At 45.5% G+C, this 70,504-nt stretch overlaps 4 protein-coding genes across 6 annotated transcripts; 2 read left to right on the top strand and 2 right to left on the bottom strand.

Annotated features, from left to right (window-relative positions):
* Positions 1-5,684: 5,684 nt before the first annotated feature.
* Positions 5,685-8,210, bottom strand: LOC135262383 (POU domain, class 4, transcription factor 3-like). Its single transcript, XM_064349425.1, has 2 exons — positions 7,834-8,210; positions 5,685-7,480 (listed from the first exon to the last, which is right to left on the bottom strand). Exons 1-2 carry the CDS (start codon positions 7,951-7,953, stop codon positions 6,596-6,598), a joined length of 1,005 nt encoding a protein of 334 aa, XP_064205495.1. The 5' UTR covers positions 7,954-8,210; the 3' UTR covers positions 5,685-6,595.
* Positions 8,211-13,074: 4,864 nt separating this feature from the next.
* LOC135262735 (RNA-binding protein 27-like) lies at positions 13,075-31,263 on the bottom strand. Of its 3 annotated transcripts, none has more exons than XM_064349907.1 (18): positions 31,059-31,263; positions 30,130-30,248; positions 29,833-29,966; positions 28,969-29,048; positions 28,236-28,651; positions 27,551-27,829; positions 24,038-24,148; positions 21,601-21,742; positions 21,201-21,354; positions 20,283-20,492; positions 17,697-17,826; positions 17,482-17,552; positions 16,871-17,038; positions 15,925-16,029; positions 15,236-15,445; positions 15,064-15,138; positions 14,506-14,613; positions 13,075-14,075 (listed from the first exon to the last, which is right to left on the bottom strand). In XM_064349907.1, the coding sequence occupies exons 1-18, from the start codon at positions 31,115-31,117 to the stop codon at positions 13,965-13,967; spliced, it is 2,682 nt and encodes an 893-aa protein (XP_064205977.1). In that variant the 5' UTR covers positions 31,118-31,263; the 3' UTR covers positions 13,075-13,964. The 3 variants fall into 3 exon arrangements, with proteins under 3 accessions (XP_064205977.1, XP_064205978.1, XP_064205979.1); XM_064349908.1 differs by having other exon boundaries at positions 15,925-16,020; XM_064349909.1 differs by having other exon boundaries at positions 27,611-27,829.
* A 1,402-nt stretch (positions 31,264-32,665) lies between these two features.
* Positions 32,666-57,490, top strand: lars1b (leucyl-tRNA synthetase 1b). The gene is made up of 32 exons (XM_064349905.1): positions 32,666-32,825; positions 33,019-33,140; positions 33,519-33,606; positions 33,727-33,807; positions 33,903-34,046; positions 34,562-34,723; positions 35,861-35,973; positions 36,384-36,447; positions 37,064-37,131; positions 37,460-37,685; positions 38,277-38,364; positions 39,069-39,145; positions 39,395-39,448; positions 39,578-39,718; positions 40,483-40,560; positions 40,691-40,776; positions 40,905-40,970; positions 41,574-41,656; positions 42,581-42,719; positions 43,293-43,505; positions 43,901-43,958; positions 44,166-44,229; positions 44,470-44,653; positions 45,021-45,111; positions 45,368-45,508; positions 45,792-45,932; positions 48,087-48,197; positions 50,334-50,444; positions 52,539-52,643; positions 53,634-53,729; positions 54,541-54,673; positions 56,484-57,490. Exons 1-32 carry the CDS (start codon positions 32,820-32,822, stop codon positions 56,684-56,686), a joined length of 3,537 nt encoding a protein of 1,178 aa, XP_064205975.1. The 5' UTR covers positions 32,666-32,819; the 3' UTR covers positions 56,687-57,490.
* Positions 57,491-57,878: 388 nt separating this feature from the next.
* On the top strand, positions 57,879-61,749 carry plac8l1 (PLAC8 like 1). Its single transcript, XM_064349906.1, has 5 exons — positions 57,879-58,024; positions 58,775-58,821; positions 58,999-59,228; positions 60,075-60,211; positions 61,248-61,749. Exons 1-5 carry the CDS (start codon positions 58,022-58,024, stop codon positions 61,377-61,379), a joined length of 549 nt encoding a protein of 182 aa, XP_064205976.1. The 5' UTR covers positions 57,879-58,021; the 3' UTR covers positions 61,380-61,749.
* Positions 61,750-70,504: the final 8,755 nt, after the last annotated feature.

Raw genomic sequence — 70,504 nt, 5'->3', positions numbered from 1 at the left:
GACTTCCTAGTGGTCGGGCGCCATGTTAGGGAACATCTTCGCGGGTGACGGTTGAAAAGGTTTCCTGGGTGACGGTAATAGGAGGAGACTAATAAAATTCAGCGTGGGACCCAACCGACTCCATTTTGGTCATATTCTCCGTTTTTTGCTGCTGGCATTTTATGAATAATAGAGGGGGCGATGACTTGGTTCTGCTGTCTCCCCTCCCCCCTCACTGCCAAACCGCAAACCCCAACCACCCACCACCCCAGTTTTTACTTCCCAGAGCTAGAACACGCTTACTGCCCAGGAGGACGGAACGAGACAGTACACCGTCCGAAAGGCAATCTGCAGCAATTAAACTGCGCTCTCATTCCCATTCTGTCACGACCCGTTTCCGTCGCAGAAACTTCTCAAGCAAACTTTGCTTTCCCGGTACCTGCCTGAACGTCTCAGTTCACTTCAACAGTCTTTGAGCGAAATCCTTTAAAATATATCATGCTGTGTGAAAGTGGTTTTATTTTTATTTTATTTTAGTTTCTCACTTCACAGTATTGCTAATAAGTGAGATATGATCCAAATTTGCATGATCTTTCATTGTGTCATATACATTAAGTTTAATGCTGCGCATGTACTACCTTGGCCCTGAAAAGATATTGAGCACATGGGTGTATTTCAAACCGCTGCTTTATTTCTTTCTTTCTGTTTTAATATTTGTATACGTTTTTTCTTCTTCTTTTGTATTCAGTCTATGTGTAATATTAGCAAGATTGGCCGTTTGGGATAGAAACAGAGAGAAACTGGGATAGAAACTTTGTGCAACTTTCTGACTGATCTTTGAATATCGATTTCGGTTTATATAGATTTTCTGTGGGTGCCGGTCTGCCGGAGCCCCCGCTTTACCCAGTTGGTTATTTTATGTGTCAGCGCCAGGGATTTTCGTGGGAACAACCGGGCTGAAATTTCCTGAAGACTAGGGATGGGATCCTGTAAAGGGACGCCGCGTGGCACTTCCGTTTTAAAAATTTCATATTTTAACGGACGCGCTATGTGCAGTGAACACACATATTCTGAACTTCAGTGACAGTCTCCTTCACGGTGAATCAGTGTAAGGGAATTATGGACCCAGCGCAACGCCAACAAAGAAAGCAGGCCTAGCTGACCTTAAAGGAACGAGTCTCTTCTAATGGCGTGACTTTGAACGGCAAGGCAGTTAGGTCACCCCCTGTCAGTCAGGGTGTCTACCGGAGGAGGTGAGGGGGCTAACGCGGTCTGTTGCGCTTCGCCCGGATGTTGGTTTTGAAACCAGCTGCGGCAAAGCGCTGCGAATTTCGCCTGCCAGGATGGGGACGGAGAGGTGTCGCGTGATGAAAGAACTTCTGTGTCCACAAATCAGCCATCGCAGCATATCAGCGCTGTGTTTAATCATACCAAGCTGCTTTCTGAGGTTCTGTCAATCTCAAAGCCACATCTATTGTTTTGAATTAATAGCCTGAATAATGTCATTTCCTCCCCTCCTGCTGGGGGGAGTATATAGTACGTAGGTTGTTTGGTTGTATGCTTCTTTCATCTCACTGGAACAGGGGATGAGGGGGGAACGCGGAATATTAGAATAAAGAACTGAAAACCTGTACTCGGGAGTCCATTGGTCACCCACCTGTCACCCCGCATAAATGTGATTCCATGTGGCTGGGATTCGACTTTCTGTGTTCCCCCCACCCACTGTATGAATAAATAAATAAATAAATAAATAATCTATCAAAGGTTTTCTTTTTTGAAAAGGAGATCCAAGGAGATATCTGTATCCATTATTATCATTAATGAATTCATTCAATAATAATAATAATGAATGCGGAGAATTGCATCTCCTTTTCAAAAAATTAAAACCTTTGATCGACACAAACGTTGGCAAAGAACATGGGAGAAGTATTTATTAATTAATTAATTAATTTATTTATTTATTGCTTATTTCAGACTGATTCCATACCAATTTTTAAGACCCAGAGAATGCAGCTTGTGTGATTGTTACTAAATAAATACATACATTTAAATTCCCATTCAACGGCACAACTTTTTCGTAGTTTAAATCCACATAATCTATTTAGATACACTGACCAGGAAACGGATACCCCCCCCCCCCCCTTACCCGTACTTGCTTTCCCCGTGGAAGTCTGCATGTTAACCTAAACCAATTGTGTGCTCTTAATCACGCTTTAATCATATTTAACTTCAAAGGGAATTATTTATGGACAGTGCTCTTCCCTTTCAGCAAAACGATGCGCTCAACATGGTGATGCTCCTGTGAGAAAAAAAAAACCCAAAACATTTCATCTTGTGGGTGCATCTGAAGCTTCTGCAGGGGAGAGCATAGCACGAGGGCTTTTAATGTTTCTAATATATATTTTATGTTTTAATGTTGAATCACCGCGTGGTCAGCTTACATGTTGATTAATGGTCCATTTAAAAACTGAACAGACATAATTCTGAACGGGAATAGATGCATCTCTCTCTCTCTCTCTCTCTCTCTCTCTTCCCTTTTATTTTAAGAATAATTCCTTTTTAAAAAAAACATGCAATGAGTCTCATGAATAATGAACTCCGATTAAATCTTATCGCTTTCCACTCTTAACTCTGGGTTAAAAGTTTAATACAATATTCTTACTAGAGCTCTGGGGGAGGGGGCTAATGGCTTTGACGTCTTGTAAGCGTACATCAGTAATCGCTATAAATTTTTGATATGTTCAGGCGTCAAATGAGGAGCGTGGTTCGCGATAAGTAGCCTCCTAATGTAGTCTCCATTCTACCCAAATGCAGTTTTTGATATGGATATTTTGTGAATAAACAAAACGAATATCAATATCGCAATTAAATAATTGTTTAACAATCATTCAGGAGGTGCTCTTAGGAACCAAGCGAAGACAGTTATTTTGTTATTTCTGCACTATGACCTGTTATTAGGGGAGAGTCGCCATCAATATGACGCTTGATAAATTTAGGCTTAACACGGTCAATAATTCAATTGGCAATGCGGTTACTGTAGGCATTTCAGGTTCATGTGCATGTGCAATTCAGTCCTCAAACACGTCCGTTAGGAATGGAGCAATATGGTAACCTTTGCGGAAAGTATTTCCCAAAAAAAAATGTTTTTGGGCGAGTTAAGAACAAAAATGTTCCGGAAGTAATTTTCGGAGAAAATGTTTTATTTTCATCTGCAATAAATCAAGGCGTTCGTCATTTTAGGAAGTAATCTGCCTTTGGTTTTAATTAACCAACGTATGAAATCTTCAAAAAAAAAAAAAAAAAAAACCCATAAAGTCCACTTGTCTTAAAACATATAGGTTTATTTTAGTATGGTTTTTAATCTATTTTCAGAAATTCTCTCTTCAGTTTCTCCTTCAACTATAACCTAAATGCCCTAGTCATTAACTGAGCTACGTGAGACTTGATAAACGGAGTTAGCGATTCTGACGTTAAGGCAATAGATTATGCATTGCGTCAAGGCTGCCTAAAGTTGGCTGAAGTCCGTCAGCTCAGTTTCCGCTGTCCTTGTCCTTAAATGATCCATCAGCACGTCTCTCACGCGAAATTGAAAGCATTTCTAAACGGTAATCTCACCAGAAACGCTTTAAACTGTGGGTTTCAAAAAGCATAATAGTATTACACCAAGTTTATACAGTCTAATACAGTGCAAGCCCTCATAAATCATTTTTAAATATAACATTTACCTACTTTTCGTAATGATCACGGAAATCCAGCTAGTGAAATCAATTGGTATGCAGTAAAGCCTAAACACAAAATAAGATATATCTGTTTTAACCTCTTGGTACCGACTGCGTTTCAGTGGAACCTTATATGGGACTGTAGGCTATATGGCGTCAGAAAAGGATCACTCGAAAAGCTACCATTTTATGTGTTGACATTTCCGGCAATATTCGAAATACTGAATATTTTAAGAAGCAACTGGGAACTTTCATTGCTTAGGCTAGGTTTTTTTTTTTTTTTTTTTTTTTTTACATTTGGTTTTCAGTTAAGGTAGCCTACAATTTTATTTGTCTACCTATTGAGAGCCGTTCGGTTGTTAGATTCAACAGGTCAATGACTTAATTTAAAATCTTACAGAATGGATGTCTCAAGATTACACTATTTATATTTATCTATTTATCGAATTATGATAATTAAACTGTTAGAATACAAAGATTATTATCAATAGTCAAACTGGAAGTAAGACTGTAGGCTAGTCTACATTACGCAAGCACCTACGCATGAATCAGCATGATTTGAAATTTAGTTGTAACCTTTTATATTCGGGAAAAGTAAACGTAGGCTATCTCATATGTAAATGGATCATTACTGTTGTTAGTCAGTCAAAATGTTAAATTTAGCCTGATCAGTGACCTAGTTCTGTATAGGCTACCCATTAAAATATGCTACTCAGATAGTTCTGTTGTTATATTCAAATACATCAAAATCCAAACAAGGCCATCACACAAATTGACAGATAAACAAATAATTTATTTCTACGCGCACTGTTAATAGGCGGACAGAGTTGATACGGGTCTATTGGTCAACACATGCTATGGCGTGACGACGACGTTTAATTTCACTTTAACTGAACGTGGACAATTTGGAGCGTCTTCTTAAAAATGTGGTAAATAAGGCCTACAATTCATGCCTTATTAAACTGAATTATTAAAAATAATAATAATAAAATAATATAGCCTAACTAAAAAATAGGCATTGCGTGAAAAATATCCAGCACCAATGGCCTACTACAAATGTAGTATACCTATAGCAGACAATACCATATTGAAAATTTCACATAAAGGTTTACCTGCAGAAATTTTATAACGTCATAACTAAAAAGATATAGCCAACAGTCGAAATGCCACTGAGAATAATAGGCTATGTGACTTTGAAGCAGGGACAGCTGAAAAAAACCCTGCACAAATAATTGTTATATCTTAGCCTACCTGAAATTATAAAAGCCGCTGTCATCCCACGGGTCTTAAATGCACATTCGCGTCTGCGGTCTGAACGTCTCAGTGTCCCGTTTTATACCAATATAGCCTACGATTAATATTGCATCGCCATGATTTAATAATTTCAAACGGCACAATATCACGCAATTGCATTCACGAATTCATTATTCAAGGAGGGAATAGGAACTAGGTGCTGCTAATTAAATAGACTCTGGAACGAGCCCCGATCTTCAATTATTTCCGGTCAGATACGGTGCATAACGTATGATCCAGCCTGTCTTTAATTCTTCACTTTTACGCGATCAGATTTTTTTGAAACGGTTGGATAAGTAGCCTATGCAGGATTTTTTTTTACTGGCGTCATTAATTTTTTAATAGTAATAACGCTCGAAGCGCTCATAAATAATATACGCTTCGGTTTTCTGGGAAACACGCGGCATTACAATGATTTTGGTGCTTCTCTGTTGACTTCTGCATGACTTAGGTAGACATCGGCAACTTACGCCCATGTCGTTTTCATAACAAAGGCGAAAATCGAGCATAAATATCGTGTGAATGTTTATTTGCTTCTAATAAGTGGAAATGGGATGAATAACGAGCAATGCAGTAACACATGTTGACAATAATAATAATAATAATAATAATAATAAACAATTGTTGCTGTTAATAAAGACAAAAGAACTGATGACCTTTTTAAAAAAATATTAATTTATTAATTGAGGCTCAAATTCATACACTTGATCAAGCGAAATTGAAACGTGGAAATGGGAATTTTTATTTTTTCATTGTGCTTTCATAGTATTATCCAGTGTACATCAACGAAAACATAACACATAGGTGAAACTATGTGTGAACTAAGTGTTTAAAGTTTCGGTGTCGCTTGTTGAGTTTTCTATAATAGGCAACTCAGTCATACTGGTCGCATTATAGCTTAAAATCTATAAAATGCTTTACTGTTTACCAAAAGGCTTCACTCCATTCAGACGTGGGCAGCCAATAGTTTTTTCCCCTCTGTACTATAATCACGGTGTGAATCGTTTAATAATGTAGGCTACATGCCTTAGCCTTTTTCATCGAGTCGTAATCGTACAGTTGAAGTGACCTGTCCATGGTCCTGAATCAGAAATTCTTAATCAGATCCAGCCAGACCAGACATGCACTTAGACTCTAGAGACGCTCCGTGTACTCGATTCAGGACCAGCCTTTTTTTTTTCTTTCCGTGAACGATTCAGAAATTCATAAAAACGATTTCATCCGCCGTAGCACAGTGAACGGTATTGTATTAGTCAAATACATTTAAATGGACATTTATATAGTACGAAATATAAATATGATAATACAATACAGTATTTCAGTTCGGAGAAAATACAATCAAGAACATGGAGACAACAAACTTATTCAAAGTGACACGTGGTTTACCTTGCTTTACGATACATAGGCTATTACGATGAAGTTAAACAAGTACCTTTATGTGCTAAATGGTGGAAAAAGTGCTATAAGATAAGCAATTTTTAACAAAATCTCAATAAATAATCCATCCAAAGTGTACTGTACATTTCAAATCCTGTATAAAGAGACAAGACCTGTGTAAATCCCTGCTATATTATTGAAAATGTAAACAGATATTGTATAGGCTACTAGTGCACTGCTGAGTATTTCATCCGTTTTTGTTTCTGTCTTTGGTTACAAAACCAAACGCGAACCACGTTCTTTTTCAGATCCAGCTTCTCAGCGATGGCGGCGATTTTTTCCGAGGAAGGACGCGGCTGGATTGCAAAATACGCCTCCAAAGAGCGCTTTTCTGGCGCAGCGATTGAAGTACGTTTTCGCTTCCTTTCGTTGCCATTGAAAAAGTCCGGCTTGTTGTTTTTCTCTCGAAATTCCGCCTCGGCTTCTTCCAGCCAAGCTTGAAGGACGGGTTTGAGAGCAATCATGTTATTGTGCGACAGCGTAAGGGACTCGAACCTGCAGATGGTGCTCTGACTAAGCGAACCCACGCCGGGTATCTTCAGGTTGGCGAGAGCAGAGCCAACGTCTGCCTGCGTGACGCCAAGCTTGATTCGCCTTTGTTTAAACCGTTCGGCAAACGCTTCCAGCTCTCGTGGATCTGATTCTACGCTGTTGATGCAAGCCATCCCGTTGGGCGCGGACAGAGAGTGCGGATGACCCATGCTCACGGCTTGGTGAAGGTGACCCATGGTCTGAAGGTGATGCTGGTGGGTTTGAGTTGTCATCACGGGTGGATCCGGGGCTCCCATCCCGCTCACCGACAGACTTGAGGAGATGTGGTCCAGGAGATCTCCTTCCAAGCCTTGATGGAGGTGATGGGAGGTCAAAGTTGAAGGGTGAGATATGGGCACTGTGGAGGAGGTAGAGGTGCAGGGGACACTGCTCATGGTATGGTAGGTCACGTCGGGCTTAAAATGATGGCTCTTTCCGTGAGAGACAATGTCAACAGCCGCCAAAGCTTCAGCGCGGGCCAGCAGACTCTCATCAAAGCCTCCGAATATATTGCCCTGGAGCTGCAAGGAAGAACGCGCATGCTGGAGTCAGTGGGGAATTCTGTCAACTCAGGATTAAAAAACATTTTCGAGCACGGAGAGAAACCTCCTCGGAGTACAGGTCATAAAAATTAATACGAAAGCGCGAAGGCTTTGAGAGAGAGAGAGAGCGAGAGAGAGAGAGAGAGCGGACGAAGGGAGTGAGAGAGAGAGCTGACGAAGGGAGTAAGAGAGAGAACGGAGGGAGGGAGAACGGGAGAGAGAGAGATAGAGAGAGTAAGTGTGAACAAATGTTGCTCCATCGACGGCGCAAATCACACAAACCGATATTCTTCGCGAGCTCGCGCCACGATAAGCCTACTCCGGACGCATACCTGTGGGGCCGGCAGGCAGACTCTGCGCATCGCCTCCGAGCTGGAGTGCAGCCCCGGGTATTTATGCTCGTGTAGCGCGGGGTGCATGGGGAAATGCTGCTTGCTGTTCATGGTCATCATCTTGCTTGCGCGCACCGTGCAGGCAGGTAGCCCTGGGCATGGGGTTAGGTCTGCTCTCTGGCTCTGGCTGCGGTCAGTGTGAGCTATTTCCAAACGAGGCTCTCTGCATCTCTCCCCCACCTGCTACTTTTCTCATCTTACAAGCGGCGCGCGAGGAACTGGGTTGGCAGCAGTGCGCAAGCGTAATGCACGCAAGTAGCCAAGGAGAAGACACGGGATGACCCATTATAAACCCGCTTCGTTTCCAACATTTGTATAACAACATTTTAACCTGTATATCATGTAGTAGCCTACTGGTATTTCATATTATCATATGGCCAGGAAAGCTATACCGTGCGTAAACATCGTTGATGGACCCTTTTATTTTATTTTTATTTTTTTCTGCACATAATCCGTTAAAGTCTGGCATAGCCATTTGATCACTTCTGAACTTCCTGGGTCGACCATTCTATAGGTATAAGTAGCCTACCTGAAGCTATTACCACCCCTTCCAAAAAGCTGCCGATTCATTCCCTATAGACACATTTTAGAATTAGAAGAAATCGAATTAGAACATTTTTAAAAAATGTTACAGATACAGGGCAAATGGTTCCTGGTATTAGAAACAAAATGATTATATGGTTGAATTAACTGGATAAATGTGGAGCGCAGTGGAATCGTTGGATAATTAGGATATATTGAGCTGCGTGGCATATAGGTATCTGTTCACGCAATGAACAGTTTTCGTGTTTTGAGATCACGTATACAATTTTATACTGCTGACTTCTCTGTTGAAGACCTTGGGCTAACCCGGATATGCAACAGCGTACACTGTTCTAACGAACCAATCAGCACATTATTTACATATCTGAATAATCCATTTTTGATTATATATATATATATATATATATATATATATATATATATATATATATCTTTCGAATATTTTATGAATAATGAGTATATATATATATACTAATTATTCATAAAACATTCGAAGGAAATCGTGTATATTTTATGAAACCCAAATGTTTACATGACCATTACAAATAAATTGAAGGTATATTTAAGACAAGCTATTGCATAGAAGAACTTGATGAATATATGATTAACAGAAATACATTTAAAAATTCCGGCCTATTCATGCTGCTATTTAATGGCTGTTCAAAGTGCTACAATAAATGAAGGCAACTGTAAGGGACCTTTTTTTTATAGAATAGCAGTCAATTGTGTACTAAACAAGCAAACAAACTAATAATAATAAAAATAATAATAATAATAATAACGAATTAATTAATCACAGAAGCAGGGACACTGCCAGGGATTTTGGAACCCATTGATAAAATCTCACATTGGGCCTCTCACCCCAGGCCACCCAGCCCCTGCACAATTACAGCATAATTTTATTGAGGGCCCCTGTCAATCAGGGCCCTTGAAACTCCCGAACCCATAGAATTACTCACGTTTGGAATTGCCTAGCCCGTATCTTAATCTATTTGAGAGATTACCATTGGTATATCGTGTTAATGCTGCGAGGAGATGGCAGCGGGTTATTTAGATGATCCGAATGCCCCTGAACGCAAATGTGGTGAGCACAGTGGAGACTGGCTTTCGGTTTCCTTCAACCAATGAAATATTCAGGACCCTGGCCATGCGTGCTGGCGTTACACCCCATAAATGACAGAAAGGAAGTCTGCAGGACAACAACGACGGGTCGGGGGTAGCTTCGATGGGCCGCCGTCACGGTCCGCCAGCACCGCCAAAAGTGTCATTTCACGGCTCCTTAATTGAACCTGCCGGTGAATTATCGATCGCATCACCGAAATGGCCTGATTAACGTTCCTCGCTCGATCGCTAAGAGATCGTTTAAGTAAAGAGCTGCAATTTCCTTAGGGGTGGATGTTGCTGGCAGGCATCGCGATCCAGGGCTTTAAAGTTTTGCCAAAGAATGACCGAGTTCTAAATATTAAGATGCTGATCTGTAAGATCCGGAAGCCGCATACGATTATGGCTTTCCAAGAATCTTTCTTTTGGGGAATTTCAATCTTGTAAGTTATTCAGGCATTTTTTTTTTTGAGGCAAACAAATAATAGAGGTGCTCGGTTTCTCTTTGAACTGTGGCCAAGCATATGCACCTTCTTTCGTTTGCATGCCAAATATTAATATTAAGATGAAAAGGAAACTGAAATCATGGTGTATAAATAAAATATATTTTTAAAAAACCTATTGTCATTGTATATAGTTGTTCGTGAATATTAATGTTTGTCTTTTTGCTAATGTTATTCTGGTATCGCAGGTATTTGTTTTATATAGCCTAGTCTAGTGATAGGCCAAACTGAAAATTATATCAGTTTTAAGTTGTGCTACTCGTATACCTATAAATAGCTATTCGTGAAAAGTGAATAATTTAGAGCATCATATTACATATATCTGTTCACGATTTAAAGGACATTTAAAGGATTTATAGCCTAATGGATTTTCAGCATTGTTGAATGGGTAAAATATAGGCTACAGGGATTTGGTGTAGGATGAAAAAACAATGACTAAACGAGCAAAATAAACTTTAATAAGATATAACAGTGTTTGGTGAAAGAATGTCTCTAGGTGTCAGGTTTCCTTGTGAATGGCCCAAATAGCCTAATAGTGTCTCTTCGCAGTTATACACACCAGTTCAGCCACACGGCCCACTCTGAAGTGTAGGCCTACAGCTTTATCACCTGTTCGGGAGTGGCTCATTCTGAGCGCTGAGTCGGCTAATTTCTCTGTCCCGGGGGGGGAAGGTGTTCACCCTTCTCCTCCGGTGAGCACCTGTTCGCTCCGCTCGCGCGGTTTCCACGCTCCGCGGCGCGGTGAGAGAGGAGAGCGCGGCCAGCTGACACGGCCGCCGCGCACCATGTGATCCGGCCGGGCTCTCCGGTTGCCCAGACAGAGGATGAATTATTCAGCGAGGTGTGCGACAGGTATCCGTTTCCCCTCGTCGGCGCGCTCTTATTCATTAAGGATATTAAGCAGCGCGCCTGTGACGGCAGCGTAAAATCTTCAAGCTGGGAGAGGATCCAATCTAAAACAGCGAGTGAATTAGCTGTAAAAATCCTAGGAACCTTACAAAAATATATTTTGACCTTTTGAAAGAATCATCTCGAACAACACCTATTCAATTGATCCCTCAAAGGAAACTGCCTTGAAAACTGCCTTAATTTAAAATGTAAAAAAGACATGCTCCCCTCCCTTCGATTTAAAAGAGGTCTTCATTATTAATGAACTGAGAAGTAATTAATTATATTATAAATAGCAACATTTTGGGTGGTTGAGTGGTACAGTGAGTAGCGCTGTCGCCTCACAGCAAGAAGGCTTTTGGTTTGAATCCTGAAGGCCTTTCTGTGTGGAGTTTGCATGTTCTCCCCGTGTCCATGCGGGTTTCCTCCGGGTACTGCGGTTTCCTCCCACAGTCCAAAGACATGCAGTGAGCTATTAGGTATGAATGTGTGAGTAAATGGTGTGGGCCATGCGACGGATTGGTGACCTTTCCAGAGGGCCTTGCATTCTTGCGTCTTGCCCACTGCATGCTGGGATAGGTTCCTGGCCCCAGCCCTTACCCTAACCCTACACCCTGGCCAGGAATAAACAGTTTAAGAAAATTGATGGATAGTCAAATGTTACTGTGGTAAAATCCAGCCACATAAACTAAATGTGAGGTGTTATAAAAGGTTAGTGCTTGGGCAGGTAGTTCATTAATCATTTTGTCTTCTTCATTTATACAACTCAGAAGAGCTGTCCTTTCCTCCATTTTAACACCATAATGAACAATTCAGCCACCAGTGTCCTCTTTGAGCTCCCCATACACGTAGGTTTGAGGGGAGACAGGGAGAGATCCCCCAATATTTGTTTACATTAATTAATTACCAGACTGCCAGGTATGCTTGTGAGACTTGACATTTTGACTCCTCAAACGAGGCGGTCCAGCAGTGTGTCTTTCCCCCCCGTGAAGTTTCAGCGAATCCTACGGCTGTGAAGTAAGCACCGGTTCGAGGGGCGGCGCGTTTAACGGATTTATCCGTGGGGCGTCGCGACAGTTCCGACGGCTCGAAGGGTGCGTTAGAGGGCCGACTGACCGGCCGACCGTCCGCTGGCTTGTTTTTAAAAATTTTTAATTTTCCCCGACTGCTCTTTGTTTGGAGCTCTGCAGCCCTCGTATGCGAGTCGGTCAGCGTCGCGGTGGCGCGGTGCGCTGAAATGACGAGGAGAGGCAGCAGCCAGCTGACGTTTTCCTCCACCCGGGGAGCCCGACAGTGCTGCCTCACATCAGATAAGACCCTTTGAGTGGTTTTCACATGACTTCCCAAAGTAGCGGAGAAAAAAAAAAAAAGAAAAAATAAAATGCATAATTTATCAGCAGTTTGAATATGTCAAAGGTAATGAGGCCAAGTTGCCTTACGCAGTGTGTGGTGAAATTTTTCTGGGTGTACGGAAAAGACCGTGTAAGTTAACTGCCGTTTCAGATGTCCGATTGGCAAGTTCCTTTGCCGTGACCAGCTCACAGCACATTTTGGATTGTGTTAAAAATGCGGGACGCCCCACCAGCACATAAACTTGGCAGACTGCACACCTCACACCTTCAGACTCTGCCACCTGCTTATTCTCGAGTTCATAAGTGAGTAAAAAAGGCTCCTCTGATATTGAGAAAAGCCAGTGTCCTTTCACAGGGTAATACAGCTCCCAAAGAGCTCCCGAAGCAAGCCTACAGGTTTGCGAAATGACTGCATGTAAACCAGACAATGTCTTCTCATCGCTACAAGCGCTGGCTGTGAGCTACTCTCTTACAGTTGGAGTGCAACATTACTGCGCTTTGCCTAATGTTCCAGGCGTGCAACATTTTTGCACAGGACCCTAACTTACTCATTTGTACATTTTAGTATCCCTTCCATTTTCCCAGGAGTCTCCCCTCTTTCTTCGGTTTTCTGAAGGCCTTAGAACAGGGCTGCCCGGATACAATCCAGCCACTACATTTGTGCTTCGCTGTCTCTCTTCACCCCCCACCCCAACCCATTCGTGGTATAAATGAATTATACCAAGGGCAAAAAGTTTTCCTCAACAGAAAATTGTTCAAAAAAGTTCTAAATGACTTATACATTTACATACTCATTTGCTCACACGTTCATTTTATAAACAGTGAAATTTCAATCTAAACGGTTTTCAATCCTATCAATGGGAAGGCTATTTAATTGACGAGATGTGGCATTTTGTATGGTTAAAAAGCAAAGAAGAACAGAAACAAAGACCAAGACAAGTTTTATATTGGATATTTTGGAATGGTTCATTTCAAATGTTTTTTTTTTTTTGGAATCAAAAATTAAGGGAAAAAATATAGTTAAGAAGTCAACGTGCAAACATTATAACTGTTATAAAGTTATAACTGATAAGTAAAAACAAAAGTCAGGTGTGTCCATAATATTATAAAACACAAAATTAAATCAAAACACAAATATCCTAATACATACGTCAGCTATGTAAACCTATCCCAATTAGCACACACAGCTAAGTAATAACCTATTTATTCTTTAAAGAAGGGCTGAACAAACATAAATAAAATTTATTAAAGTTAAATAAAAATACATGAAACCCACTGCTTTACTTGCATTCAAACAGAGTATGTAACATAGCTCAAAAGGCACCTTGTAACATAAAAAAATCTATCAATTATCTATTGCTTCCATATAGAAATATTGTTTTGCATACATATAGAAATATGCAGCTGGCACTTATTTTAATCTCTGTACAAACAAGTGCATGCAGATTAAACCAAGGAAGAGTATTTTGCTGGACTCAATGCAACATGCCAAGCCCACACAAAGACACCCCCCCCCCCCCCAATAACCAGTAAAGCAGGATCCATTTGGATATTTATCATTTTAGATACTTTAGTCTCAAAACAAACACTGAGACTGGTTTTCAGGAAATTTCCACTTAAATACACCTGTACATAAAAATAAGTCTTTTCATAAATAAAACAAAGGCTGAACATCATCATTCTTTCATCTTCTCCATGAACGGCTCTCATGCTCGTCCTCCTCATCCTCATCATCATCATCGTCATCTTCACCCTCGTCATCTTCATCAGGAAGTAAGACGGAGCTGACGGGCTCCTGTGCAAACACAACAAGTCGCTCTTGGGCAAGACGGAGAGATTGTGTCTGGGGCAGATTTTACACTGAAGCCTGGGATAATCTTTATAAAGATGTGACTAAAAAAACTAAAAAAGTCTTTCCAGCTCAGCGCTCACAATGAGCCACTCCCGAACAAGTGATAAAGCTGTAGGCCTGCACTTCATAATGTGCCGTGTGGCTGAACTGGTGAGTATAACTGCGTATTATTTGGGCCATTCACAAGGAAACCCGACACCTAGAGACATTCTTTCACGTTTCGGTGCAAGCATCATGTCACTGAAGGTCCATAACACAAAACGACACTGTACATCGCTTCAGATGAAGCAAGAAGACCTTTTAGAAAGCATGTAGGCTTAGGAATCTACAGCAAAGGAAAACAAAGAGAAAAACAGGACTGAACTGTGCACACCTCCTTTGAAGTGTCCTCCTTTGGGTTCATGGGCTCAGATGCCACTTCAGGTGTGTAGCAAGTGATTTGAAGAGTCTGACCTTTGAACTTTTCACCTTGGTTTTCCCCCTAAAAAGATAAAATGCAATGTTTTTTTTTGTTTTTTGATCAAATATTTATTTTTCAACTGAAATGGGTATCCTATGTGGACAGACATCTCTTGGAAAAAAACCTTCTTTTTTTCTCCTTGATGTAGAATTACTGCATTATCAAAAGGAAAATAGCAGCTGCACGTTTACCTAACAGAGTAAAGGTTTAAAGGGCCATGCAGATACTCCCCTTTGACATATATTATACATGATATATTTTTTTAGAATGTTTTAGTCAGTGTTCTAGAACTCAACTGCTTTCAGTTACCAGTAGTGATTGTTACATCAGCATTAGAATGTTCAGCTAAGAACATTCCAATCACATTTTTGTGACCTCACGCCTTACAGGGTTAATGTAAAGTGTTGAAACTCTGGCCTGATTGGCCTATCTGAAGCAGCTGATGGGGTCACCTGACGCTGCAGAACTTACGATCTCCACGTCACCCTGGGCCCTCAAAGTCATGGCAGTATTGTGCTCCTGCACCTCCTCAATGTCTCCAAATTTCTGAGAGAGAGAGAGCAGTCTGACATCACATTTTAATTTCTTTTTTTAAACAGAAAAAGAAAAGAAAAGAAATTCAGATCCAGCTTCCAGCTCTTACCACAAAGTGAGGCCTCAGCTCCTTCTCCTCCTCATTGGTCACCCCCAGGACGGTGGGCGTTTGTGGCCGATGATCCACCACCAGGTGTTGACCTCCGCCCCGGTCCCCCATGCCCCGGCCCCGGGCCCCCACACCCCGCCCTCGTCCCCTGCCACCGTCCTGCGTAGAGGACACCTTTCCCCCCGCGGGGACCAGCCCTAAACGTGCAGCCTGGTACGGGGCGGAATTTGGGAGATATTCAGACTATGTGAGAGTCGATGTAATTTGAAAAAAAAAGTGCTACTTGGCAAAATTTGGGTGTTTTGCAGGAGATGGAGCAGTGAACATTGTTAGGCACAGAATTTTATCTTCATATCTAAGCTGGAAAATAAATAAAAGCAATGCTTTGGCCGTCGCCTCATTGCCCGAGTCTCAATATCATGCAGACTGGTTAAGTAGCCTTTGGATGCACAGCCTGCAGATAGCAAAATAGTTTTCAATTATCGCAAGAGTTTTCTTTTTTCTTTTTTTTTTTTTACAACACATTTTCCTGTCCCACTCTGAGCCTCACTCTCCCACCCATAACAGAACAGAAATAAAATAAAAGAACAGTGCGATTGCAGCCGATTTGACGCACAGTACGCGGTGCAGACTGAACGAAAAGCAGCCGTAAGCACCTTAGCAGTCTCAGAAATCGCACGCCGACTCACCTCCATCTGCAACTGGCCGAGTTTCTTCTTTAAGTCTGTCGAGTCTTCTCCGGAGATGAGCCTCTTCTGAACATCGAGCTCAGGACCCAGCAGCTCCTTCTGGGTCTAAGAATAAACAGATTATTTATTTATCAGCCTTTTTTGGGACAGTTACTTTCTCATGTTAGTTAGGTAGAGTTGAGGTCCTTGGAAAAAAACCCCCAAAAAACAAAGAAAAACCTATTATAGAAGAATGATGGCTCCAATGGCAATGCTGCTCAATTTCGGAAAGGGTGTGGGAGGGGGGACAGGACAGGAATGGTTGGGTCAGACCGGTGATCAATAATTCCTTTTCAAAACATGAAGCACACAGTGGAGCCCGACCCTGTTCCTGGAGATCAACCATCCTGAAGGTTTTCACTCCAAACCTAACAAAGCACACCTCATTCAGCTAGACAGCTAGAGCAGGGCTGCCCAACCCTGTTCCTGAAGATCTACCGTCCTGTAGGTTTCCACTCCAACCCTAAGAAAGCGCTTCTCATTCAACAGCTAGAACAGGGCTGCCCAACCCTGTTCCTGAAGATCTACTGTCCTGTAGGTTTCCATTTCAACTCTAATTTGGCACACATTACTCTACTAATTAGCAGCTCAAATAGATCTCTAGCTGTTGAATGAGGGTGTGCTTTGTTAGGGTTGAAATGAAAACCTACAGGACGGTAGATCTCCAGGAACAGGGTTGGGCAGCCCTGCTCTAGCTGTTGAATGAGGGTGTGCTTTGTTAGGACTGGATTGAAAACCTACAGGACGGTAGATCTTCAGGAACACGGTTAGGAACCGCTGCCTTATGGTTCAGGCTACCCCTGGTTCCACGTGAGCGCATGCTCACACGTTCCGTTTCCCGCCGTCGGGCACTTCCCCCGCTGGCGGCCCGCGGAACCAGCGTGCGCGGGACAGAGCGGAGACTCACCGGCATCTCGCGACCGGGCCCCGCAGAACCCGCCGTGGAGACGGAGGCCGACCTCACGGCCTCCTTCAGCCGGCCGATCTTCTCAGAAAGCTCCTTCAGCGTCCTCACGATCTGGGCCCTCTCCTGCGGCCCCACGGCCCGGGTCCGCTCCAGCCTGTTTATCAGAACCTGCACAGAACCCCCCAGAACCCTGTTTATCAGAACCTGCACAGAACCCCCCAGAACCCCGTTTATGAGAACCTGCATGGGTTGTTAACATCGCAGCAAAACAAAACCCCTGCAGACCGTGAGTGTTACTGCGTTCGCGTTTCACAACACTTCCAATTACAACAAGAGTATGTATATTTAAAGAATAATAATAGTAATAATAACAACAATAATTGCTTAAACTGTTACAATGAGGATGCTTGAAGACTAAAACCTCGCTGTGGCAAAACTAATTTGTTTGCAATTAACTTGCTTTAATGAATTTACTTCTATAATTATTATTCTGAACAGTCTATTCAAATTGGTTTCAGTGCAGCACCTGCCTGCATTGCGTTAGCAGCATTACTCTCACACACAAACAAGCACATACAATAAAACAGTATTTTACCATGTGACCGTCTTACCTTCTGACATTCTATCTGTTTCTCCAGCATCCTTTGCTTAACTCTCGTCATGTCCTGTTGTAATTTTAGGGCTTCCTGAAGTGAACAACAAAGAAAGAACTGATGCACGCTGTATGAATAAAGCACTGTCCAATGGCCGTGTCTGTAGACACTGCATTGCTGCGTTCATTCATATGTATATAAAAATGCAGGCGAGGGGAAAGTCCTCCAGACACTTGCCTGTTTCTTCTTCATGGCTTTTTGAGCTTCAAACGCTCTTGCCACTTTTCCAACTGTCTTTGGTGTCGACTTCATGATGGAAGAACTGTAGGCTGTCTTCCGAAGGCACACAGAAGCCGTCGTGGTCTAAGATTCAAGATTCAAAATTGTATTGTCCATTAATGCAGTCTTTGGAAAAGCACACAGCTCACAAAGAATATAGAATATAGAAAGACCATTGCCAAAAGACCATAAAGAGCAGTGATGCCATGGTCATGTACCATGGAGAACCAAGAGTATGCACGTTTTCATTCCAACCAATCCCTTCACCTGGTAGTGATTGGTTGGAATGAAAACCTCTTGCATACTCTCTGCCCTCCAAGGCACACGATTGGGCACCACTGACACACAGCGTAAAACATCTAATCAGGATGAGAGTAATCTATACTTTTCCCCAGTCGGCTTTGGACTTTTCGGCCAAGGTTTCTCAAATCACACAAATAAAGGACCGTTTCCATAACTTTCATCTGGCTTCAATTCTGCTCTCTCATAGGCCGTCAGAAACACAACACACAGGCCTGAAGGCCGATGCCTTACCGGGGGATATTTAAATTTTTTCCTTCTGTTTGAGACAAACCGCTATTTACAAAAGGCCTCCGTGGCTTTTAGACGTAATCCGAGTGCATATTCGCCTTCTGTGAGGAAGGCGCACTGAATTATTGAAAAGGAATGTGCTCCTGTGACGCGCTCTTACGGACAATCACAGTCACATCAATGAAACGGATGTGATTGACGAAGCTTTGGCTCGGCCAGCAAGGTCCCCATTGAACATTTCCCAAAATATAAATTTACGAAGGTTAGCTTTGCGCTAGGCTAGCAGAGCCTTCTCACAAAAGACCAAAGCAGTCGATCCTGTGAACATCAATGAGCGATCGACATCGGAAAAGGCAGTGTTAATCCATTCGAACGTGCGTTTTATCAAATCATAAACACTGTATCTGAAACACGCATGCACATGCAGCTTGGCATTCTTCTCCTCGTTTTTCATCGCTTCCTTTATTTCGGTGTCTGCTATGTCTGCATTCTGTCATTTTACCAGCAAATGAGAATCATGTAAAACAAGCATCGCATCACACCAAAAAGAAATAAACTTAAAAATATTCTCTCAAGTCTGCCTTAGAATCAGTCTGCTCCATCGACAAGCCGTCATAAATGCAGAGTTATGTCATTCACCAAACATCGTTCAAAATATCGCCCAGAGAATGTTAATGTCACAGCGATAAAATGGCTGACGTGCAGTTTGATTGCCAATGGAGGGGGGTGCTGAGATGCTGAGCTGAGTGGTTGGTTTGCTACCTCGCTGGGCTACGGTCTTACTCCGCACGTAGCCAACATGGCCAAACTGTTTCTTAATCACCTCTTAATCACCACGGAAACGAAGAAGGACCAAAGTCTGGACCCAAAAAGCACTCCCACTGCATTTCCCAACAAAAGTAAAATTCTGGTGCCGAGTGTTCAACAGATTTGCCACCAGACAGTGATTCATAATTTAATTTACAAAAGCCATTAAATTATGAATCACCACCCCCCCCCCCCCCCAACACGCCTCAACACAAAATATTAAAAAATAATAATTAAACCAGTATTTCAAAGGCCAGGTTTGATATGATCCTCAAAAACAAAAGGCCTTTAGAAAGTTCTGTTCAAAAAGAGAAGTGCGATATCAAAAGAAAAACCGCCACATGAATTCTTCTGTGAGACAAAGCAAAAACACAGATCCTGAGAACAAGGCCAGCTATCAAAATGTAATATTCTCTTTGATAAGGGAAAAAAAAAATTCCCACCAAAAAGAACAAAAAAAAAAATCTAGAGGTAAAAAATAAGAGGGACAATACATAATAAAGCACATAAAAATGCATGCATGTAGACATACACACACACTATCTTAACACTTTTTAAACAAACGTTCAAGACGCCGCAGGCCATTAAAGATCACATTAATCCCCGATCTTTGAAGATTAGTTTAGTAGGTTTTCATGTTGTTGCCTCTTTTTCTTTTGTAGAATGAAATGGTGATTAGAAACTTCATACATTATTAAACAAAGGGGAAAATTGATAGGCGACAGCAGCAGCAGCAGGCCAAACGGCACACGGTATCGGTGACTGGCGAGTCGGTTTCATTACAATAATGCCAGAGGAACCCCCGGGATAGCAGATAAAGTGCATCCTGGGATACCGGACCGACGCGAAGCCTCCAGTCGCTCGATCAAAAGGGGGCTGAGCCGGGCAGGTGAAGTTCTCTTTGTCCAGGTTGGGGACGAAGCGAAGCGGGTGACTCAGCCATTTTAACCCCTTTAAGGTGCGAGATCACAAACGTGTGATTAGAACGTTCCCAAACCGAACATTCTAATGCTGACGTCACAATCCCTGCTGGTGACTGAGAAGAACGGAGTTCTAGAACACCGTCTCGGAATTCAGAAAAAGCAACATTCCAAAAAAAACCTGCCCTTCCGAAGGGTTTAAAAGGTGAATGCCTAACGGCGGGTGAACAGGATGAACAGTAATTGTGCTATGAGCCAGCCTCCGGCTCGTCCTCCCCTCACCTTGTGGACGCTGGCGTGCGGTGGCCCGGTGGGGGCGCTGTAGCTCTGTCCCGGAGGCGCGCGCGGCTCCTGTTCGCGGCCGTCCCGGTGCCAGCGGACCTGGATGAAGCGGTTCTTCAGGACCGCCTCGGTGCTGCTGACGGCCCGCCGGGCCTCGCCGGTGGAGGCGTACCGGATCAGGGCCGCCTCCGGGTCGCCGCCGAACGCCACCTGGACCGGGGACGCGCCCCGCCCTTAGTTTAGTGCGCGAGACACTTCGCTGTCCTACCCGTGAACCGACCATATTTCCTCCAATCGTGACTCATAATGATGAAAAGTGTATTCAATTATTCCATCTATGCTAGAGGTCTCAAACTCCAGTCCTGGAGGGCTGCAGTCTCTGCTGGGGTTCTTTTTTTTGTGATTTCCTTTCAATCACCAGCCATTTTAGGGCTTGGAAATATGGGCTGTGTCCACATCAGCACATTTGCCTACTATTGAGTATACAAGTTCATACAATTTGCAAACAACTTGTGTACTCAATAGTAGGCAAGTATGCTGATTAGGATACGGCCAAGGTGTTCAGACTCTTTAGCCAATCAGTGACTTAGATTAAGCACCTGGGTACAGGAACGCATTACAAACCAGAAGACACAGAGGATTTGAGTTTGAGAGCCCTGATCTATGCACAGCAGGAAATGGTGGGAAAGGGGGTGGGATCTACCATGTGCTGTCAATCACCGAAACTGTACGAGCCCATCAAGTGGCTTTGCTTTGCATAAATAACAAGATTTGTTAAAATAAAAGGCTCAGCAATAGTACCTGTTGATTCCGTTCATTCTTTTCATTATTAGCAAAAAATAATTGTAAGAAATATCAGAATAATTATCAACAGAGTGACAGAAAAGAGGAGAAAAGGAGGGTTCATAAATGCTGTACCTGAATATTAACAATAGTGCCGAACGCACTGAAGTGCTCATTCAGTTTCGTGATGTTGTTTAGGTCCCTGGGGATTTTACAAACTTCCAGTTTAGTGTTGCCATAGTGACTCTTCTTCTGCATGGTCAGCTTGTGCTGGTTATTCAAGACTAGCCTAAAAAAAGGAACAAACTGTTACCTCCGTGTTAGCTGCAACCAACAGCCATTCAAACAAAATATGAAGCCATCTGCATTTGAATTATACTTTATAATATGTCTAGCTTTTCAAATAAAAAAAACTACGACACAACATTGCACATTGCAAATATGGACGAAGTTGACCTTCCCTGTCTATTAAAAAAATAATCAACAAAAAAAAATTTAAATCTTTTTTTGAGGGGTGGAGAGGTGCTTCTCTTACGTGTCCATCCAGGGCTTTTTGGGCAGAGGGCCCTGGTTGGCCCCCAGGGGCCACTTCCTGCTCTCCTGCTCTCCGCTCCACCGCGATCCGTCGTCATGCGCGGCCGTCGCGTCCGGCTCGGTCCGGGGGGCGACGTTAGCGGCTAAAGAGGGGACATTAATTCACCTGGATAACGCAGAGCCATTGCGGTAATTCGGCAGGCGAACTTATCCAGAGAGCTCAAGTGGCAGTGCGTGTCTCAACAGAAACAAGAACCCTAAAAAAGAGGTCCATGACAATCTGGGCAACTGCACAAAAAGAGCAACACATTGCCATAACACCAAAGTAAATAGAGAGCCTGTCCTTTCATAAAAATTCATTTTCATATATCTATATTTGAATTAATATGAAAAAGGTTATGGACATGTCAGACATATCTGAGGGCAATAGCAACCTGAGGTAAATGCAATAAATGGCCGATAGCAAGCTATGCTATGCAGTAAACAGACTACTACTTGAAATGAGGAGCTCACAGCAGATTAGAGTTAGCAAACAGCGCTTCCATCTGGTCAGAGGTTGTTACTGCAGCTTCTGGAAAAGCAGTAGGCCAGCGTTGCAAGCGACTTTTTTCACACGAAATGTCATTTTAAAAACCTAAATCTTCGCTTCATAAAATTCCTACACCAAAACATCTTTCCTCGCCTACAAAAATTACTTCTCGACTTCAACAATGAAAAGAAAAATCACTTAACACAAATGATTTTTGAATATTGACGGTTAATCCATGTATTTTTGCTTGAACACACAGTTCATTCAGGTCTACCTGTGACTGGTGAGTGAAGACAGTCACATGACTCTCCACTCAACACCAAACACCAACATTCCACTTTGATAAAAAAAAAAACGTTCAACTTGGGGCAGAATAGAGTATATTTTCACACTTGTATCTGATTTGGGATAGTGGGATGTCCACCCCCACTAATTTCAAACATATTTCAGATGCACTTCAAAGTGTGACACTCAAAGAGGGAACGTATAGGCCTACCGCAAGATCTAAACTGTCATTTAACTGTCATTCCAAGTAAAATGATAAACATCTGCAGTGTGGGAGGATGACAGTTTGTTTCACGGTGAGCTAAAGTACCAGCGACACTGCGCAGCATTTGGATACCGATTTCCATTCGCTGTTGACATGCGGCTTGTAAATCCTGTCCTCACCTGGACCTGTGCCAGAGGCCTAAAGAAGACCCACAGAGCTGCAGCCACACCGGGATAAATGGTAAAATGGTAAATGGACTGCATTTATATAGCGCTTTTATTCAAAGCGCTTTACAATTGATGCCTCTCATTCACCCATTCACACACACCGACGGTGAAGCCTGCCATGCAAGATACCAGTCAGCTCGTTGGGAGCAATTAGGGATTAGGTGTCTTGCTCAGGGACACTTTAACACGCCCAGGGCGGGGGATCAAACCGGCAACCCTCCGACTGCCAGACAACCGCTCTAACCTCCTGAGCTATGTCGCCCCTTAAGACTTTTAATGGGTTTAATTGGGAACTAAACCGACGTGCTGCTTAGCATTTAAATAATAATTAGTTCAACAGTCCCGTATAATTGTTGAAATTTAACATGCTTCCCACACTTAACTCCAACCAGGTGTGTCCAACCTTATCTGAAAAGGGCCGGTGTGGGTGTAGGTTTTTGTTCTAGCCCCCCACTACAGCACCTGATTCTACTTAACAAGGTCTTGAACGAAGACCACGATCAGTTCGTTAGCTGAATCAGGTGTCATAGTGCTGAGTTAATACAAAACCTGCACCCACACCGGCCCTTTTCAGATAATGCTGGGCGCTTGTGGCTTAAGTGGATATTTAATAAACAATTTCAGGTCACCTAATGGGTGCCGAAGTTTTGGTAAGCCTCAAAAACCCTCGCTCAGGGGTGGAACGGAAGAAACCAACCTAAGAAATTAACCAACACCTTTCTGGGTGTGTTCCCATCCTCTACCTCTACTGTGCTGCCAACTGTCCAATCACATTTCAGGATCTACACAGTTGTTATGCTTTGGTCGAAAAATAGTTTTCGGTGAAACCGAGCACGGGGTCTGTGGATGTTCGTGAGTAATGTCGGGTCATCATATTTGGAAAGTGATGTTGAGGTTTTGTTTTCCGAACGTACGTTTTTGAGCACCACAAAACTGTGTTTCGTTGAGGTCCGTTACATCGGGGTAAGCTGCAGCGCACATCTAGGGAACTTGTCAAACCCCAGCAGAACTATCTGGATGAACAGATAGTACTCTGGGTAAGTGGACACATGGCTTTATTTAATTTAATTTAGATGAGCTGCCCCTTTAAGGGTGGATGTGGGGATGGAGTAGCTTAATTTGAGCAGACTGAAAGTGGAAGGCTTGATGAGACTGAAGCAGTGTGTGTTCAGGGAAAAAACTTGAGGCCCACCTGGTGGGGGAGGGAACGGCATCTCTGCCGGTAAGGTCACGTCGTCCACCGCCGAGGGGTCGTTGCCATGGTCACAGGGGCAAAGGTCACCGTGCACGCTGAAGCCTTTGTCTAAAGTCGGATGAAGAAAAAAATTGTTCCTCGATTTTAAAATGACCACAAACAGCCCATCTGAATTGCGCTGTAAAACATAACAGCAAACACACTTCAGCCCAGCTTATAAAAGAGGACTAAATAGACACAACCAGGACAGTCCATGACACATAACGAAGGATCATTATTGGGATGGCAGGTATGCCATCCCGCCAAGTTACGCCTTGGCGGGGGCATGCCCCATACCTATACAGCACCGAGAGTTTGGCACTTTTCAGGGTTCCCCACAGAAATAACCACAACAGCCACAGACACTCAGCCCTTAAAAACATTAAATTCTGTACATTCTGACCCCATTTCAACAGACAGAATTCATAAACAACTTCACATGTCCACACAATAAAGCCCCAAACTAAGGAGATTTTGCGTTTTCTCCTTCTTCTTCTTCTCATTCTTATTTTTCCTGCCGCCTATCCCATTAACAACATGTCTCCCCATTGGACATTTCACTGACACCAGCCAAATCTGCACCTACACGACCCAATCAAAAACGCGCATACACACGCAAAATACCCATCCATTTTTATTCTGAAACATTTCCCGTTCAAACAGCTAGTCCGCTCGTGGCCTAGTGGGTAAGGTTACAGTCTTGGGAACATGGGGTCGTAGGTTCAAGCCCAGCTTGGAACACGTTTCATTAACCTGCTTCGACCCTCACTAATAATTCTACTACTGCTTAATTATTGCTTTTGCACCATATCTACCCGCCGTTCACCGTTCAGTTATTAACCGGCTACAATATTGCTAAGATATATGCATTATGACTTACCGTCTGTACGTTCAGTTATTTACGGGCTACAATATTGCTAAGCCATATGGATTCAACGGAAGCTCTTCTGTGCTTACTGGCTTGTGTTCTTCTTTAAAACCACCGGCAGGTTCGCTAATGATATTTCACGCATTGCATAGCTATGGCATTAGCTAACGAAGTCACAGACTGGTAAACCTCACTCACTCACGGCCACCCATATGCATTTCATGACGCAAATGTATTCCTTTTATTTAAAAGTTACACCAGTTCACCACTGTGCAATTTCTACTAACTATATTTCTTCACTTGGCTACCGTACAAAACCTTAATATCAGCAAACGCCACGTTTCTACATTCATGTTACCTCGCCCTGTTCTCTATCTAGCCACATAGGCTACACACAATTACTACGTATGTACGTTCTGCAACTCCGCATTAAAACATTACATTTAAAATCATGATTCACTCATAAGTATAACTACTAGCACTGAACATGAGAAAAACACATTCGTGCAATAGATTACATGACATTACAGGCAACTAATGTCTGCAATGTTATTTAACCCTCCACTTCAACAACTAACGTTCAATACCAACTGTTATATATACCATTTGATAAGGAATATAAGCTCGCTCATGGTCACTCCATTTACTTCGCACTATACTCCGTGATCATGTCAACCTTCACCTACATGCCCATTCTGCTAAAAACATATTGTTTCAACTACGGAATTTCGTAATTTCATTTTAATTTCTCTCACACTGTTGTTATTCTCTCATATGCAAAGCCTGCTGGGACATATGCGTCTGCTCCTATTCTCCACTATCATGTTTTCCGGTTCTAGTTTAGCAAAACAGCGAAGAGGATTCCTACCTGCAGATAAGCCTATCAAAATGCCTTATAAACCTTACAAACACTAAAACTGCATCTCCACGAAATAACAGACAACGGAGCAGGACAGAAGGCTACACAAGTTGCGACCTAGGGAATTATAATTCTACGGGCGTGTTGATTATTTTGTCAGTCAAGGCTCGTTGGATGGACGTCAAATCCGTGAGTACATACCATCTGCGTTCCTGATGCGTTTACGCTTACGCCACTGCATCCTTTCTCACAGCCACTGTTTTACATATATAGCAAACCGAAACTGCTGAACGGTACACGCTCATCAGGCTGTACAGATTCACACAACGATAGCCATAATCCACAACCGTTTCTTGCAGGGTCGCATTTCTCACTCTCATAATAAAACGCTTTGCAAAAAGAACTGATATCTCATTAAAAACACGTTTTCAACGTACAAAAATGCCAAGTTACTAAAAAGTACTGATATCAAAATGACGCCAAGTTACGATACTACAAACAATATAGGCTATCTTGCCTCACCGAAATGACATAAGATGTATCTCAAAGCAATGCTACCCAATATTTCCTCAGTTCTTTCAAGTCACTTGGCCCTGTGTATAAGCATGCACTACATGAACAGGCCAAACATATGTGTGGATGGCTCTCTCACAGTCAAGATTGATTGAATAGGTGTGTGTATGTCCAATTTGTATTGGTATGTAGGCCTATGTATTTCGCTGCCCAGGCTTTCTGTTGCGTGAATGATAGTATGTTTATTGGTACAAGTGTGTTCGTGAATGTGAATGTAAGATGCTGCCAGGGAAATGTCCCCATGCGGATAAAGAAGTTCTCTATGTATGTATGTACAATATGTGTTTTACATGCAGTATTTATTGTACGTAGCAAATATACAATAACTTGCACATGTACTCAAATTCAATTCAAAAGCAAGTATAAACATGTTTTCTGGAGAAATGTGCTTCCTGTCGTTGCTCAGGAGCAGTTCTGTACATTAATGAATTTATACATTAATTTCAATGTACAATGTTCAATGTGTTCCATGAGGCAATTCGAAATATTTGTCTCTTTGATTTGACAGAAAGTTTGCATGACATTGTGAAAATAAGATTAGAAAACACAGGGCCAAGTGACTTGAAAGAACTGAGGAAATATTGGGTAGCATTGCTTTGAGATACATCTTATGTCATTTCGGTGAGGCAAGATAGCCTATATTGTTTGTAGTATCGTAACTTGGCGTCATTTTGATATCAGTACTTTTTAGTAACTTGGCATTTTTGTACGTTGAAAACGTGTTTTTAATGAGATCCAGATTACTCCACTGTCCTGTGCGCTTCTGTCAAATTCTCCACCCCAAACACAAATAGCCAGGCTTAATGGTAAGTTCAGGCAAATTTCTTAGTTTGCCTTCCGTGACTCACTCCCGTACGGTCAAGTTATACCAGAAATAACTATACATACTATTAAGGATGTCCCAAACTCACGTCCCAGCACTTTAAATTAGTTATGTTAAGTAACGCCTTTATTTTCATATGGCAAATGATTCCTTTAGAGCACATTTTTCAGTTGATCAAATAAACAGGTGAAATCAACAGTGTTCCTGACAGTGTGGGTCACTGAAAACTAAAGCCAAAACCTGCATTGTGCTGAAATAAGTAATATTCAAGAAAGAAGAGGGATCTGGAAAAGCTTAAAAACTTGTTTTTAACAACTTTAACCGATCGAGAAATTGTCGTTCTCTCACCACTGTAGTCATGACAACGCTGCTTCAGTGCTGCCCCCTTGTGGAGGGACTTGTCCTCACCGCGATTGGAACAGGGACCCGGCCAGCTCTCCGTGGTGCTGTCAGGCAGGTGAGCAGGCGTCGCTACGGCAACAGAGCTGGGGGTGACAGGGCTCCCCGAGCAAGGGGGGCGCTGGGGGCGTGGCCACCGTCGCTGTTGTGGGGGATCACATGATGACCCTGGGGCAGGAGTAGAGCCTTCCGGATCCTTCCGCTGCTTGTCAAGCTTTGGCCGACGTTCTATGGAGGGCACACGCACACACACACACACACACACACAAACAGGCACAGAGGCCTATTCAAGCCACAGGCAATACTATTCAGCCTCAGAGTAAAACTGAGTAAAGCTACAGGTAACTACACAGAACACAGATCAAATGGCATTCAAGCTTCAAGTTGGCCTTTAGAGATGGTAGGAGTATTTTGTGTAAATCCATATTTACATTTACACACACACACACGCACACAGATAGAAAGCAGCTTAATAATATCACCTTTCCAAAGAGCCCATTTCATTAAAAATGCATTGTTTACAGACGTGGCTGGTTGTATTCTTTCGGAATTGCACACATACGCAGTCATGACCCTGGCCGGAGTAATACTTGAGTAATATTATATACATGTACTGTAGCGCATGTTACATCACCTCTGCCTCGCCAGCTTCCCCCGTCTCCACTCCTGGTCCTGCCCCTGCTTCTGCTTCTGCTGCGACCGCAGCTCCTATTGCGACTGCAGCTCCTATTGTGTCTGCAGCTCCTATTGTGTCTGCAGCTCCTATTGTGACTTTGACTCCTCATGCGGTCGCAGCTTCTAATGCGACTGCGGCTCCGCATGCGGCTGCAGCTTCTAATGCGATGACTACTCGTGAGGCCGCAGCTCCTAAAGCGACTGCCACTCATGCGGCTGCAGCTCCTATTGCGACTGCGGGTCCTGTTGGCGGGGCTGGTGGGGCTGGCGGGGTTGGCGGTGCAGTCGCGGCGTTCTCTGCGCGGCTCGGCTCTCTTTCTGAAGCGATCCTCACCCCGCCGTTTACGCTCGTCTGTTCGCCGGCCCTCACGAGTCCTGATAGGCCACACAACCAGAAACAGAACTTTCATCCACCAATCAGCACTGCAACGTCTTCATTTATTTAAAATTAAGATTTCATTTACAACATCCTATAACCTCCAGGATCTCATCCCACGATAAATAAAACGAACAAACAAATAATCAAACAGAAATAACCTGTAATAAGCATAATATATTTACTGATGAAATTAAGAGTTCACAACAAATAAATAAAAGGCCTACAAAATGTGATAGGCCATAGCAAACGGGAGAAATAAAAAGACGAAATTAGCTAGTGACGAAAAGCCACCCAGGTTCATGTAAAGGCTTACCTTGACCCGTTACAGTCGGAGTGGACTCTCAAAGGACTTCTGTTTCTTCCGCCGTCACTCTTGACGTCAACATGGCCGACCTTAGCACACAAGATACCACACGAGAGGAGACGGTACTGTTCACTGTACCACAAGAGAAGATGTCAAGTGACATAAAGCCTGATCTTGCACCTAATTACATTTACCATTCACCAGACGCGTTTATCAAGAGTGATGCACATACAGGTTTAGGCAATAAACATTGCTGAAAGGAGAAGTCAATACGTAACCTTACAACAAAAAACATTGTAGACGCAAGAGGGCAATGCATTGGAGAATGCACTGTTATTAGGAACCAAAGAGGTTAGAGCAGGGGTGGCCAATTCTGGTCCTGGAGGGCCAGTGCGTATGCAGGTTTTTGTTTCCACAAAATTACCCTGTCTAAATGAGCTAATTGGCTTTATACACCAACACTGGTTCACTCGTAGATTAGATCTCAATAAAAAACGTTTCCTGTAGGGACACAAGGACAGTCTTTGGCTGTCATTCATGCGCTTACCAAGAACTGTGATGTTCGGCCAATTATGTAATCGAGGCCAGAAGTTGGCATGAAAACCAGAAACCAGCCCTCCGTGCCCACTTCCAGGGGGTACGATTTCAGATTCAGCATGGTACACCCATGTTCGGAACACTGCATTAAAATCAGCCAAGGTGCACTTTAAATGGGTGTGTTTTCAGTCTGGGGATCGCACGACAAGCACGCTCTGAAAGCATTGCCTCTGCCTGGTAGGTATACGACTTGCTGCTGCATACCGCCCGTCATGATTTTCTGCCTGAATTCACAACATTTGCATCCTTCCTGTAAAAAAAAAAGGAGTTCCATACCTCCTCCTCCGCCCCCACATATTTTCCAGCATAAAGTATGGAGGTATCCTTGGTTAGAACTTCCTTTACTGGGGTCCCCAAGTAGCTTTTGGTGGTTAAAGATTCAAAGAGTTTATCTACAAAACTGTCAGTCTCTGAAATTGGAGGGGGGATGGGGAGGGGGGGGGGGAGAAAAGCATTAAAAAAACACAGTCTGTGGTTGACAACACAGAAAAGCATTGCTGATTGAATTCCATTGCAGAACAGACTTTGCAAATTGCAAACATAAATATGGTGAATTGCGTTACATTTACCAACCTTTTTGTAAGAAGACATCCAGCTGATCTGTACAAAGAGCCTTCAGGTCTTCTTCAGGTTTGCCTTTCGTCACTAAAGCAATTACATAGCTGGACAGTGCGGAAGGATCTGCCTCACATCTGGAAAAGGAGTTCAATTTCCATAAACTTTAAATGAGCATGTTATGGTCTGTCAAACCATTGTACAATATGCAAACATTTTCCAAATGAAGAGGTTGACAGTTACGTTGGCTAAGTAACCTGCTAAGCTATGCTATGTAAAATAATGTTAATATTATATCATCCAGAGACTAAGCAATCGATCCATCTTACTTAGCAGGAGACATGAGTCTTTGGTCTTAATCTCATTAACCATTATATATATATATATATATATATATATATATATATATATATATATATATATATATATATATACACACACACACACACACACACACAATTTTTATACAAACAACTTTTGAAAACATTTTCCCTGCAACATGTTTTCGTCATCCAAGACATTTGCATTATGTCCAAAAAATGTAAATACTTAAACTTTTTTTTCTGCCAGATGTCAGGTGGCTATATCTATTCAACTCAACAATTAGCTATATAAGCATCTGACTACATAAAGTCAAGTGTCCTTGCTTTGAAACTCAAACCTACGTATTTAATAGAGTGAAATGATCATGCCCACTGACAGAAAAGAGAGAAAAATGAGCACGTTAATTATTTTTATCAATCCACTCGTATACACTTACTTCACGGTAATTCCGACCTCAACATCTGAAACTACACTAATCTCACACGTCAACCTGTTGCGGGTACCAGTAAACATACAGTTATCGCTAATGTTGCTAACCTATATATACAGTGCTAGCTAGCTATATAAAAAAACATAAATAAATATATAATAACTATACGAAAATGACACTTAAATTCACTCACATGGGCTCCAGGAGTTTGGCAAGCCATGACTTTAAAGCTTCCACATTCTCTACGATCATCTTCAGAGTTAACTGCTTAAAGAGTATTTTGTAGTAATCCAACTTTCATCGCTAGTCTATGAATTCCATATGTCATTGCAGCCCTGATGGCAACAACGCAACGTGGACACTGAACAACTCGCTTCACGTTCAAATAGCGTTCGGTGACCAGCTTGATTCCATTCAGGATGAAAGGGAACACCAAAAGCCAATCAGCAGTCCCGAATAGAGCATTGTGGAAAATTGACCAATCAGCAAGCGAATATAATAAAGTTGGGAGGTGCATTGTTCTTTTTCCCGTTTGTATTTATTTTTATTAAACAGTTGTGACATTTGCACAACTATGAACATACAAACAGACACCATTATAATATCTAAAAAATACATAAAGAATTTAAAAATGAAAAACTTTATTTTGCTAGATGTCTTCTTTCATAACCGGCTTATAATCAACCAAAAGTTTGCGTTGTGATTACATGGCTTTAGCAGACAAATTGCCAACACAAATATGGCGAATTGCATTAAATTTACCAATATGTACCTTCTGTAAAAAAAATTTTTTTTAAAAACAACAAAAAAAAAAGAAACATCCCGTTGATCTGCACTAGAAACCTTCAGATCTTTTTCAGGTTTATCTTTCTTAACTAAAGCAACTAAATATAGTTGGACAGTGCAGAGGGATCTGCCCCACATCTGGAAAATCCATAAACTTTAAATAAACATGTTATGGTTTGTTAAACCATTGTGGAAAATGCAAACACTTTTAAATCAACAAAGGCCAACCAGCCAGCGAGGCTATGTGAAATAATTTTAATATTGTATCCTCCCGGAGACCCGGCAATAAATGTTTGTCCCCCGTAGGGTACACAAGTAATCTTCATCGTAGCAGGTGATGACAAATTCAGTAACTGTACCAATGTATAATGTGGAACATAAAATAAAAACGAAATATTTGTCTTCATCTCTTGAACCATATATTCTACAAAGCTGAAACCTACACTACAGCAGGCAAAGAATTAAAAAAATAATAGAAGTGACAGTTTATTTATGTATTTATTCATTTATTTATTTATTTATTTATCTACAAGGTCTCAGGAAGATGTAGCTATTCAATTTTTATCTGACTACATAAAGTCACGTGGTCTTGATATTGAGTGATCAGATACATTAATCAATATTTCATTTTTATTTTATGTTTTACATTATACATTGGTACAGTTCCTGAGGTTGTCATCACCTGCTATGACAATGAGGATGACGACGATCATGATGATGATAATTATGATTATTATTGTCATTATTATTGTTATTGTTTTAACTGCTGCAAAAAACACAATACAGGAATAATGAATTCCCCGGCCTTTCTACTGACCTATCTGAACTATGAATTCAGAGAATTCCATATTGATGCTCGCGGTACTTTGGCGTGCTCGAATAAGAACTACCGTTCCCACACCTGTCTTCAAAAAATGAACTTTTGAACTTGAAAAGATTACTTTGATTTGTAGGTATTGTAGTTTTATTTAAGTAGGCTTCGCTTTCTTACAAGAGGCAAGAAACTACTTTCCCAGAGTGCAGAGCGTTTCCCATTGGCCCTCTGTATATGTCGTTCCTGTTTCATCAGCTTCAGCTGTGCTAGGTGGCAGCAGCGTGGGTCTTGTTCGTGCCGTCATCTACGTACAGTTTCTTAATTGTTTAGAAAATCCCACTCAGTCCATTCAGAATGACGGTATGCATGTTTGTTGTTTCAGTATTATTTTAAAACACATTCAGCTCCATGTTGTGTCTTAGCGCTACCTTCAACAACAGTAACGATTCACGTTGGTTAGCCAACGAGCTAACTAGTTAGCTAGCGATGGCTGTATATTGTTGTACGGAAGCTGTCACTGTGACAAATTTAATTATTTGTACATGTGTTTCAGGAACGAAAGGGGACTGCCAAATTGGACTACCTCAGAAAAATTGAGTTGGATGTGCAAAAGAAATGGGAGAAGGAAAAAGTTTTTGAAAGTGATGCACCCAGCACGATTGGTGGCAGCAAAAAGTGAGTTTTGTAACCATGCTTGCGGGGTTCGCCGGCATGTCATCTGGTTAGCCATTTCTAATCCGTCTGCTGCAACAAACCAGCTAATTGCTGAGTGAAGGTTAATCCACGCGGTATCCTCTACGATGTATGTTTACTGTTAGCTAGTGGTTATAGCTATGTTCGTTTCGCTTTGCACGTACACCAGGGCATTTAGCAGCAACTGCAAATGAACTGTGATTACATATCGTTATGATTTCCCTAGTGGTACTTTTGAGGAGTGGTTTGGTGTCGTAGTAGGTTGGAGTAATTACTCTATTGCATTAGCGTAACGTTTTGTGCCCACGTGTTATCACCTTGATATGATTCTTGATTAATGAACGTGAATTCATTTTTCAGCAAGAACAAGTACTTTGTCACCTTCCCCTACCCCTACATGAATGGAAGGCTTCATCTTGGTCACACGTTCTGTCTGTCAAAGTGTGAGGTGGGTATGCTCTTAAGTGTAATATGTATAACTATCTGCTTACTGGAGTAATCTCCATATTATGATCTTGTATTATACCACCTTGCTCACATACAGTCTGACTCCGCTGTTTGTTTGCAGTTTGCAGTTGGGTATCAGCGTTTGAAAGGAAAGCATTGCCTCTTCCCTTTTGGACTCCACTGCACAGGGATGCCTATCAAGGTAAGTCCTCCCTTTCTTACCTCAGCAGTTGATGCTATGTGTCGCGAATACTCCTTCCGTTTCGGTCTCGCGTCAATATCGACCCCCTCGTTTAGGCCTGTGCCGATAAGCTGAAGAGGGAGATGGAACTCTATGGCTGCCCGCCCCAATTCCCTGATGAGGAGGATGAGGGGGAAGAGGACCTCAAGCCTAAACTTGGGGAGGAGATCGTCATCAAAGACAAGTCTAAGGGAAAAAAGGTGAGGACTGGTCTTGCCAAACGAACTGATTTTGGCTCTGGCTTGGTCTCTAACTGCATTTATGGATGTCAACACAAATTAGAACATGCACTGTGGGTTAAAATAGCCATTCTGATCCTTGATGTTACCTTTCCAAAATGACATTGAGGTCATTGACTTGTTTGGCTGAGCACCAACATGGCTTCTTTGGCAAACAGCCTTTCCTTGAAAATTTTAAATCCACCTGGGCAGTCCTGTTGAGGGTTTCACTGGCTGACCCAAGGCACTACACTAGCATTTTCTACAAGGGAACACATGTGCTTCTAAGTTGAAAATCACACTAATGCATCCCAATTAGTAGATGTGCTTCCCAAGTAATTTTTCTCGTTGGCACACCTCAATTTTACTGAGAAAATGCTCCTAACACGGGAGCACTGTAGATCCCTGCCCTGCCCATCTCTCGTACCTCCAGAATGGATCTCCGTTCTGACCGATGTGTAATATTTTGGTTTTTTCCCTCGCACGCGCCCTATCAGAGCAAAGCGGCGGCCAAGGCCGGGGCGGCGAAGTTCCAGTGGGACATCATGAAGTCGCTGGGCATGCGGGACGGCGAGATCGCCAAGTTCGCGGACGCCGCCCACTGGCTGGACTACTTCCCGCCGCTGGCCGTTCAGGATCTGCGGAGCATGGGAGTCAAGGTGACAGCGGGAAAACGGGACGAGCAGAGCTTTGAACCGAACGAGTTTTTACCAGAGCTGGCTTCGCTTTGTTTTACAGGTTTAGAGGAGCAGAGCTTTGAGCAGAATGAGTTTGAGCAGAGCTTTGAGCAGAATGAGTTTGAGCAGAGCTTTGAGCAGAACGAGTTTTGACCAGAGCTGGCTTCGGTTTGTTTTACAGGTTTAGAGGAGCCATTGGTGCTAAATTATTATACTCACTGAAATGAGTACGGTTTAACTTTAGAAATTATCGGTCAGTGGCTAACGTGTATGTGCTCGCATGATGTGCGTTTGTATTGCTGATGTGATTGCTGTAATTGTTCTGTAGGGCACGTTTTCTGTCAATGTGTTCCTGTTAAGCACTGTGTAATGTACACGTGCTTCAGATTGGTTATATGCTTATCTTGCAGCTGTTCTTTTACTCGACCTATGCCCGTGTTTTTCTACCTTTTGCTACATGCATTGCATGCGTCTTGCCATGAAGGCATTGGTTGGTGTGCAGAAGAGGAGCTTAATCATAATTACGGATGTGCTGGATCCATGTTTTGGGAGTTCCGTCAAATACTGATACTTTCACTGATGATTCGGCCAGCAAGTTGAAATGAACACCATTTTTGTAATAATAATTTATTTAGCGTTTCTGTGCCTGAGCCACACGCATATTGTAGGTTCAGCAACATTTTCCTTTACCCCTGCTAGTGCTAACTATGATCGGCTTGCCGTTAGCCATAGCAAATGTTGTAAATCCTGTGCTTCAGACTCGAGCGCTTCAGCAATGGTGACACTGTGTGCTGCTTAACGTCCATGCCACCACATTATAATTCAGTTTCACGACTCATACAGATTCGGTCTGAAATATTGCCATATGAGTTTTCTTGGCGGAAACATTCATTTCCTAGGCAGTGGTATCCAGCCGTTCAAACACAGCAACAAACAAGTGCCCAGACAACAGTAATGTCAGTGTTTGATTTGAGTTGATATTGGGCCAAACACAAAAAAAATCTAAAGGAAACGTATATTTGGCCAATTTGGAACCCGGATCCTGGATTTGGTGCATTCCTAATCACGGTGATGGTTATAATAATGAATATGAATTTTCTGATCTTTGGTCTGCTGCAGATTGACTGGCGGCGTTCCTTCATCACGACGGACGTCAATCCCTTCTACGACTCCTTCGTCAGGTGGCAGTTTGTTACTCTGAAGGAGAGGAAAAAAATCAAGTTTGGTAAAAGGTGAGCTGTGCTCTCATTACATATTGAAAATGTTAGTGTTACTGCGCGTTATCGCTAGGCTCCACATACAGCGTGACGTCACTTAATTATTCTGTTCTTAAGGAAAGGTTCCCCTTGATTATCCTTAAGCATCGTTTTTGACGCCTCGTTGTTATGACAACACCTATTTACTTTCATCCACGTTCGCTCTGGTTGCACTCTCCCTCTATCTGTACTTTAAATGTATTTCTTTTGCAGCTGTGGTATGCTTAACGTGTCACGTTGTATTTGTCCTTTACGTCACTCATATAAGACCACAGGCCAGAAAAAAATAACAGAAATAATAATCATGCAGAAATAATAAATATTATTAAGCAGGAATATATATAGCATTGCTGGACAGTATGAACATGCAAGCCTCGGTTTGGCAGGTATACCATCTACTCTCCGAAAGATGGGCAGCCGTGTATGGACCATGACAGACAGACTGGGGAGGTGAGCATTTAGCCTTGATCCAAGTTTTTTTTTTGTCGTCGTGATACAGGTTAAACGAGGAATGCGGGATGTCAACGCCTGTGAGAGTATTTGAGTATTAATTAGCTGTGTGACTGAGTGACATCTTAAAAAAAAAAAAAATAACAAGTTCCACAAGAAAAAAAAATTCTAATCAGTCCCAACAATATGGTACCCTGGTTTCACAATAGAGTTCAGTGTTTTATTTATTTATTTATTCATTCATTCATTCATTCATTTATTAGGTCTAATGTTGAGAAAAAAAGTTACTTTGCAAGTCATGGCGTGGTCCAGTTGAACTGGAATTTTGCAAACAGGAAATACTAGCTCTTGCGAACTATAAAGTCAATTGTCTGCTTCCCTTTCTGTCCACTACTGTCTGTTTAGCCTTGCCACTGTTTTCAGTGACATGCTGTTGTTTATATATGCTGTGTGCTGTATTGGCCGTGGCATGCTGCAGTCTATTGTACTTTTAAATGAACTTTGGGTGAATTGGTGAACAAGGCTTTCTGATCATTTGCCTAACACTTTATTAATGCTTTGGCTTAAAACTTTTATTTGCCTCCTGGTTCATCCAAATTTTTTTTCTCTCCTGCAGGGAGTTGGTCCCCAGGAGTACACCCTTATCAAAATGAAGATTGTTGAACCTTACCCCTCAAAACTAAGGTATGCGGGCATAGCTTTTAAACTGAATTTTAAATAGAATTTTTCCAACCGAATCTACGGTTGGGAGATGGGGCTAATTTCTCCTTCCAGAGCATGTGACTGTGCCTGCCCTATAGCTGACTGAATCTACAGTTTGGAGGCGGGGCTGACTTCTCCTTCCAGAACACCTGACTGTGCCTACCCTATAGCTGACTGAATCTACAGTTTGGAGGCGGGGCTGACTTCTCCTTCCAGAACACCTGACTGCTAACCCTGTAGCAGACCGAACCTACAGTATGGAGGCGGGGCTTATATCTGTGGCTAACGGTCTCCTCCGGTTCCCCTGCAGCGGCCTGAAAGGCAAGAGCGTCTTCTTGGTGGCCGCGACCCTCCGGCCGGAGACCATGTTCGGCCAGACGAACTGCTGGGCACGGCCCGACATGAGGTACGTCGTCTTCGAGACGGCGAGCGGCGAGGCGTTCGTCTGCACGCGCCGGTCGGCCCGGAACATGGCCTACCAGGGCTTCACCAAGGAGAACGGCGTGGTCCCCGTGCTCATGGAGATTCTGGGACAGGTACAGTCCTCCTCCTTTACTGGGTTATTACAGGTGATTCTGGGACAGGTACAGTCCTCCTCCTTTACTGGGTTATTACAGGTGATTCTGGGACAGGTGCAGTCCTCCTCCTTTACTAGGTTATTACAGGTGATTCTGGGACAGGTGCAGTCATCCTCCTTTACTGGGTTATTACTGGTGGTAGGAGGCGTTTTCGTAATCACACATTGTCAGTGTGACACAAATCTTATATCTCCTAAAAAAAAAAAAGTCAAAATTTTAAGGGTTAGCAATAAATTAATTCTATAATTTATCAACGCAGTGTTATGGGTTGTTGATATGGGGCTTTGAATTAGCTACATTGCTTACTTGAGTTGAATTGAGTTTGGTGACATGTATATAAAGCTGGATGTGCTTGCATGCACACAAACACACCCACCCTCCCACCCGTCCAACCACATAGTCTCATTGAGATAAGAAATGTCTAGAAGGGAAAATGTCTACATGTACTAAAAATGGAAAGTGCAGTGTGTTTTTCCCCCCCTCACAAAGCTTGCAGTGTCACAGTGTCTGTGTGTTTTATCTGCTTCTCTTATCTTTTTTTTTTCCCAGGATATTCTTGGCTGTGCTCTGAGCGCCCCCCTTACCTCCTACAAGACCATCTACGCCCTGCCGATGCTCACCATCAAAGAGGACAAAGGTGTGGAGGGGCTGCTCTGATCTCCGCTCTGATCTCCTCTGATGTCACTAACGGCGTCCTGCCTGTGTGTGTGTGTGTGTGTGTGTGTGGGGGGGGGGGGGATGCGATCGGTTTGTGTGGAAGCAGTGTTAGAACCCGCTGCTTCTGAGGGGGACGTTAATGTTCGGCGCACAACAGGACAGGGTTTGAGGACGGCTGTGATTGGTCCCGGTCTGCGGGTAATGCCGCACGCCGTTGGGCTCTGTGTGGAGCTTAGATTTTTGGCTGGACCGCAACAGCGGGGACAGCCCTACAAACGCGAATGTCTGTGACTGAGTGATGAAGTTACACCATTGGTCGGCCGAGTTATGAAGTTACACCATTGGTCGGCCGGATCACGTGTGTTAGGTCTGGCCATATACTAGGTTCTAACCTGGTCTTGTTCTCTTCTTGTGAGGGTCATTTCAGTGCATTGGCTTTTTCTTCTCCCTTTTCTCTTGTCTTTTTTATGTACTTCAGTGTTGTATCCATTTCTGAAATAATGGCCTTACCAAATTGGAATGCCATGCCTTCAGACGTCGAGGACTGTTTGGAAGATTAAGGCAATCGAAAGGAAATGGGTTGTTTGAGGACAGAGGAAGGTAGCGCCACGTTTGTTTTTAAAGTGCTGGAGTCGTTATCGCTGAGTTCCAGTCTGGGTCTTTTTTTTTTTTTTTCTCTCACAGGTACCGGGATTGTCACCAGCGTTCCGTCCGACGCACCCGACGACATCGCTGCCCTCAGGGACATCAAAAAGAAACAGGTGCGTTTCTTTATGCGTGTGGTTTTGGTTGTTAATATACACGAAGACATAAAGGTTGTTTGATTTTGACATTACAGGCATTTAGTAGACGCTCTATACTAAGCTTTTGGTATTTTTTTTAATTTTTTTTTTTACATAGTATCCGTTTATACAGCTGGATAGCCACTGTAGTGTAATGCAGCTTACTGGTGAGCAAAGAGTGATTTGTGCTCTGTGTGCTGCTAACGGCCATTTTGTTTCCTTTCAAAGGCACTGAGGGAGAAGTACGGGATCGAAGACAAAATGGTGTTGCCGTTTGAGCCGGTAAGTGGTGCTCTCTGTGGTACCGGCGGCGTCAGTCAGTCAGTCGCGTTCGCTCCTCTGACCCCAGCCCCCCCCCCCCCCCTTGCGTGAAGGTGTGACCCAGGCCGTGTGTTCCCCCGCCCTCTGCAGATCCCCATCATCGAGATCCCGGGCTTCGGGAACCTGTCCGCCCCCCTGGTGTGCGACGAGCTGAAGATCCAGAGCCAGAACGACCGCGAGAAGCTGGCCGAGGCCAAGGAGAGGGTCTACCTCAAGGGCTTCTACGAAGGGGTGAGTCACCATCGCCGCCTCTGCCCCACGCTCCGTACAGCACAGTCAGGGACTGAAGGGCCAGCGATGAGCACTGTTTTATATCATAGCGGACGTGAGTCTACTGAGAGCTAGTGCTTGTTCGAGGGTAGGTTTAGCATTCCATATCATAGGGGACGTGAGTGTACCGAGAACTAGCGCTTTAGCTGGTTACGCTAGCCAGGAGACCTGAGTTCAAGGGTAGGTTTAGCATTCCGGACGGAGCGTAGCACAGTGGGTAAGGAACTGGGCTTGTAACCGAAAGGTCGCAGGTTCGATTCCCGGGTAAGGACACTGCCGTTGTACCCTTGAGCAAGGTACTTAACCGGAATTGCTTCAGTATATATCCAGCTGTATAAATGGATACAATGTAAAATGCTGTGTAAAAGTTGTGTAAGTCGCTCTGGATAAGAGCGTCTGCTAAATGCCTGTAATGTAATGTAATGTAATTCCATATCATAGGGGACGTGAGTGTACAGAGAACTAGCACTTTAGCTAGTTATGCTAACCAGGAGACCCGGGTTCAAGAGTAGGTTAAGTATTTTATATTATAGGGGATGCTGGCTACATAGCGCTTTCGCTGGTCAAGGGTTGGTTAAGTATTTTATATCATAGGGAAGGCTGGTTATGTAGCGCTTTCGCTGGTCAAGGGTTGGTTAAGTGTTTTATATCATAGGGAAGGCTGGTTATGTAGGTTAAGCTGCTGCTGGATGAGCGTTCCTCACCTGACTCTTCCCTCCCTGTAGGTCATGCTGGTGGACGGATACAAGGGGCAGAAGGTCCAGGATGTGAAGAAGCCCATTCAGAAGATGATGGTGGAGAAGGTAAAGAGGCCTGAGGAGAGAGCTGTAGTCCTCTCCTGATTGTTTTATTAGTTTTTTTTTAGCAGTTTCTGGTCTGTTATGAACTTTTTTCATTCATTTTGGGTTTTTTTCCCCCTTTTTTTAAAATAAGGGCGAGGCCCTCATCTACATGGAGCCGGAGAAGCAGGTGACGTCCCGCTCGGCGGACGAGTGCGTGGTGGCGCTCTGCGACCAGTGGTGAGCGATGTCCCCGAAACGTCGGCGGCCGCCGAGGCTCCTCTCGTCTTCTCGCGTTACCGTTACGGAATTTTAACCCGTTTAAACTGATTAAAGGCATAAAGCGCATAACCTGTGTTTTCTGACAGGTACCTGGACTACGGAGACAAGGAGTGGAAGCAGCAGGCCTCGGGCTGCCTGAAAGACCTGGAGACGTGAGTGAAAACCGAGCGACGGCTTTTCCCGCCTTTTTTGCGGGGTCGGAGATCAAATTTTCTGGTGTCCAGTAACGATTGTGCTAGTGTTCTCTTGAGGTGAAGACTTTAAGCATCGCTAATGGCGACATTCGCTGAGTTACAGAGTAGGTGTGTGACCTAGTGGTTGGGGAACATTACCCCTTGTAAACCAGACAGTTTGGGGATTGGACCTCCTGGTGTGACGATGCTGTCTTGTGCCATGGAGTGAAATTCTGAGTTTGAAGGATGAAGCAATCAGTTGAAAATCAGTTGATCGCCATGGAGAGGGGTGCATGTTTACCAGTGGGTATTTGTAATGTAAGCTGAGGTTGAAATGTCCAGTGGTCAGAAAGTAAAAGTAGTGTGCCATGTGTTACTTCCACCCATGAACTCAACCAGCTGACTTCACAAATGAGTTCTGCCTCCTGGCTGAAGATTTAGCAAATCCAGGCGATTGGAACAAAACACTGGGGAGGACTTTTAATTTCTGGACCTGGATTTTCCGCCTCTGAACGTAAGGGAATGTGCTCTATCACCCCCTGCAGTTCCAGACCTTATTTTTTATGTGTTGACGGTCCGCAGGTACGGAGATGAGACCAGGAAGAACTTCGAAGCGACGCTGGCCTGGCTTCAGGAACACGCGTGCTCTCGAACCTACGGCCTGGGTGAGGGGGCGGGGCCGGACCCGTGGTTCAGGGAGGGCGGGGGGCAGGGGGCGGCTTTTTGGCTGGCAGGTTGGGGCTACAGAGGAGTTCACGCATTGAGAAAATGCTATCGCCACTTGCTTCACCTCACAGAGAACTATAGACTCCCTGAGCTTTCTGTGCCAGATCACTTGCTCAAAGTTGTTCCTGCCAATCAAAGGGGCTTTGGAGGAGGCTGTTTCGGGTCTGGAACAAGCTCATCTGCTAAGGTCACCCTCTTGCACTCAGGAAATCCAATGAAGCCAGATGCCGATATTTTTACCCGCAACGTTTCCGTACTCCCACCTCCTTAGTTAATAATTCAGTTCTTCCTAAGTTACTCCATTTTTGGAATTCACTTTTTTTCAAATCCCATTAGTTGTGCAATTGTGATTTTTTTTTAATGGAGTTAAATCCATCTGATAGATCAAATATTGACCTTGTTAATAAACCCTTCCCCACCTTAGCTGGTTATTCTGTTCTTTATCATTTATGAGCTGGATGTAGTCGATTTGAATTCAGCCTGTACCTCTGCATTGCTCTAATGATGCAGATTGTCACAATACAAGGATCATGCCACAGTATCTGCGAATCATAACACACATTCTTTGTCATTATTCACAAGACAAGCCAATATCGAGGCATTTTTGAATACTCTAAATTTGTTGTGTAACTATAAGAAATTTTCATATGAACTGGATAATCTCTCCTTTAGCCAAGTTGAATTCCAAAAACAACCTTTCTTTGATTAAAAAGGTCATTATAGCAATAATATATGAAAGATGATGCAAATATTGACACATTTCTGCAGACCCTCTGGGAAGCAGATTTTGTGAGCGACAAGCGCTTGACATTTTACGGAACGACGATGGTCCCTGATTGGCTGTGTGGTGTCTGTTGCCATAGGGACGCGGTTGCCGTGGGACGAGCAGTGGCTGATCGAGTCCCTGTCGGACTCCACCATCTACATGGCCTACTACACCGTGGCTCACTTTCTGCAGGGCGGAGTTCTGAACGGCCAGGGGGCTTCCCCTCTGGGTATCAGGTAGCCTACCTCCCCCCCCGTCACACCCCTCACCCCTCAACCCCCGCGACCCCCCCCCGATACGGGTCACTTCCTAATCTGCCGTTTTGGCTGTTATCGTGATTCTCGGTAGCTCGGTAGCTGGGCCTTTTCCAGAACGTTCCCTGTTGGAATTTCAGTCACAGTGGTGCTGCCGCCTTTTTTACCCCTGGGCGCGGGGATTAGCGTTAGCGTAGCACGTATGCTTCACGCCCAGATTTGGATGCGCAAGTTGAGCTGGGTATGAAGGCCAGCCCCGTGAAGCAGTAGCGTGCATGGCAATCCCAGCTTCATCTCCTATAAGCGTTACCTTTGTGATAGATGCAGCAGTAGTTTTCATTTTATTTTAATATCTTTTTACAGATACCGGTTATTGTGGTTCAGGCGGTGCACCCAGCCGAAGGGCGTGTAAAATTATGAGTGCAAATCTCCTTCACGAGCCCCTGGGGGTCTTCCCTTGGATCCACGTGCGCTGTGCTCCTCTATGCTAACGGGCTCACGCGCGGCTTTGCGCTTCTGTTTTTTTTATTTTTTATTTTTTAAAACCCGTCTCAGGCCGGAGCAGATGACCCGGGAGGTGTGGGACTTCATCTTCCTGAAGAACACGCCCCTCCCCAAAACCGACATCCCCAAGGAGCACCTGCAGAGGCTGCGGCGGGAGTTCGAGTACTGGTACCCCGTGGACGTGCGCGTCTCCGGCAAGGACCTGGTGCCCAACCACCTGTCCTACTACCTGTACAACCACGTGGCCATGTGGCCCGAGGACAGGTGAGGGAGACCCGCCATTACGCTAGCCGTATGCTAAGGCTAGCACTATAGCATCGTACCAGAGCAGCTACGTGCTAAACTGTCATTAAAGACATGGGAAGTAGTAGGCTAAGGCTAGCGGTGTAGCACCGTACCAGAGCAGCTACGTGCTAAACTGTCATTAAAGACATGGGAAGTGGTAGGCGAAGGCTAGCGGTGTTGTCCCGTACCAGAGCAGCTACGTGCTAAACTGTCATTAAAGACATGGGAAATGGAACGTCTTGTTTATACTTAGGGTTTTGTGGGTTTATTAAGAAATTTTTTCATGGGGGTATCCCTTTAGATTGTGTGTGAGTGCCTTTACCCTAAATTTAAAAATTGGATCTGAAATCATTTGTCCGTCTCTCTCTCTGCAGTGGGAAGTGGCCACAGGCAGTCAGAGCTAACGGACACCTCCTATTGAATTCGGAGAAGGTGAGGTAACGTTCTCCTCCTACCGGGCTCTGGTGAACGTGATCTCCGATCTCTCCCCCTCCCCCCCTTGGGTGACCTGACCGTGACCGCTCCGAGACCGCATGTCTCTTCCTTAACACAGCACCGGCAGGAAGTGGCAGTTTAGCCACTTCTCCCGCAGAATAGAAGGATCTGAACCGCGTGGTTTGTGTTTCTCTCTTCTTCCAGATGTCAAAGTCTACTGGGAACTTCCTGACCCTGAGCCAGGCCGTCGACAAGTTTTCCGCTGACGGTAAGACGCGGCGAACGGACGCTCATGTCTTAACGTTTATGACCGTTTCATAAACACGTGAACATATAAAGTTTTTGTTTCTCTGAACGCGTGCCCTACTGTCAACGAAGAAAGTTTAGTCGGTAAATTTCTTCAGATAAATGCTGTTTATCTAACATGATAAATGACTATGTGTTTTTGCCAAGCTGTATTTGCGTTTGCATTTGCATTTGAATCCGCGTTTTTCGCGCCCGTGCCCAGGGATGCGCCTGGCCCTGGCGGACGCCGGCGACACGGTGGAGGACGCCAACTTCGTGGAGACCATGGCCGACGCGGGCATCCTGCGCCTCTACACCTGGGTGGAGTGGGTCAAGGAGATGATAGCCAATCAGAACAACCTGAGGACGGGTCCCGCCGACACCTTCAACGACAGGGTCTTTGCCAGGTTAGTAGGGTGACTGGGTCAGCGTTGGGCATCTCCCAAAATTACTCCTGTTCTTCACCTGCTGTTTTTTTTTTTCAGAAAGTAAAACTTTGATCTAATTCATTACAATTTTAACAAGTGATAGCATATTATACCGACCTTTTCTGGTTTAAACAAACACCAGTATAGTTAAAACTCTTTCTCTCTCTCTCTCTGTCTTTCTTTTTCACTCTCGCCCTCTCTCACTCTCACCCTCTCTGTCGCTGCGTCTATCTCTCTCTGCGTCTCTCTCTCGCTGTCTCTTTCTCCCCCCATCCTTCTTCCTCTCTCTGCGTCTCTCTCTCTCTGCTCTCTCTGCATCTCTCTCTCTATCTCTCTCTCTCTGCAGTGAGATGAATGCTGGGATCATTAGGACGGAGCAGCACTATGAGAAGATGATGTACAAGGAGGCTTTGAAAAGCGGCTTCTTTGAGTTCCAGGTAATGGAGAAGTTTCAGGTGCAGTTGTGGGTCGTGCTGACATGTCACCTTTCATCATGTGATCCTTCAGTTTTCAGCTGCATTAAGCCCGACTGGCACAGGAGGTAGATTTAAATGGACAAAACTGAGAGCCTCACTTTGGCTCAGAATTTGGCTAGGACACCCGCGACCCAGCTTCTGTACGGGACAGGACGTTTTTAGACCGCGTTGCTTCGCTGAGTTTCCGCCCCCCCCTCTCCCCGGGTCCCGTCCACAGGCCGCGAAGGACAAGTACCGGGAGCTGGCCATCGAGGGCATGCACAGGGACCTCGTCTTCCGCTTCGTCGAGTACCAGACCCTGCTGCTGGCGCCCATCTGCCCTCACCTGTGCGAGCACACCTGGGCGCTGATGGGAAAGGTGAGGTTGCCCACGGCAACGGCTGCCACGAGACCACCTGCTGTGAGGCGGGTTACTCATTGAAGAGTAGGTTTTTTGGAATGTATTTTTTTTAACAATTTTAAGTCAGTGTTCTAGAATTGCTTTCAGTTGCCAGTGGTGATTGTTACATCAGCATTAGAATCTTCGGTTAAGAGCATTCTAATCACATGTTTGCGATCTCACACCTTAAAGGTTTAAGGAAATCGCGAGCGAAAGGTGACTTCCTGCTCGCTCCCCGCCTCACTTCCTTGTCCCCCCGCAGAGCGAGTCCCTGATGAAGGCCGTGTGGCCGGCCGCCGGACCCGTGGACGAGGTTCTGATCCGCTCCTCCCAGTACCTGATGGAGACGGCGCACGACCTGCGCCTGAGGATGAAGGCCTACATGCAGCCGCCCAAGACCAAGGTGCCGCTCGGCATTGTGGGATTGCACTGCCACTAGGAGTAAATGCGACAGACCCAGTAGGCTAACCCAGATCGATAGTGCTGTGTTGCTGACTTTGGCAGTGAACATTATGGATATTCACAAAGGGGTGCTGTTAAGGATGCTGGTTTTGTCGTTGGCCACGCCTCTTCATTAATAATCATAACCTTCACAACATCAGTGTTAAGGAGACAGTACATTGATAGAACACAGTGTTGACAATCTAGTTAGTCTATTAAATATTACGCTGTCCATAAACTATACTACAGCACTGGAAACTGCTGTTAATACTTTAATCTTTAAGTGCAAGAAAGAGGAGTGGAGAGGGAGAACGCAGAAGCTGACCACCTGGTCATTTTTTCTGTCATCATAAAGGATGGATTCTCAAATCTGGCCCTCGAATCCAAATCCGGCCCTGGTTCTCTTTCCTCCCGGGTAATTAACTGAGCAATCAGTGCTGCCGATTGGCCGGACTGTCATCACACCTGACTCCCAGGTAAAGGGGAGGTGGAAAACCTGCAGTTCTCGGCCCTCGAGGACCGTCAGTTGAGAAACGGGGTCGTAAGGACCCGAGCTGTATTAGTCTGTGTAAGCCTTCATGATGACAGTAAAAATAAACGTGAATGCTTTGTAAGAAGATGTGCAAGTCGCTCTGGATAAGAGCGTCTGCTGAAAGCCTGTAATTTAGTGTAACGTAATGTAAACGTAAAAGTCAAGTTTTATAACCCAATATGGTAGCCATTTATTTCCCCCCCCCCAAAAAAAAAGCATTTTCTTGTAATTTGTTTAAATGAATACAGACCTGTTCGCGTCAATACACTTGAAATGAGACCGAGAGAAAGGCACTGACATGGAAATGGGTAATGAAATGTTTTAGCCCTGTGGTTAAAGCGGTGTTATGCATAATAAAGCACATCGCAGCACGCAGCACGAATAAGAGGAACTCGGCACACACCCCTGCTTTGGGCTGCGGGGGCGCCGAAGCACCCCTCCAACCCCCCCCCCCCCCCAGGCCACTTCCCCGTCCCCTCTCCCCCGTCTGTAGAAGTAGCAGGTGAAAATGTCCCTCCTGTGATGTAAGGGGACCTGACACCTGTCATGTTAAATAAACGTGTAGATACCTGGGCTTTATTTGGCCAGGAGCCCCCCCCCCAGTCTCTCTCCCCCTCCGCCTTTTTTCCTCTGCCGCTTTTAAGAAGAAAGAACTCCTTCAGAGCACCACGCCGTATTATATAAAACGATTACCGTCAGAAATTAATAATTTAATGTTAAAATAAAAATAAAATTAATTCCTCTTCTGGGCCGAGCGTCTGTCGCGATGCGATAGTGGACCGTGGAGAGCACAGTAAGCAGCGGTTCGGTACAGATCGGAGAGATACAGGGGGGCTCGGGCGTCTGTCTGTGGAGAGGCTGGGCTGCCATTGGCTGATAAATAACCCATTTCGTTCTTTTGATTGACATGAGCGTTATCAAATGGGAAGAAAGGGAAAAAACGAAGTGATTCAAGAAGGAAGAAATCTGAGAAAAAAAATGACAGTACTCTGGGATTGCATAAACATTTCATCATAAGTAGTTTTAATAATTTACTGTGGTTTAAAAAAATGAAAAGAACTATGGGCGAAGAACGTTCGTGAACTAACTTTTTCTTAACTTTCCTTGTAATAGGATTAGCAGTAAAGATGCCTGCATGTTGTTCAGCTGGAAAAACAGTCAATCATTCCCCAATATTATCAGGTTCCCAAGAGCCAGTTTAGATGTTCTGGTGGATTTAGTGAAATGTTTCTTGTGGGTTGGTCAGGGTGTGGGGCTACAGTTCATTTCTGCAGGGCCCTACCTCCTCAGGTAGTGCGCTGATGTGGGGTTTCATTTTTAACATGTGTTTACTGTATCTAGGCCTGTTGGCATGACCAGGTGTTGCTCATAGGTGTTCAGGGAATCTCAGTTCATACACTTGTGTGTCCTGCAATTATGTTATTTTTTCCAATTAATTTCAACTTAGAAGCTTAAACTCAAGGTGGAACTGATAATGCCCAACGTGTCTTAAATAAGAAACTGATAATGACAAATGCGCCTTAATACGGAACCGATAATGTCTAATGTGTCTTGTTTTGTTTTTATTTTATTTTATTTTTTCAGAAGGGTGACAGCAAGCCCCTGGAGAAGCCCAGTCACTGCACCATCTACGTGGCCAAAAGCTATCCCCCCTGGCAGCACAGTGCCCTCGTTCTGCTGGGGAAGCACTACAAGGTGAGCGCCCCCCCCCCTCCAAAACCGCACCTGCCCCCGCCCCCCTGGTTTCCACCACTGACACCCACACATTGAGTTACCTCCCTGTAGGGACAGGAAAAGCATCTCCTCCTCCTCCTCTTACTACTCCTCCCCCTCTTCACCTCTCTCGCCTCCATTAATTAAAAAGCCCTGCATGGCTTAGTGCCAGAGTAATCTTCCTCACTGTCCCACTGTGGTCATTAAAAATCCCTCGGGCCTCACCCTGACACCCCCCCCCCCAACCCAGGCATGGCCAGTTTAACCCTGTGAAGAGTAGTTTTTGGAATGTTTTTTTTTTATTAAGTCCGTGTTCTAGAACTCCCCTGCTTTCAGTCACCAGTAATGACTGTGACATCAGCATTAGAATGTTCAGTTAAGAACATGGGGATATGGGGCAGACCCCAGATGAGAGAGTCCATGCGGCTGAAGCCCCACCCACACGGGGGGGGGGGGGGGGGGGCTTGAGAGTCGGGTAAATCCAGTTAATGAATCTTTCTGAACAGTTTGTATTCATAAATTCCAGTCGTGTTTCATCAACATAATATCCGTGAGCAAAGCTTGTTGCTTTTACCACAGCTTATATATAAAAATTTTTTGAAAACAATGCGGCATTTATGCCACTGTACATTCAAACAGCTTGTATCAGTTTTTCAGCAATGCGAATTTGAAGTATCTTTTATTTTTATTTTATTATTTTTTCAAGGATGTGAATTTTTTTGCTCTTGTTCCACTATGTATTTCTGCATCTGAACTTGCATAAAATATACTGGCCACATGGTGGCGCAGTCCACTGAAACATAGAATTAACTTTTCTCATTTCATCTCATTTCATCCTCTTGATTTTTATTTTTTTTTTCCCGAATAAAAATTTATGTTTCTCGGTTGACAGTTTATTTGAGATGTACGGCCAGAAGTGCCGCAGATGCCAAGTTTGCTTTTGAGACATAAACGAGCCCTTTCTCTCTCATCATCTCGCAATTTGGCAGCGAACGCACAGCGATGCTTCTCTGTCATAAACCTGTCCGGTGTTAAAGGTGGGCCCTGAGCCTTGTGAAAGAGCTCGGTCCGGCCCTTCCAGGTTTCGTTTGTCTGTCCTCCTCGTGTAGCACCGTTTCCTGGCCGTCTGAGGGGTTTTTGGAGTGTAAGTTTTCCCAGCTCCGGTGGCTTAGTGTGGGTTCGTGCGACTCAAGCAGACAGTCCATTTGGGCTGAGTGGTCTTCTTTTTTTTTTTTTTTTCCGTTGAAGAACGCACTCCCGTTTCATACTGTTTGCCTGAAGCCTGTGAGATGAAACGATACACAAAATGTCCATTACTAGCGCATTTATACTTGCGGGGGGGGGGGGGATAGCAAAAACAAATAATTGTGCTGTGTTAATTTGGGTTTAAATTGGGTTAAATTACATTTATTCTTGTTTTGACTGAACCAGAAAAGCATTCTTACGTGTATTTACCCTGTATATGTGAGTAACTCTCATCCTACAAGTTTTCAATGCTACACCTCGGTCCTGCATGCGATCCAAACTTACAAGCAGGTGTTTAATTAGTGACAATGTGATTCGTCCTGTGAGCAAATTTCGACGTGATGGAAGGCAAACTGGTCTGAGTTCCGCACGTGTATATTTTAACACCAGGCCAAAGGCACAGAGCACACACATTCACTGTAAATGGATGATTTATGCACTTATCCAAGCCTTACTGATCCCTCTCAGTTCGCCAACAGTAGGATTAGGGCTGCTCAGGACACTTACACCCCAGGCGGGTTTGAACGGCACCCTCCGACTCCCAGACAATCGTCTACCTCTACTATGTCGCCTGTATGTGAGTGGCTAGAGCTGATCTTAAATGATCCTGAATGCCCCAAGATGGCGGAAAAGTAGCATGCAATGGCCTGTGGGCTCTCTGGACTGCTTTAGGTCCTCCTCCAAGTCCTTTTTCCAATTTTTTAATTGCTTACATGTGGATTATTTTTTTTATCATTTTTATTGTCTATGTTGGTGTGTTGTAGCACAGATGAGACCCATCCATCTCATTTTGTTGTGCACTCGTGGATTGTGGACTGGCAATAAAGTTGACTTTGACCCTTGACCTGCTCATTTTCCCGCCTTTTTGCTCAGAACAACAATGGCACTCTGCCGGAGAACAAAGTGATCGCCGCCGAACTCGGCGCCATGCCGGAGCTGAAGAAGTACATGAAGAGGGTCATGCCCTTCGTCGCCATGATCAAGGTGAGGAGGAGGAGGAGGAGGAGCGAGTGAATGCGTGTGTGAGTGCAGGTTTGCGTGAGAGCGTTTGTACGTCTGTGTGTAAATGATGGTAGAAGTAATAATAGCACATTATAATGCAAATCGATGGAGATTGACGTCCCCCAAGTTGTTAGACGGCATTACCTTACCTTACCTTACCTTGCATTTTATATAGAACTTACTTGCATAGCTTTTGCATTTTTACATAGTATCCATTTATACAGCTGGATAAGTACTTAAGCAATTATTGTTAAGCACCTTGCTCAAGGGTACAACGGCAATATCCTACCTGGGAATCAGACCTGGAGCGTTTAGATTACAAGCCCGGTTCCTTACCCAGAATGCTACGCTGCGTTGTTGACTGTTGTTGCTGGGGAACTTGCCAGACAAGAGAGACATAACATTACAGGCATTTAGCAGACGCTCCTATCCAGAGCGACTTACACAAATTTTTACACAGCATTTACATTGCATCCATTTATACAGCTCCATATATTCTAAAGCAATGCAGGTTAAGTACCTTGCTCAAGGGTACAACGGCAGTGTTCTACCTGGGAATCGAACCTGTGACGTTTTTACAAGACCAGCTCCTCACCCATTATGCTACACTGCCGCCCAGACAAGAACAGTGTTTGTGCATTAATATTTTGTTGCATACAGGAGCATACAAGCATTTTGCTAGATGATCTTGATAGCAACTAGTTAGCCAGCCAGTCTGTTTGTTTATGCTGTCACATTTCCTTACACAACTGACAAAGTGTTGAGTTTAAGTGTATTCAATCCAGCAAGGTGACTTCCCTAGTGTGTGACCTATGTCGTGAGTGGATGGGGGGGAGCGGGGGGAGCCCCACCTGTTTGAGCGCATATTACTGAAGGTGTAGCCATCAAAGCCATTTAAGCGCTCCATTCAAATATGCAGCGCCAGCCTATGCAGATTAGTGCCAGCCAAGCGTGAGGAGAAAGATGCGATTCAAAACGTGGCTGTCAGAATCGAACGCAAGCTCCTTTCAGGGTAAATGAAAAAGCGGTACATGCATTATGTATTTGTCTAAAACCATCAACAGGAGATTAGGGAGGAGATTGCAATTCGCTGTACAGCATTGAACATTATCACAGGCTGCTGAAGGGTACACAAGCCCCTCTGGTTGGAGAGCAGAAACTCGCAGTGCTCCGTACTTGCAAAACTAAAATCAAGTTTAATGCACAGACTTCCTGGAGGTTTTTTTGGGGGGACAGTGCTACCTAAGAAGAATTCTAGATTCATTGGCTATTTTTACTTGGCTTTTACACGCCGTGAGAATGAATACGAACTTTTACCTTTTCACACTTGTATATATGCACTTTTTTTTCTGTTTTTACAGAAGATTTTCTAGTTCTCTTTTTGACTAGGATGAAAGTCATTTTCGGAACTTGAAAAGAAAAGAGTAGATTTGGGCAGCTCCAGGTTTTGTTTTGTTTTTTTTTTCCTCTAGCCTTCTCTGCAGACTGTGTAAAGAACCTCAAAAAACAGACAAAAAAAAGCACTATCCAAACAAACCCACAACCGTCTGCCTCCCTCTGTTCATTCTGGATAAGAGGAGATATGGGGGGGGGGGGGGGTGGAGGAGGGGGACTCTCTTTGTTGGCATTTGCCTCTGTCAAACGGCACGCTGCATTTAAAATTCAGCTCCTCTCCTCCGTCTGGTGAAGTGTCTCAAAGCCTTGGTTTGATCACAAGGCGGGAGGCTGATCGTGAAATTCTCACGTTATGTATTTCCTGCAGGTCGTTGTGCGGAAGTGTCAGTGTCTTTTGTGTTGTTCGTGTGCTTCTGCAGACAGGGGAATACTGTGGACTTCACTGCATCGTTCTCTGGCTTGCTTTTCGGCGTTTCAGTGCTGTTTGGGTGGCGTTGGGGGGCGGCGTGGGATATCGGGGTTTTAAAACCTATAAACCAGCGCGGTTTTCACGCGTTCCGCTGTGTTCCGCCAGCGGGTTTTCGGCTGTAGACGAAACGGCTGGTTTTAGCGGCCGGAGGCTAGCTGAGGGTCGGTTCTGACCCAGTGCGGATCTGCCTTTTTTTTTTTTCCCCCCTACAGGAGAACCTGGAGAAGAACGGGTCCAGGGTTCTGGACCTGGAGCTGGAGTTTGATGAGCGTGCAGTTCTGCTAGAGAACATCGTGTATTTAACCAATGCCCTGGAGGTACGGTCACATTCAAATACGCCTTATTTTTTATCTATTTTACACATAAAACCAATGTCCTCTGATAAAAAGATGTGTTTTCAGTCAGTGAAGGACCTAGTGACATAACGTAGGGTGGTGCCTCATCATAATGGATGTTTGGCATTTAAATGCCACCGGTGTTTTTACTCTATCGTGAAGTGTGACTGTTAGCTCAGAAAATCATTTTAGTTCAGTTAAGTGACATCAGTAATTTGCTATCACGTATGAATATCAAGACGTGCATCTCTTAATTTACATTAAAAATCACTATTTGCAAAAGATGTATTGTAATCTAAAACCCCCTCAATGGCAAAGCTTTAGCACTCTCCATAAGATTTGGTGTGCAAAGGTTCCAGGGGGATGTAGATACCACAGACTCTGTATTTGTTTTTTTACTCATTAAATAAAATCGGATGTGTTGAAATTAAAAGGAAAAAAAAATCTTTCAATAATTCATGTGGTGGGTTTATTTTGAACACTTGTGGGCTTAGTTGGTATTCCAGGTAACTTTTTGCACGACTTTTCACTTATTTTATAAACTTAGAACGTAAAATGAAATGTGCAAAAAAATCTTGCAAAATGTTACCAGTTACCAGACTTTTTTTTACTTTATAAAAACTTCAAAGGAGAGTGAAATCTTTCATTTGTTTACACCAATTAATTTAGAAAGAAGTGTTAAAAATGAAATGCATGTAAATGTTTTATTTTTGTTTAAATGTCCTAATGTTGATTTGATTGGGCTAAATAGGTACACAAATGGGTACAAGTGCTGAGCAATAGTAAAATGATCCGGTATGAGATTTGAACTGGCAAACACCTGTGTAATGCTACAGCAACATGCTGTGTAGTGGTACCTCTGCGCATGTCCCTTCCTGTCAGTTAGTTTGACTTGCTGAAGGTGTTGTGCGTGTCCTGATATAACGCCGCGCTGCGTTCCCCCCCCCCCCCCCCCCCCCCCCCACCCGACAGCTGGAACAGATCGACGTCGCGTTCGCCTCCGAGGCGGACGACAAAGTGAAGGAGGACTGTTGCCCGGGGAAACCGTTCAGCGTCTTCAGATCGGAGGTGGGTTTTAACGAGCCCCCCCCCCCCTTTATCGGGGGCCGCGTCGGGGCCCCGGCAGACAGCCCCGTCTCCCGCGTGACTGGCGGAGATTAATCATCCCGCCAAAACCGCCAAGCCGCCAAAACCCGCCCGCTCACCTCAGCCGCGGTCCGCTTTGTCATCGCCAGCAGATTAAAAAAAAAAAAAAAAAAAATTAATTTCATTATTTATTTTTTCGTTTTTTTTTTTTTTTTTTTCTCTAACCTATTGTGATGTGATTGGCGTGGAGTCAGCCTGCCTGTCATTTTCCTGTTATTAGCTTCGCCTCATCGAATTTTTCCATTAATAGTTTCTCAGGACTGTCTTCAGAAATGTCAGGTTGCATTAAAGTGGGTGAGAGACGGGCAATTCAGGCTCAGACAGAGTACCCATGCGCTTTTAAACCTGAGGCGTAGAGCACTGCAGTCAAATTGAAAAGATACCAGCTCTTGAGTTTCGTGCACAGGTTTGGGCCTCATTTTGGTAAGGGTGGCATAAGTACACGTCCCGTTAGTTGATATCAGGGCTGCCCAACCCTCTTCCTGGGGATCTACCATCCTGCAGCTTTTAATTTCAACCCAAAATTGGCGCACCTGATTATACTAACTGGAAGCTTGACGCGATCTCTAGCTGTTGAGCCGAGGCGTGCTTTGTTAGGGTTGTAGTGAGAACCTACAGGACGGTAGGTCTTGAGGAACAGGGATGGGCGGCCCTGGTGAATGTTCTCCATCGGTCTCCATGACATGTTTGTATTTGTGAGTCTTCACATCTCCCCGGTGCTCCCTCCCTCTAGCCTGGGGTGCCTGTGTCCTTCATCAACCCCCAGCCGGCCAACGGCCTGTTCACCACCAAGATCAGCATCCGCCAGGGCGACAACAAAGACAGCATCGTCCGGCGGCTGTCCAAGGTCAACCGAGCCATCAAAGGTCAGCCCTTCATCTGCATGTAAAACCAGTTCAGTTCAAAGGTCAGCCCTTCATCTCCATATAAAACCAGTTCAGTTCAGCTGTTAGCCCTTCATCTCCATATAAAACCAGTTCAGTTCAGCTGTTGGCCCTTCATCTCCATATAAAACCAGTTCAGTTCAGCTGTGAGCCCTTCATCTCCATATAAAACCAGTTCAGTTCAGCTGTTGGCCCTTCATCTCCATATAAAACCAGTTCAGTTCAGCTGTTAGCCCTTCAACTGCATATAAAACCAGTTCAGTTCAGCTGTTAGCCCTTCATCTCCATATAAAACCAGTTCAATTCAGCTGTTAGCCCTTCTACTGCATATAAAACCAGTTCAGTTCAGCTGTTAGCCCTTCAACTGCATATAAAACCAGTTCAGTTCAGCTGTTAGCCCTTCAACTGCATATAAAACCAGTTCAGTTACATTACATTACATTACAGGCATTTAGCAGACGCTCTTATCCAGAGCGACTTACACAACTTTTTACATAGCACATTACATTACATTGTATCCATTTATACAGCTGGATATATACTGAAGCAATGCAGGTTAAGTACCTTGCTCAAGGGTACAACGGCAGTGTCCTTACCCGGGCTTCGAACCTGCGACCTTTCGGTTACAAGCGCAGTTCCTTACCCACTGTGCCACACTCCGTCCTGCTGTTAGCTGTTAGCCCTTCAACTGCATATAAAACCAGTTCAGTTCAGCTGTTAGCCCTTCAATTCCATATAAAACCAGTTCAATTCAGCTGTTAGCCCTTCAACTGCATACAAAACCAGTTCAGTGCAAAGGTCAGCCCTTCAACTGCATACAAAACCAGTTCAGTTCAGCTGTTAGCCCTTCAACTGCATACAAAACCAGTTCAGTTCAGCTGTTAGCCCTTCAACTGCATATAAAACCAGTTCAGTTCAGCTGTTAGCCCTTCATCTGCATATAAAACCAGTTCAGTTCGGCAGGCAGCCGAGGCAGATTTTCACCGTTTATATTTAGACTTTTGGGGGGGGGTGTCTTTGATCAGTTATGTTCGAGTGAAACGCACACGCTCACTGGTCATTAAAGCCGCTCTCCTTTTATGGCAGGGAACGTTCGTCTCGGCTAAATTCCCTGTCTGGCCGTCTAATGCTCCTCAAAATTAATTAGCTGAATACATCCTCTCGTCCTTTTTTCGAAAAGTAATTAATTTTTTTGAACATACAATGGCTGCTGTGCATCACCAGGTCGAGTGGCATTACGTTGGTGGTGGATGAGATCACGTCCGCACCACGATGAAGTGCTCTGTGATAATGGTGATTGGGTAACGCTTTGTGGAACTGAAATGTAGGAGGGGCTACCGGTGCTGTGTACAGCAGAGTGGTTTGATTGGCTTATTACTTTATTTAGGCCTGTGATTGTCAGCACATGGTATCTATTCCATGTGCTATTGAAGTGCTGTTTTAAGATCTTGTGCTGAAATATTATATTTGTATGGTTGTCACTATATAGTTAAGTCCCATGATTCCCTGCTGTATCTTCTCCATACTGAGGCCAGACTAGGAAAGTTTTGTGTGGCCCTTGTGGGCGGGGCCTGTTGATTGACAGCTCACGGTTTCACCGTGTGCTATTTGAAGTCCTGTGCTGTTACTTGACAGACATCTATAATTTATTAATATTTGTAGGGTTGTTACAGTTCAATCCCATGATCCCCTGCTGTATCTCCTCCGTACTGAGGCCAGACCGGGGACGTTTAGTCCGGCCCTTGTGGGCGGGGCCTGTTGATTGACTGCTCTCTCCCGGTTCCCTTCCCAGACCTGTCCAAGGTGAAGCTGATGCGGTACGACGACCCCCTCCTGGGGCCCCGCCGCCTGCCCGTCCTGGGGAGGGAGGAGCAGGGCAAGTCCCCCATTTCGGAGCGGAGCACGTTCCACGTCGACCTGGCCGGCAGGAAGGTGCACGTCACGGACAACGGCCTCAGCGTGGACGTCGGGGACACCTTGGTGTACCTGGTCTAGGGGAGCCCTGGGGGGGGGCGGTGCTGAAGAGCGACCGGGCCTCGCCCCGAACTTTGCCCAAAACCTGGCCCCAGACCTGGCCCCAGACCTCGCATTGTCACACGCGCACACTCACTCACGCACACGCACGCACACACACACACACACACAACGCCTCTCTCACCGTCAGGCCCGCTCCTGTTGCTGCTCTAAAGGGCTGATCACCCAAAGGCTGAAGCTCACGCTGCTGTTCATCGCAGCTGGGGTACGAAGGGGGTGCAATCGCAGATTATTATTATTATTATTATTATTAGCAAGTTTTTGTGCAAATCCGTCCACCACATGATGTATTGTTCAGAGTTGGAGGTGGGAGGGGTGCTGCGGAATTTATTTCTCCAACGCCCACACGCAGGCGCACACACACACACACACACAGACAGACTTACGCATACACAGAGACACACGCACTTACACGAACACCACACACACCGTGCGTACACGCACGCGCACACGCATGTGGTTCCTCACATCAGTAGTTCATGAGCGGTGCCTTTTAAAATGAACCGATACGACAGATTTAGTCATTGTCAGTGGAGAGGTTGTTTCGAGGCGGTTGTGGTTTATAGTGCGGCGCCAGCGCGTCTAAGATATGAGTGTGCTTCAGTTCTGTGTCTGATCGGTGCTTTTCGAAAGGTCAGAGGGGCGGGGCCTGGTGGACGGGCTGGGCCGGGCCTGGACTTTGGGCTGTGCTAGAGAGGAGCGCGTCCTGATGTCTTTCTGTACAAATAAACCTGTGTTTCCTGTAATAAATACGCCCTCCGTCGAGTCTGTGTGTGCATGGGTTTCTTTTCAGCGCGGTTTCCTCGGTTTTAAGAGTTTGTTTTGTTGCACAATGCATCGTGACCTTTGAACCCTGGGTTTTTCCTCACGGCCAAACCCATTCCTTTCAAAGGACTTCATCCATCCTTGAAAATACCTTTTTTTTTTTTTCCTCCTTTTCTTCTTGGTAGCAGTTTTTTTGAGGTGTTTGACTTCAGAACCTGGACGTATTTCCAGCGCGAACTGAATTGTTGCGAAACGGAAGAAAGCGGCATTTTTTTAAAGCTGCACGTTCGCCGCCTCCTCTGTGGGAAATATCTCTGTCTCTTATTTGCTTCGGTGCCTCGCGCCCCGCGTTTCGACCGCACGAGGAGAAGTGAGAGGTCGCGTGCGCGCCGTGCGATCGCGCTGGGAGGAAGTGCTACGAGACCACGGCGGACGTGCAGGGGGAAGGTCGCACGCCTGTCATCGTTCCTGAAGAAGAGCGCTAGACTCTCGCCGTGTGACTGAGTGACCGTGCTGCTCCCTGCTTTTCTCATGGTAAGTCTGGGCTTTTACAACGAGAGCAATGCGTTGATTTACCAAGAGAATCCGTAAAGGTGCTCTTTTCACTCGGGGAGAGGTGGGGGGGGGGGCACAGGGGAATAAATGCTTCATGCTGAAAATGCCACTTCTCTGAAATTTATCCAGTTTTATTGTATTTACATATAAATGCTATACCTTTCTGTGGGCAATGTGAAAACTTTTTTTTTTTTTTTTTCTCGAATTTCTCGAACCTTTACTTCGAGCTATTTTCAGCCTGAATGTTCTCTTGCAAACCAGGCTGCGTTTTTAGTGCTTTCCCCTTTTATGGCAACCCTTCTCAATTCTGTTTTATAACGTTTACGGGGAGACAGCGGTGTAAAATCAAAGATGGGGGCGGGAGGAACAAGAGCATGTGGGCGGAAAACAAAATAATAAATAAATTTTGAAGTGGTTTCGTTTCTGAAAGGGAAAATGGCCTGTAGGGCATCAGCGGGCCGAAGTGGAGGCCTGGCTCTCTCCGCTGCCCGCTGTGCCCGCCGTGCCCGCCGGTGCGCGAGGGGGTCGCCCGCACCGGCCAGTCCCCCTCAGCGATTGGCCGAGCTCGGGGGACTGGGCGGGGCCTTTGGCCGGAGGTTGGGGGCGAGGGCGTTATCTGCGGAGAGCAGCCGCTGGCTAGGCTCGGTGGCGCTAGCGGTATCTGTGGGAAGCAGACCCCCCGGGGGGGAGGGGGGGGCACTCATCTCTCTCTCTCTCTCTCCGATGCAGAAGGGCAGCGAGCCTGAGAGTGGCGACTGTTCGCCCGCCACAGAGACGTGAGTTTTTCTGCTTTAATTTACGTGAATAATTTCACTTTCGCTCGATGTCAATCATATTTAGCGCGTGAAACGATCGGTACGTCTTCATGTTTCTTTGATGCTGCTCGTGAATCGTGAGAGGAATTTTTTTTGGCGAACGGAAACGTTTTTTAAAACAAAAACTTTTCCCTCCAGCTCTCCGTTCCAACCTCATCCGGGCGAGGCCGAGGTCCGGGGCGCCGGCGAAGCCAAGTCCCGTAAGTCGGGGGGCGGGTTCTGCTGCTTCCCGCCGCGAGCCACCATGGACCTGCCCGTGCTCGCCCAGCCCGGCCTGGGCACGACCACCACCACCGTGACCACCATCACCCAGACCGGCGGGGCCTGGAGCACGGGCCTCTTCAACGTGTGCGCGGACATACCCACGTGTAAGCGCCGCTTTAACTACTTTTTCTTCTGAAGAGTAAGGTTTTTTGGAATATTTTTTTAAACTCTGAGTCAGTGTTCTAGAACTCTATTACTTTCAGTCGCCAGTAGTGATTGTTACATCAGCATTAGAATGTTCAGTTAAGAACATTCTAAATGCATATTTGTGACATCGGCCCTTGAAGGGTTAATGCCGTTTTCTGCCTGACCCACGGCTTCCTCTCAGTAACCTGTGTGTGCCTGTGTGTTCCACTGTTCCATTTGTAAACAAAGACAGCTGATTATGATCGGTGAAATGCTGAATAGCCATGCTAATAGCTTTGTGGTACCTGTAAGTAGATCAACTCAAATGGTGCATTGGATAATTGATCTGAATTTTTAAAATAATTTATGTAGATGTCAGTAACTTGGTGTATTCTCGTATCACAAGTTCAGTTTTAAATTGTGAATGTGAGTGAAACGTTACGCACCATGGTACTACAGCAAGGATTTGAACCTGCAGTGCCCTTCAGTTTGCCTGCTTTCAGGGGGAAATAATGTGCCCAGTTGTGTGGAATGAAATGTCCAACCTGGAGTTCTGGGGTCCCATAGGGGGATGAATAAACTGGCCATTGCATCACCTCGGAAATAGAGGGCACTTCAGAGGATAACCCCACACAAACAGGGTGGCTCTCTGACCCAGCTCCTCCAGCCAATCAGGTGCTTGAGCCCGGCCTGTACCAGCTGAGTCCCCCCTACAGTTTCCCAGTGCCACGTAGATGTGAACCGCTGAACCGCTGGGTCACACAGCCCAAATGGCCGCAGTGCATTGTGGGATACTGGTGCTGAGAAGGCCCGGTCTGTTCCAGGTGTTGTTGGAGGCCTGGTTCCCTGCTGCCTGGACCTGAGTCTGGCCCACCACTACGGAGAGTGCCTGTGTCTGCCCCTGCTTCCCGGGTCCACCTTCGCCATGCGTGTCGGGATCAGGGAGAGGTTCAAAATCCAGGTAAGAAACCTTGAAGACTCCAGACCTGTTTGCCATGCATGCAGGGGCACCAGGGGAGAGGTTCAAGACATCCAAGGCGGCAGTGTAGTGTAATGGGTAAGGAACTGGTCCTGTAACCGAAGGGTTCGATTTCCCGGTAGGGCACTGCCGTCGTACCCTTGGTACCGTTAACCTGCTTTGCTTCAGCATATACCCAGCTGCATAAATGGGTGCAAAGTATATGTATATGAATGTAAGTCGCTCAGGCTAAGAGCGTCTGCTACATGCCTGTAATGTAATCTAATGAATACTCTAGATCTGTTCGCTGTGCATGCAGGGACACTGTTGGACTCGGTCCTTTTCTCCCATAGTCATTTCACTGTAGCAGGTTGTATTATTGTGATCTGTGGTGGAAAATCCAGGTTCAGAAAGTAAAAGTGCTGCCCAGTATTTTGTTCCAGTCACAGGGATTTGCTGATTAGCACAATTCTTCAGCCAGGAGGCAGAATTAATTAGTGAAATCAGCTGGCTGAGTTAATGGGTGGAAGAAAAACATGGCAGGACTTTTACTTTCAGACCCCTCTGGTTATGACATTACGTAATTAATTTGATTGTCAGCAGTTGTCGTACAGGGTGACTTTCATGTGTCACATGTGACTGGGTATTAATTGAAGCGATCGTGGTCAAGTACCTGGTACATGTACATGATTATGATGGTGCCTCATGGGGTAACCTGACCTTTTTTTTCACAAGCCCCCACACACTGCTGCCCCATGGGCATCAACATTCAGCACCTTATTACATGGAATCTTGCCTTTATTAGCCCTTTGAAGAACCCTTTTTTTCAAAATTGCAAGTCAGTGTTCTAGAACTCCGCTGCTTTCTGTTACCAGTAGTGATTGTGACATCAGCATTAGAATGTTCAGTTGAGTACATTCTAATCGGATATCTGTGACCTCACACCTTAAAGGGGCTAAGTTGAATTAAAATAATACACAGTCCCGTGCGTTTGGGGGGGTGCAAAGACCGATGGGTGTTTTCTCGAACCCGTCTCCAGGGTAGCGCGTGCGAAGACTGGACCACCGTGTACTGCTGCTACCCCCTCGCCGTCTGCCAAATGATCCGGGAGGTGAAGACGAGGATGAAGAGCCAGATCTACCAGGTGTCCACTACGCTGGAGAGCTCTTGAGGGTCCGCACCCGACACGTCAGATTTCGGGGGTTTTGTGGGGGGTGTGGGGGGTGGTTCGGGATTGGGTTGAGGGGAGTACACTTAGCCGGCAGCATTTTATCCAGTCGTTTTCTTTTTTTCCCTGCCATTTGGGAAATTTCTGGATCTTTTCCAGATGACGGGAGAGGGAATTCCCTTCGGGGACATGAAAGCAGGTGTTCATCCAGCTGTCAGCTTTGGGACGCGAAACGTCTCCTGTTCAGAAAGGAAAGCTTTGTGTGACAAAAACAGCAGTAAAACAGCTCTCTGTCTGATCATTACTGCTTATGTTTTCATACAAAAAAAAATGTAATAAATAAATGAAATGGCTTTTTTTCCTTTAACACAAATTTTATGTCCTTTATTGAATATTTTATTCATTACTAATTCATGTAGGATTTGTGAACATATGGTACAGGATTTTGATGATTATGGCCACTCCATTTAGTGATTTCTAATGCGGCTCCAATTAAGCAGGGGAAGGGCAGGAGAGTTATTAATGATGAGAGCTGAGCGTTTCAGCCCATCTGGGCTCATCAGTTAGCCCATAAAAAATGTCAAGTGTCAGAAGTAAATAAAAAATAAATAAATAAAAGTATTGACATCAGACCCTGTTCACATTGAATCTAACCGTTGAATCCAGCCCTGTCTCCCAGATAGGGCCTCTCGACCACCTCCTGACTCGCTCAGACCACAGTTTGCCTAGCTCACGGATGTTTTCCCCCTTTTCCTTGCCTTTTTGTCAGGGCTGCCCAGCCCTGTTCCTGGAGATCTACCATCATGTAGGTTTTCATTCCAAACCCAATAAAGCACAGCTCATTCAGCAGCTAGGGCAGGGCTGCCCAACCCCGTTCCCGGAGATCTACCATCATGTAGGTTTTCATTCCAAACCCAATAAAGCACAGCTCATTCAGCAGCTAGGGCAGGGCTGCCCAACCCCGTTCCCGGAGATCTACCATCCTGTACATTCATACTCCAACCCTAACAAAGCACACCACATTCTACAGCTAGAGATCTGCCATCCTGTAGGTTTTCACTCCAACCCTAACAAAGCACACCACATTCAACAGCTAGGCCAGGGCTGCCCAACCCTGTTCCTGGAGATCTAACGTCCTGTAGGGTTTCACTACAACCTTAACAAAGCACAGCTCATTCAGCAGCTAGAGCAGAGCTACCCAACACTCTTACTGGAGATCTACCTTCCTGTGGGTTTTCACCCCAACCTTAACAAAGCACACCTCATTCAACAGCTAGAGATCTCATTGACCTGCTAATTAGTAGTTTCGGGTGAGCCAAATTCGGGTTGAAAAGAAAGCCAACAGGACAGTAGATCTCTAAGAACTGGGCTGGGCAGCCCTGTACTGGGTTCTTGTAATCTTCCTGCCAATGTGGCCTTTCTTTGACCTCTGCTGACAAACATTCCACAAAATGGTCGTTTTGCAGAGAGTCTTCAGCGATGGTGAGGTCTGACCTTGACTTTGCAGTAAGGCTGACTGACCACGTCAGCTGGCGTAGTCTCGGGTGCAGATCCAAGTCCGAGTCACTGTCACAAGCGGCCAGATGTGGACGCGGAGAGCCGAGCGGTCTGCCGGAACCCCCGGGGCACAGTTCCGGAACATTCCTTCCTCTCCCCGGGCATGCTGGGCGACGGTCGGCCAGCTGTGGCCCTCGGTCTCCGAGCGGCGTGCGGTACGGCATCGCATTAATCCCGGAAAAGATGAGATTATGTGTACACGGAAAAAAGGCGGGCGCAATCTTCCCCCGCGCGTAATTACTGGGAGTATCCAGGCAACTGCTGAGCGAAAGCAGAGGCCGTTATCTTTTTATTACGGCGGCATAAAAGACTGCGAAAGGCTCGGCACAACAGAGAACGGTGCAGCTCAGCGTTCGTGTGGAGCTGAGGAGAGCGTCGTCTGGCAACAGTGTGAATCCAGCTCTTAAGATCCGTTTTAGGGTCTCCAAAATAAAAAATAAATAAAACTGTTAACTGCGCGCTGGCCCACGTTTTCGGCTCGAAACGCTGCGATATTTGGGTGGTAATTATTCTTCGTTATGAGCTGACTCAGCCAGCACGGTGGGGAAGTGTTGGGAGGGGAGGGAGAAAAAAAATCACCACTAGTGAATTAATGTATGTTTATCGTGTGTTTACACATTCCTTGCAGCTATATATTTAAAACATAAGGGCCCTGCTTATGAAATTATTTATTGCTTAGTGATAAAGAGGGATACAGGGTACTAAATTCCCACGAAATATGTCTGTATCAACTGCAGTATTCATCTCTTACGTTTACATATTCACCTACATAACTGCATTTTTTTTCGAAGCAGTTTAGCCCAGGTGCTTTTCTTTTATTGGTGCATTGCAGAACCTATGAATCATATTCTGCACATCCCCACAAAAAGCATAACAGTATCTCTGCACTGAGCTGCACTCTCCCTTACTGGTGCATTTTAGTGCACGCAGTCACCACATAACACATGCAGTGGGTCCATTCTCCAGAGTGGGCCCCACTCTCATGGAATACCGCACCTCCTCATGGGAGTGGGCCCCATTCTCCTGGAGTACCACTCCTGTGCCCACCTCCTGGAGTACCGTCGGGCCATCTCAAAGAGTCCGACCTCCTCATGGGAGTGGGCCCCACTCTCCTGGAGTACCGCACCTCCTCATGGGAGTGGGCCCCACTTCCTGGAGTACCGCACCTCTCATGGGAGTGAGCCCCACTCCCTGGAGTACGCACCTCCTCATGGGAGTGGGCCCCACTCTGGAGTACCGCACCTCCTCATGGGAGTGGGCCCCATTCTCCTGGAGTACCGCACCTCCTCATGGGAGTGGGCCCCACTCTCCTGGAGTACCGCACCTCCTCATGGGAGTGGGCCCCATTCTCCTGGAGTACCGCACCTCCTCATGGGAGTGGGCCCCACTCTCCTGGAGTACCGCACCTCCTCATGGGAGTGGGCCCCACTCTCCTGGAGTACCGCACCTCCTCCTGGGAGAGTGGGCCTCATTGTCCTGGAGTACCGCACCTCCTAATTGGAGTGGGCCCCATTCTCCTGGAGTACCGCACCTCGTCATGGGAGAGTGGGCCTCGTTGTCCTGGAGTACCGCACCTCCTCATGGGAGTGGGCCCCATTCTCCTGGAGTACCGCACCTCCTCATGGGAGTGGGCCCCATTCTCCTGGAGTACCGCACCTCCTCATGGGAGTAGTCACAGGGCCTCCCACAGGAGCTCTGGGCCCAGAGGCTGAAGCTGTGCCTCTCCCTCAGCTGCTGCTGCCGCTGCCGCTGGCCCCAAACAAGCTGCGCATGGCTGAGCATGTTCCGCCTGACGCACAGGGAGAGAGTGTGGGGAGGGCTGCCCGTGGGGATCGGGGTGCTCCTCCCCGTCCTGCGTCAGAGTGTGAGCACCTCATTTTCTGTCCTGCGTACGTGTCTGGGAGCCGCCCCCGTTGTGTGCTCGGATGGAAGTGGCTACTCCCCCCAAACAATCTCCTGATTCAGGAACTGCAGCATCTTCACTACCTGGAAAACAATTTAAATAACTCAAGGACACACAAAATAGATAATAAAACACACAAAAACAATCTTCATTTATTGGAAACTTTATTGGAGTGTTGATTCAACTATTTTGCCCAGTTTAACTTGCTCTTTTATTTTTACAACATAAAATAATAATCATAATAATAATAATAATAATGAAGGTACTATTACAATGTTCATCTAGGACACTGAATGATAGAATACTTGGAGGTACGGAATAGGGGGACTTGACTGAGGCATTCCTGCACTCATTCTGCTGTGCTGGGATTGATGAGTGAGGAGTCGACCATGAGGGCCTGCACTTCCCTGTTGAACTAACACTGTCTCCGAGGGCCGGTGTCAGGAAGCGGCCACTAGAGGGCGATGTTGTCCCATAAACTCAGAGCAGCGACTCGGCAGAATTAGAACTGGGGGTAGTCGTGTTGTGTTTCTTTTGCAGGTTTGAAGAGATTTCTGCTGGTGATGTTCTGAGCAGTCTGGAGCATTTTTGGTCTGAACCTCTCTACGGTCTGACTGCTGAGATAGAGTTGCTTTTTCAGGGGTGACTTCAAAAGTGCTGGGAACTGGCAGTCAATATGCAATATGCAATTTTGAAGTAAAATGTTTCTTGAATTTCCATATACTGTATGTTAACATATAGTTTGTTTTTTTGTGAGCACTGTAATACATATATCTGATCAAGTATCCATTCAGCTTGAATAATGGGAGACATGCTTCCAGACAGAGCTGAAATGTATTGTTTTAAAAAAGTTAGGTTAACCTCAAAATGGTATTGAAAGCGTAATATTGTATTAACATATAAATGGATTTTTATCTACAATACTTTCTGGTCAAAGTGTCTACTCTGCTTCCTCTTTCCTGTAAGGGAAAGCGAATTAGAGGCAATGCAACCCGAACCCATCGATTTTGGGATGTGTGGGTTAGGCCAAGTCAGGTCCCGCTCTCACGGAACCACCCGACCGTGTTGGCGGCCGTGGCAACGTGGCGGGACGGGCGGTTGGTTGCCGCGGTGACGACTCAATTCGAGCAGGCCGCTGCCAAACAGGGTCCAGTCGAGTTAGCGGTATCGTCCCCGGCCGCCGCACCGCGAGGCGAGGGGGGGTGAGGATCCCCCTGCTCCCAGCATGCACCTCGGCAAAGACGAGGGGGGGGTTAGGATCCCCCCGCTCCCAGCATGCACCTCGGCAAAGACGAGGGGGGGGTTAGGATCCCCCCGCTCCCAGCATGCACCTCGGCAAAGACGAGGGGGGGTGAGGATCCCCCTGCTCCCAGCATCACCTTGGCAAAGACGAGGGGGGTTAGGATCCCCTGCTCCCAGCATGCACCTCGGCAAAGACGAGGGGGGTTAGGATCCCCCCGCTCCCAGCATGCACCTCGGCAAAGGCGAGGGGGTTAGATCCCCCGCTCCAAGCATGCACCTCGGCAAAAAGCGACGGGGGGTTAGGATCCCCCAGTCCCAGCATGCACCTCGGCAAAGACAGGAGGCGTTAGGATCCCCTGCTCCCAGCATGCCTCGTGCAAAGCACGTGGGGGTTAGGATCCCCTGCTCCACGCTCATGCACCTCGGCAAAGACGAGGGGGGGGGGGTTAGGATCCCCCCGCTCCCAGCATGCACCTCGGCGGCGCGGCGCGGCGAGGGAACCGGTTACATAACAGAGGCCGCTCACCTGACAAGCCTGGGACGCGCATTAGGGCCGAATATTAATTCGCTGTGACTGCCGGCTTGTCCCTCATTTCAGATCGGGGGCCCATTCAGGTCCCACTACGCGCTCGGAGTAATTATATATTCAGCGAAGACAGTAGAGCTCTCTCTGCCTTTCAGCGCTCACTTTGCTGCTCGTTCACGCTCACGTTGTGGAGCAGCTCGTATCTCTCACTGCAGACCAGAGCGGCCTCAGAGACAGGCCGGGGGGGGGGGGGGGAACATACCGCATGGGGGGGGAGAGGAGACCGCAGGGGGAAGTCGGGGGACACTTCGCGTCTCCAGCAGCCGCTCAATCAATAACTCGTATCGGGGGTGACGTGGGGTTCTCGCTCAAAATACAGGGTAAACACAAAAAAAATGTGAAAGCGAGCGTTGAGAGTTTTCCCCGGTCAAAAGGCCGTTGGGTCAAAACCCCAGAGAGAGAGAGAGAGGGAGGGAGCTGAAGTTTTCAAAGGCGCACATTCACTTCAAAGGTTAGCGAATGTCTTGAGACCTTCGACTGAGGTCATGCTGTGTGAATTTCAAACTGAGTCTGAGACTGTAAGCAATGGTACATACACATACTGTATGTAAAGCAAAAAAGACATTATTTATATTTTTTTTTATTTCAGTTTATCAGAACAACCAAAAGGTGAAAATTTCATTATCCATTCCACTCAGTTCTGCGCATGGGGGCGTGAGAGTATTTCAGAATGGAGTGATGTTTAGAGTCCTGCCGCAGCGCAGCAGGTCATGTGACAGCGTGAGGCTGAGCACCAGGACTCACGTTAGGGCGTCCAGGTGTGCCAGAGAGCGTCTTAGCGCCGTGTCTAAGTCTGTGTTACGCCCAGTGTGACACCACCCCCCCCCCCCCACACACCACCCGCACCCCCCCTACGGCTGCCAGGGGTTCGAGCAGAGCAGAGCGTGTGGTCTCCAGGTCTCCCGGGGGGTCTTTCCGTGCACGTGAAAGAGCTGCAGTTGCTTCCCGGAGCAACAGTCGGCATGCGCGTGCGAGAGCGGGAGCGAGAGCGAGAGTGAGAGCGAGAGTGAGAGCGCGGAGTGAGGCGGAGTGAGGCGGGAGTGAGAGCGGGAGTGAGAGCGGGAGTGAGAGCGAGAGCGGGAGTGAGAGCGGGAGTGAGAGCGAGAGCGAGAGTGAGAGCGAGAGTGAGAGTGAGAGCGGGAGTGAGAGCGGGAGTGAGAGCGGGAGTGAGAGTGAGAGTGAGAGGGGGAGTGAGAGCGGGAGTGAGAGCGAGTGAGAGCGAGAGCGAGAGGGCGGGAGCGGAGAGCGAGAGCGAGAGCGGGAGCGAGAGCGAGAGCGAGAGCGGGAGCGGGAGCGGGAGTGAGAGCGGGAGTGAGAGCGAGAGTGAGAGCGAGAGCGAGAGCGGGAGCGGGAGTGAGAGCGGGAGCGAGAGCGAGAGTGAGAGCGAGAGTGAGAGCGAGAGTGAGAGCGAGAGTGAGAGCGAGAGCGGGAGTGAGAGCGGGAGTGAGAGCGAGAGTGAGAGCGGGAGTGAGAGCGAGAGTGAGAGTGAGAGCGAGAGTGAGAGGGAGTGCAACTCGGTGCCTGCGCCGCCGGGGGTGTGATGTAACTGCCGGTCGCGGTCTACTGTTCCCCGCCATGGAGAGTAGGCCCCTGGCTGTTAGGCTCCCCCCTCGAAAATGTCCGTTTCACTCCCACCACCTCCTCCTCCTCGCCGCAGCAGTAGTGCACGCTTTGCCCTAGCAACCGCAGGCGTAGGAGTACGGCACTGCGGAGATGAAAGGAGAAGTGGCTCGCAAGTCGTTCATGCACAACTGAACATCAAACAGATTCCACCCTTCCGCTACGGAACACTACTGAACATCAAACGGATTCCACCCTTCTACTACGGAACTCTACTGAGCATCTAACAGATTCCACCCTTCTACTACGGAACTCTACTGAGCATCTAACAGATTCCACCCTTCCGCTACAGAACTCTACTGAGCATCTAACAGATTCCACCCTTCTACTACAGAACTCTACTGAGCATCTAACAGATTCCACCCTTCTACTACAGAACTCTACTGAGCATCTAACAGATTCCACCCTTCTACTACAGAACTCTACTGAGCATCTAACAGATTCCACCCTTCTACTACGGAACTCTACTGAACATCAAACAGATTCCACCCTTCTACTACAGAACACCGCGGTGTCGGAGCGCACATGTGCATCCTTAACGCAAACGCAGAAACATGTGCTCGTCTGTGCGCTCAACGACCTGTTCATAAATAAAAGCACACGCTTTCTTCATATGGTTTAGAATGTGCAGTGGAAGTGGCCTTCCATTAATCTCCCCCCCCCTTCCCCCCACTATATTCTGAGTATAGACTGAGATACAATTATTTCTCTCTCTCACACTCACTCCCAAAAACCCAGGAGAGAGAGATAGCGAGCAAGCGAGAGAGATGGGGGGGGGAGGGTGGGAACAAAATTTAATTCAGGGTTGCTTGTCAGAAACGATCAGTGTTTTCCTGCAGAGCGGTTTACGGTTTGAAAAGAGGAACAGATACGAGGTGACCCGATGACGCGCAGATGCCGTTTCGGGTTTTCCAAATCCCAGAAGCTCCTGGTGCAGCGTGAGGAAGCTGCTCTTTTGTTTCAAGCAAAAAAAAAAAAAAAACCTGCAGTTCTGACTTCCCTTTCTGCCTCACCTCAGAAGGGAAAGGTCAAAGGTCATGAACAAGTAAAATAAAGACACAGGCTTTCCACACCTCCCCCTGACCCCGTAAGATAAAACTACAAATACAATCAGGGGGATAGAGTCTTGGTATATTTCAGCTCGGATTCTAGATTAAGACAGTAATGACTGGCACCCTCTAGCCAACAAGAGGCTGCAATAGCTTAGTATTGATTTTTTTTTTTATGATATCATTTTGAGCACCTGTTTAATGTGAAATAAAAGAAAGAAACAAAACTTGTTTAAGCTACTGTGGACTAGGAAGCGCAGGCTCTTGTGATCTTGAACTTGAAGCATAGCCGCTCACCTCACTGACCTACGATATGGATTTTTCAGACAGTCAGAAATTATGCCCCTACATCTTTTGAGCAGATCGCTCATGAGAACAAGCTCTGTCTTGTGCTCTGAATTGCGAATGCTGTCGAGAGGTATTCCTCAGTAATATCATCTGAAGGAGCAACTCCCAAATCATATAAAGTTTACTTGAGAAGTATTCACATAGGCAGGTAATATGTTTGCACGCGATGCAGATTTATGCTAGTTCCTGTCTCGCTCCAAAAGAACTCTTGCCTTGATGTTGTCATGACAATATCCTCTTACTATGCAGCAGGATTCCGGAAGCTAGCCAATCCAGCCCAAAACATGCTGAAGCCAAGAAGCGAAATTGGAGCCATTTAAAAAAAAATGCATACATATACATGTCGAATTTTCATCAGCTAACAGTAATTACAAAAATTATGATCAGTGCCTTACTTACAGACTCTACTAGCAGACTGTGTGTGCTGTAGAAAGAGGGGGCGTTTGAAATGCTTGCGGGATGAATAACACAAAGTGAAATAAATTGTTTTAAATTTGAGATAATATCAACCCGGCTTTTCCAGAACCCTCCCGTTTCATAACCCTGAAAACATGACCCAGTTGGCCCATTACGACTTTATGTCATTTTTATATCGTTGGCCGATTGCTTGATTTGCTCATGGGCAAACCACCAGCCAGTGACACTGCAGAACTCATCCGAGCCGGCCCTTGGCAGCGGGTTGGCATCGTTGTAAACAACGTGTGCCCGATTGGTCAGGGTGTGTTTTAACGTCTCGCCCTCTGGCTCGTGACTGACGGTGACGCGTTCTGTCGTGTTCAGACACGTCCCACCGCGCGGGCAGCGCTGTTGGACGGCGGGCTAA

This window comes from Anguilla rostrata, chromosome 9, assembly GCF_018555375.3.
Source record: "Anguilla rostrata isolate EN2019 chromosome 9, ASM1855537v3, whole genome shotgun sequence".
NCBI classification, from domain to species: Eukaryota; Metazoa; Chordata; class Actinopteri; order Anguilliformes; family Anguillidae; genus Anguilla; species Anguilla rostrata.
Note: the sequence above shows the minus strand (reverse complement) of the source record. Positions and strands in the feature narration are given on the sequence as shown.

Coding starts and splice junctions, on each gene's coding strand:
- LOC135262383 (XM_064349425.1), bottom strand. CDS start 7,953: ATGATGACCATGAACAGCAAGCAGCATTTCCCCATGCACCCCGCGCTA. Junction 7,481..7,833: donor TCTGCCTGCCGGCCCCACAG/GTATGCGTCCGG, acceptor TCTTCCTTGCAG/CTCCAGGGCAATATATTCGG.
- lars1b (XM_064349905.1), top strand. Junction 50,445..52,538: donor CCTTCGTCGCCATGATCAAG/GTGAGGAGGAGG, acceptor TCCCCCCTACAG/GAGAACCTGGAGAAGAACGG. Junction 52,644..53,633: donor ATTTAACCAATGCCCTGGAG/GTACGGTCACAT, acceptor CCCACCCGACAG/CTGGAACAGATCGACGTCGC.
- LOC135262735 (XM_064349907.1), bottom strand. CDS start 31,117: ATGATCGTAGAGAATGTGGAAGCTTTAAAGTCATGGCTTGCCAAACTC. Junction 21,743..24,037: donor GCCGTTCCCTCCCCCACCAG/GTGGGCCTCAAG, acceptor TCCCCTCTTTAG/CCGCTAACGTCGCCCCCCGG. Junction 14,076..14,505: donor AGGAGGACACTTCAAAGGAG/GTGTGCACAGTT, acceptor GTGTTTGCACAG/GAGCCCGTCAGCTCCGTCTT.
- plac8l1 (XM_064349906.1), top strand. Junction 59,229..60,074: donor GTGCGCGGACATACCCACGT/GTAAGCGCCGCT, acceptor GGTCTGTTCCAG/GTGTTGTTGGAGGCCTGGTT. Junction 60,212..61,247: donor GGGAGAGGTTCAAAATCCAG/GTAAGAAACCTT, acceptor ACCCGTCTCCAG/GGTAGCGCGTGCGAAGACTG.